The following is a 72,089-nucleotide window of genomic DNA, read 5'->3' on the forward strand; positions in this document are numbered from 1 at the left end:
AAAGAGGAGAGAGAAACAAGAGAAATGGATTGTCGAGTGAAGTTGCCACTTGCCGCTTCACGGTAGCTGTGGGTGGAATGCTAGTGTTATTTAAGTAATGATGCAAAGAGATGCCTTTCGACTATATTTTTCATGATCAAGCTCATGATGCAACTAGAGCTATGACTAGACATTATAGACATAGGATTAAACCAATGCACTTGGAATGCATGCACAAACTCAATCAATTGAGTTATAATTCCAATAAAATATCTACTTCATGTTACACTTCACTCTATTCTACACATGATTTAGCATTATCATATGTTTCTACCTTAATGTCAAACCAACTCTATCTAAGTGATAAGAGGTAGTGTTTGTTGTTTGGGATTTATATAACTACATAAGTGCACTAAGGACTTTGAGGTGGATAGAGTGCGCCAATGGAGAAAGCTTTGAATTACCTTAATAAGATGGAATTTCTAACTTTTTTTCATAAATTAGCCACGTATTAATATGCCAATTTAATGAAGATAATGACACCACTCTAGATGACTATTGATAAACAAGGTTGAGAGCTATTGAGCTTAGCATATTTTTATAATTATTGCAAGGTCTAGACCCAACCAGTGTAAAAGAGCTCATGAATGCAAATTGACTTCTAACGACAAATAGAATAATGGTCCTCTATGTTGGTTTTATTCTATGTCACTTTGTCTATTATTGATTGCTTTATCTTTACTTGCTAGCTTTTCCATGGCCCTATCAATCATCTCTTTTCCTTCTCTCTCCCTCTCATCTTTTTTCCTTCTCTTCTTCTCTCTCTCTCTCTCTCTCTTCTCATTCTCTCTTTAAAATTTTTCTCTCTCTCTTTCTCTTAAATTTTATATTTCCTCTCTATTTCTCATCATCATCATCATCATCATCGTCTTCTTCTTCTCTCTCTCTCCCCTTTTCTTCTCCCCTCCTCTCTCCTTTCTTTTTATTCTCTCTCTTTTAATTTTTACATTTCCTCTCTCTATAAAAATCAATGTCTATGTTCCCCCCTCTCTCTTCTTCTTCTTATTTCTCACCCTCCTGCCCTCTCTCTTTGCCTTTTATTTTAGTTTATTTCTCCTATCTCCTCTCTCTCTCTCTCTCTCTCTCTCTCTCTCTCTCTCTCTCTCTCTCTTCATTCTCTCTTTCTCTTTTAAATTTTATATTTCCTATGCCTATAATTTTCTATCTCTATGTTCATATTCTCTCCCTTCTTCTCTCTCCTCTTTTCTTCTCCTCCCCTCTTCTCTCTCTCTCTCTCTCTCTCTCTCTCTCTCTCTTCATTCTCTCTTTCTCTTTTAAATTTTATATTTCCTATGCCTATAATTTTCTATCTCTATGTTCATATTCTCTCCCTTCTTCTCTCTCCTCTTTTCTTCTCCTCCCCTCTTCTCTCTCTCTCTCTCTCTCTCTCTCTCTCTCTCTCTCTCTCTCTCTCTCTCTCTCTCTCTCTCTCTCTTCTTGTTCTTGTTCTCCTTCTTTGTCTCTCCCTTCCCCCCTCTCTCAAAGTATGTGAAGAACTATGCCAAAAAAATCTAAATTAAAGAAAGGCTTTTAAACATATTTAATTGAAAGGAAAAGAAACAATTTAAAAATGCAATTAAAAATATTTAATTAAAAGAGGAGGAGGTTTAATTAATGATTGAATGTGAGATAGAGGGGGTTTTAATAGAAAAGGGGATGTTTGGGAAGGGGGTAGATTCGGGAAGCCCTTTAGAAGTTCGAGGCTTTTCGAACCTACAACCAAAATAATATGATACTAAGATAAAGCAAATTAATAGTTGCAATATTTGTGTGTCATGTAAAATGGATTTGAAACTATAATTTCCTAAGAGTTTCATTGCATCACTTGCATGATATAAACCCAAAACACTTTGCTAGAATCACACTTTTTTTGGATTTTAATGTATGTAAATAAACCCCCATAGTTACAAATAGAAAGTGTAAGTACTTCTAAACAAATGAACATTTTATATTGATAAATGAATCTCACTTACTAGCTTGAATGGAGCTTAATCAAGATAAGTTTCAATAAGTGAAGAGGGTGGACCATACTATGTTGAACATTCGATTAGCCAATTGTCTTTTGTGATGCAAACTTACATTGAGGTCCATTTGAGAGATGAGAGAGATACTTTGATTGATAAGTAGGTAAAGAAGTCAACAACTTGCCCACAAATCACCTAGTATGTATCCATGTCCTACAAAAGCAATATGCCTTGTTTAAGTGATAATTTCTAAGATTTGGATGAATACTACTCAATATCATGTTGAAGCCACTCTAACCAACTTTCCAACATACCATTCTCAATCTCAATCTTCTCTCACCACTAGGAACCTCACCATCTTTGAGATTTATGAGATAGAAATTTCCAAATAAGGACAAGAAATATCATTGTATCATCCTTGCTCTAACTTTGACATTGAGGTGAGCTAATGATGACACTAAAGGAGAGATGTTCATGATTACAGTATGATTTTTGCAAAGCCAAACCAGAAAGGGAGATTTACAAGAAACAATCATTAAGTTTCATTTTCATTCCAAAGAAAGACCAAGCAAATGAGGGACATGGCACATGCAATCCTAGTGACATGACTAGTTCAATCAAATTTGTAGCTTCATGTGAAAGAAAAGGAATTTAATGACTTTGTTTTCATATGACAAACCATTCCTCCTACTAGTATTCAACATACTTAATAGCTAATATATTTTGTGCTAAAAATGTTTTATTTGTTTACCTTTTAATTATCTTATATATTTGAGAAACCATTTGATCAATCAAGGATGTGAAGAAATTTATAAGATTGGGCACGTTTATAATACTTTTATATCAAGAAATAGAAATGGTAGCATCATCTTCATAGAAAATCATAGAAACCAAAGCTGAGTTCTCACCTTCATTATCCTTGACAATTTGTGAGATTGGCCATTTGTTTGCCATCTACACTTTTCGAACTCCCCCCAAAAGACATGCACACATTTATAATATCAATCACACACACACACATGCGCGCGTGCACGCACACACGCACGCACGCGCACGCACACGCACACGCACACGCACACGCACATGCACACGCACACGCACACCCACACGCACACGCACACACACGCACACACACACACACGCACGCACGCACGCACGCACGCACGCACGCACGCACGCATGCATGCACGCAAGCACGCGCACACACACACGCACACGCACCCCCACACACACACGCGCGCACGCACGCGCGCACGCGCGCACACACACACGCGCACACGCGCACACACACACACACACACACACACACACACACACACACACACGCGCACACGCGCACACACACACACACACACACACACACACACACACACACACACACACACACACACACACACACACACACACACACACACACACACACACACACACACACACACACACACACACACACACACACACACACACACACACACACACACACACACACACACACACACATGCACGCATGCACACGCACACGTGTGTGTGCAGAGTTATATAACAAATACAATCGAGTAAGGAGGCCAATGAAGCAATAGTTCCCAAAAAAGTCATAAACATGAGGCTCTAATAGCACCTCATTACACTTACTTTGAGGATGACAATGTCACGAGTACACTTAGAAACTGGTGTACACAAGACTACGTGAGTTTCCTTTCATTAGACTTGCAAGGGCTCGAACTCTACCAAGATTCATGTTAACTCACATAGTAAAATGCTATCTAAAATTTGTTGATCAATATGTCACTATACGGTCCAAAGTTTGTTTTAAATTACCACCTCCATATCATGCACCCTATTGTGTCTTCCAATCATTGTATTCTTATGTTATTGTTGAAAATGAATCATCATAGCTTTGTTGCAAGTAGCATGGCACTCTTACCACAGTCAAGCTTATGACATGACTATGAACTTCCTCTAGTATGCCACAACTAACACTTAAGGCTTTTCGGAATTGATGTGTCAATTCCACAACTTAGAATTCTCCACCATAACTTGTGCAAGAATCTAGGTTTTTAAAATGTTAAAGAATTAAATAAGGATTTCCCTTTACCCTTCAATCCCATACCATGGAGAGAAATAATTCAAACATTAACATCAAATACTTCTAACTTGCATTCTAAATGCATATTCTTAGCAAATGGAACCAAATGTGCAAAGAATCTCTAAGTTTTGGGTTGTTAAATATAGGTGCTCACTACAAAACTAATTCCTAGTCTTATACAATCATCTATAATGAGTATGAGGTAACTCATGAACTCATGAATTTCTTACAATATTAACGTTTAAGTCTTTGACTAGGACGAGTGAAGTATTCCAAATAAGCAATTGCATACTTCATGTTTTTTAAACCACGATTCACTTGTGTCACGGAAATGGGTTTGTGCCAGTATACCTAAAATGGAGCCAGTCATATTATATGCATAAAACATTAAATTATGTGTTGATGTAAAATAATTCCTTATGTAGTCATTATGTTGATAAAATGGTTTACATAAACATGCTATACTTAAACTATTGTGGTTGTATATATGGGTGTGGTACTTCTTTAAAAAAGCCTTTATAAATCAGGGAAAAGGAAGGTAGAAGTCAGCTACACAAATAAAAGGCCAACATAAGCTTCATGAATCATTTAGCTTGGTCAATCCATTAGCTCACGTTTACAAGGCAAGCAAAGAATCCCCTTAGCTTAGTCTCTGGATTTCCTAAGTCCATTGCGGGATACAAGGTTTGGCTCTTGAAATCTCAAAAGGTGAGTGCTAGTGGATCTGTTGTTAGAGCTTTCAAAGCATCATGTGGACGTAACAACACACCATGGATTTGGTGAGTGACATAGAGAAAAATGTGGTGCTATCTAGAGCTAGCATAGCAATGCCTAAGTTATAAATGCTAGTAGTACTAAATAGTTATTGTAGTCTAGGAAGGGATTAGGTATCATGATCGTTGAAAGATGCTTTATTTAGAAGTGGTTCATGGTTTACTTTTAATGGGTACTTAAAGAAGAAGACTCTTTGAGACATACATAAAATAAGATATAATTAACAATTGGAACTAGGACATTCACTAAGTATACTATGAATCTAGTTTTTGGATAAATTTATGACTTACTATGCCTAGACTAGCATGAGGTTCATGTGAACTCATGCTATTTGTTGACTTTTCGCTCCTGTATAATTAAATTGTTCTACCTCACAAGTCGGAAAAAACTTGAGGTGTTTGTAGTTATAGAGTGCTTAGGTGAGATAATAGATTGATATGTAGATATTCTCTTGAGGATGGGTGAATGAAACTCAATTGTAAATTCTATAGAATGAACTTTCCTAGGTACAACTCAAAAACAACCATCCTCACTACATTTTTAGGACAAAAATTCATTAGAAGAGAGTGCTAGATGGCCCAAGTCATAAAATCTACCCAAAAAACAATGGTCATGACGTTTCGTGCCCTTTAGTCAAATTCCTTTGACACATCCACTTTGGTCAAACAAGAAACCATTGATTTGGTTAGTTAATGGCTCTACTTTTGAACATGGAGGTTGAGTTGCATTTAGGTGGTTCTCAATGGACAATGGAGACCAAGTATCCTAGCAAGAAGTGCCTATAAAGTTAGTGGTGATGTAAATAGAAATGTTGATTTTGTGACTTGCGATATAACATGGTAGAGGACAAAGTCGATGCTTAGAGGTAAGCGAAGTAGTTTAAATTGGAATCTTGTGGATCCATAATAATGGTAATGGTAAAAAGACAACATACTCAAAGCCAACATTTCTTAGTTGCTTTACCAATCTATAGCAAACAAACGATGCCAAAAAGGAATAAAGTCTAGCCCTACTTTAAAACTTATATTTCTTATCGCCAATTTTTACATTAGTCCACCTCCATGACTCCTTTAACCATTTTCAGGTGTCTCATGTCAAGTTGTCAACTCGCATGAACCATAACTAGGTTTCCACACGAACTTACCTTGTAGTTATCAGGGGTGCCAGGTGGACTCAACTCTAAGTGAGAAGTGACATGACAATGTGATGCATCGAAATAATGTCTACATTATTACCTATGTAGAAACTTAAACGAAAGCATTAACAAAATATCCACATGTCTAGCTAAGTTGTGAAAAGTAAACACTCCCTCCAAGTCATATGTGAAAATTGATGCCATTAGTTGCCTTTTAGGTGACACAAAGTAAAGCTAGGGGAGAAATGTCTCATGTCTCGCTAAGTTGTGAAAAGTTTGGGGGAAGTCTAAGGGGCCTCCACATGCTTGTTGTGAAATTTATTGGAATGAGTGCTCTTGGTTCACTTAGGTTATGTGTGACGACTCCCTTCTCTAGGGATTTATGATAGCGTTGATGGAGTAGCCTCCTTTCAATGGGCTATTGAGGTGGCACTTCAATAATGGTGGCTACACCCCATCTTATCTAGCAGACTCCTCCATTCTCCTTTATTTATTTGTTTGTTGGTCTCTCATTTTGTTGACTTCATGAGGCTGGGCTTCACTAGCAAATTATCTTCTGTATAGATAGGGAATAAGCAAGACCATTCACACACATGTCCATATATGTTGGTGTGAATAAACATGGAAAATATTTATTATCTCAAAGAATTATTTGTGGACAAAAAATTTGACCACACTATAAGGAGCTTGTCCAAGCAATGGCCAAAATAAAAAAAGCTATTTCATAACCTTTGCATTCATACTATGGCCACATGGGCAAACATCTTCTTGATGACTTTGGACATTTAGATGTGTGTGAAAAGCACTATAATGTGTGATGTACTTTTTCAAGTGAATGTGTATGTAATGTAACCAGTTCTAGTGCCTCCACATTGTAAGTCAACATACCTACTTGTGGAGGGAGTCTTAACTCTACCCCCTAGGTGAAGAGGTTGAATTGCACCAAATTAGTTTAAGTAGCATAACTTTCCGGCCCTATGAAAAAGGAAGGACATAGGTACAACATGTCTTTAAATGAGTCATATTTATTAACACTTATAGAGATTAGTTTGTAAATGCTTACCTAGCCATGTTTGGCTGGTTTGGTTAATTTTAAGGCGACTTCAATATTTTTCAATAATTTTGGGTGCACTTTTGTGAGGTTTTTCTTAAATTTTCAACGCATATTACTAGACACTTAAAATGAAATAAATTCTCATACACATACATCATCGATCATTACTCTTACAAGAAAGGCTTGGCATGATACACATAGGGGTGATATTCTTGTTATTCTTTTCCATTCAATATTTTGTATTAATTATCTTCTTTTCATTTGTTTACATTCAACTTTTTGTTTCTCATTGTTTGAAGAGTCATAATACTTGATTAACAGCCCTCAAATTTGAAGGGCTACCCAACTTTTCATTTAGAAGGTCTTAGAGGACCTCTCCTTTTCTTTTTAAAGAGTCTGGAAGGGCATATAACTATTTTTTTAAAATTGTTACCTTTCTTTTGAAGGGTAATATATATATCACCCTTCTCTAGAAGGGCAAAACCCCCTTTGAAGGGTGTTGCAACCTTCAAAATTTAGGCCTCCTTGATATGATATTCTCTATTGTGTGTGTGTGCAAGTGAGTGCATTTGATTAGGTGCATAACTAAATTGTGGCGCTTGTCTCTAAGAGGAATGATATGCACATGCCAAATTGACCTACGTGTGTTAGTAGAATTAAGTTGAAGCATGTGGTTATGTTACCCTTGGTTCAGTGGTCGAAGGTGGAAGGACATTGATCTGCCCTAAAAAGAATGAGGGTACTCCATTTACTTCATGAAGTTTTATGCATGCACTAGTCTGCAGTTTGTTTGTTTTGAATGGAATTTTTTCTGTGGCCTTCACGCCTTGGGTGCACTATCAAGGACTTGAATGTGTCTCAATTTATCGGTAGGTAAAGCTCATGGAGCACACGCAAGTCCATCGGCATAGAAAGTGGCCGTTAGCTATTTGGTGTGTAACTAGCCTAACTTACGCGTGTTGTGAATGGGACGGCCCAAAGAAAATTCTAACTTTATTTTTTCTTTCCTTGAAGGGACATGAAGGGCAATGAAGTGACTTTGCTCCTTTTTCTTGAATGGAAGTGATGCGCAATGCGCATGGGGCAATCAAGTGATGAACTTTCTAGAGTGGCTCCATGCACGGCCTGTTTTAAAGGGGAAATAAAACTCTAAGGTTAAAGGAAAAGACCAAAACAAAACTAAATGATAATGATAATGATAATAACAATAGAACCTGTGAAATGCAGGTAGGGGTGATTGCCAATTGGTGATGGCGTTATATAAGATAGGACAGATTGGGCAGGTGGAGCCCAGGAGCAAGCAACCAAAAGAGCCACATGACAGGATGACGTGGAGGGAAATGGGAGGGGCTGGTTCAGGACAGGATGACGTGGAGGGAAAGGGGAGGCCCGGGGCCGAGGGGCTGGTTGGCTGACACAAGCTGGCAATGGAGACACGCCGGCAGACATCCCTGTCGAGAGAGAGAGAGAGAGACAGAGCGAGAGAGAACAGGTTACAGGATTGATGAGAGGAGAGGAAAGAGACGAGGCAGGAGAGCACATACACATACAAGCGCGCTTCTCCCCAGATGATGACGACGTTATTGGCAGCAGCCTGTCTCCTGCCATTTACGATGGTTCCAATTCGCAACTGCTCCCTGTAGAGGCGGTCTTTCCCGATTCCCACAGATCCATTCCTACCCTCAGTTCCCCCCCCTTCCCTTCCACCTGCAAGGCACCATACAGCCGCCCGAACTACGACACAGGTCTTCAATCAACACCATAGACTTCCAAATTATGGCTCCTGCCCCCCTCGCCGCCCCCTCCCGCCACCACCCTTCGCGGCCTCAGCACACCGAGTTCAGGCCGCCTCCCCCCTCCTCCCCCCGCTACCTGCTCCTCCAACGCTAGGGTCTGTGTTTCTCCCCCTCCTGCAGCTATGGGGATGCCACGGCAGCTCCTGCCAGGCGACAATATCCCCGAAACCGCCCTTGAATGCGTGTTCGGTTACATCGACAATGCTGCTGACCGGAGTGCCATATCACGAGTCTGTAAGAAATGGTACAGTGTTGATAGGCGCACTCGCAAAGACATAACGATAGCTTGCTGCTACGCCATCCACCCTGCCAGCCTCACCCGGCGGTTTAAGGCCCTAGAGACAGTGAAGCTCAAGGGGCAGCCAAGGGCCTCCATGTTTAACCTTATTCCTGAGAAGTGGGGAGGCTATGCCAAACCTTGGATCTCTGAAATCGCTGTCAATTGCGTCTGCCTAAAGAGTATCCATCTCCGACGTATGATTGTCACTGATGAGGACCTGTTCACCCTTGCTAAAGAGCGTGGTCATATGTTACAAGTGCTTAAACTTGACAAATGCTCTGATTTCTCTACTACCGGCCTTGAAGCAATTGCTAGATCTTGCAGGTGAATCTCATCATTTGTTTGTTTTCTGGGCTGATTGATTGTTGGATATGTAATGAGAGGGACTCGGGAAGAGAGATTCTTTAAAAGGCGATTTCTTTCTCAGCTGTTCTGTAATAGGTGGAGAAATTGCTCATGTCAAAACAAAAGGTGAAGCATCACCTTTAAACTAGATAGATTTTCAGCAAGTTATGTTTGTCCACATCATCGATTTTTTGATTGAATTATCGACTTAGATGTCTTAGATGTCCTGCTTATTCAGATGGTCAAGAGCTGACTGGCTGGATTCTGTGGCCAGTAAAGCCATTCCATTGTTAGTTTGTGAGCTCATTTTTTAATGGTTCTGTAGAATCCTGTCACTGAAAATGTGATGCAATTGCAGCAAAGTAAAAGTTGGTGGTATTCCAAAAGATTTGCACATGGTAACAAGCACGTGTGTGACACAAATGGAATTATTAATTGTTGCACATGCAGGTCAAGATACACACATCTTTCTGCCATGCAATTCATTTGATCACCTGTTGCAAATTTTGGAGAGTTTCAACGGTCTAATGAGAAACATGCATTTTTCAGAGATCTCTGATTAGGCAGCCAAAATGTATCAGTTTAGAGGTAAGGGAAATGTTATGAGTGAACTAATTAGTATGCACTATATAAGCTTTAGCTCAGGGTCATCCTTGATGATTTTGAAGCATGGTGACCATGTATGCTAGCCATGATACTCATTGGGATAGGAGGTGGAGAAAGGGAATAAGACATTTCTTGCAAAACATGGATTAGTTGGTACAAATGGGTAGTTCATGCCTGGACCCATAAATTGAATATGAGAATGGTAGGTGGAGTACATTACACTAGTTGAAGAGGACACAACAAGGAATAAAAGGAACAAAATCCATGTTAGACACTTGAAAATGTAGTCAAGTATTTGGACATTGCACTACCTTAAGTCGGTGAACCAAGTAGTGAAGGTAAGAAAGACCATGTTTTCGATTTATTCATATTGAGATCGTTTTTATGCACAAAGCATGTAGGGCACCAAGATGACATTGCAATCCTCAAAAGTTCTATTGATAAGTGCATGCTAGGGTTGGGACTAGATAGGCATGGCTCACTGCCACTCAGTGGGTGGATTTATTATTGCAAATTTTGAGATTAAAGGCATCAGTGAGAGAAAGTACCCATGACATATATTGTCGTGGCACCATTTTTGTTTTCTCTTTTGAGAAGCATGAATAAGGAATTTACCTCCCTTCTCTCTAGAAGCATCATTTGTAGATTAGCCACTAACTACTGAATGATTCTAAGCCTCTCCCTCTCTTTGTGGATGGCATCACAACATTCTCTCTCCACATGGTAGTTGAAATTTTGCAAGCTAGATTTTGAAGTCAAGAAATTGTGAAAGTAAGGATACGAGTCCTTGTATGAATGAAGCTTCTCATCTACCTAGGTCCTAGTTAATTCACATCAATTATAAGAGTTGGTAGTGTTCACAAGTGAAATAGAAGACACACAAAGACGTTCACATACTTTGAATTGTAGGGGAAATATAGCAAATTTCCCTCCTACTTAAGCTAGAGTACCAACATATTAGGGCTGAACTAGCTTAAGTGAAATGAGACACTCAATTTTGGAAGGTGGTATAGCAAGCACAAGCAAGAGTCCCATGAAGCCAAAGCAAGGTAGGAAGGAAATTGCTTGGAAGTAGAAACCTAACCATCCCTTATAGGTTGACCATTAGGCATGGTTGTCTTATTCGACTTCTACTAGAGCTTCCAAATGAACCAAATGTGAGAAAGAGATACAACGCAGAAGCAAAGAAACAATTGTTGAATATTGAAAGAGATGATAAAGGAAGCACATATGTAAGAATTGGCAACCACTAGATTGTCTGTTGTCTCTCTCTCTTCAATAGGATGCAGATGTGCAATGAATGAGGAGAGTAGAGAGGAGGCACCTAGAAATATGATATGGGGCAAGGTTTAAGATGACAAAGCTGGACATAAAAGGTCACCCAAATGCCCACTCAAGTGCCCCTCCCAAATGCTCAAATACAACCAGTAAAACCCATAAAATGTATGAATATGAACATCCTCTCTCAGATCAAAGGGTGGCAAGTATAATGAAATATAAAATGATGAGGAAACAAGAAGTCCTAGGAACCATCGCTATGTCCCATGCTATAACAATGATTTGCTAGAAACTTGTAGCACCACACTCTATACAACAATGACAAGCAAAAAAAACCATGGATACCTAGGTAGCAGTGGGTGATCAAGCCACCACCAAGGTGCCTTGGAAAGACGTTGATGTTGATGTCGATTGTGCCAAGCCTTGAAGAAGTAGAAATAGTTGAATCTTGATGCTCATCTCACAAATGAGGTTCACGAAAAGCACATCATGACCATGGATTCGCCACCTTTGGTCACATTGCCGTGAAAGGGATGCCCTTGTGCAAGGATATACTAGGAGCAAACATTGATTTCTATCTAACCATAGATATGTGTATGTGCGTTAGTAGCATTGATCACAGTGGTCATGAAGTGATTTAGTGCGAATACACTAAGGACACTTCGGGGTTAGGGTAGCCAAGTCGATGCATCTATATATCGAAATGGTATGGGTTGGTAGTAAGGGACACTGACCCTTGGGATGTGGTCATGATTTGGAGCATTGCTAGCTCCCAGGCTCAGGGATGAGCTTGTTTAGCTCCATGGTTGGTTTGGAGATGGAGTCTGATGTCTAGTCCCTAGATACCTGGGTCATGACCATATCCGAAGGGTTGATGTCCCATACCACTAGCCCACACCATCCCGGTGCATGGATGCATTGGCCAATGGGCCAAGAGTTGAAGAGTGGTGATCACACAATGAATGTGCATACTAGCTTGTAGGGCCTTGAGTTCTACAAATAGACTCAGTTTTTCTAAGCTTGAAGTGTCCTTAGTGCATTTGTACCAAGTCACTTCATGATCACTGTGACCAATGGTACTAGCACCCATCCGGATGTCCAAGGATATAACACTTTCCCCCTTATGAGTGATTGTTGACCTCAGTAATATCCTCAGGGAGGAAGTGAGGAAAATGATTCTTCAACGAACATACCAACTCCCAAGTAGCCTCCGACTTCGGGTGGTTTTTCCACTTGACCAAATACTCGGGATAAAAGGTCCGATGGATCGTTTTGTCCCAAGGTTAAGAACCAATTTTGGTTCGAGTGGAACATAACGAGTAGTATCCTGAAGTTGTGAGACTTTCTCAATCGTGACAATTTGCTCATCTTGTCCCAGTCATTATTTCAAATGACTGATGTGGAATACAAGACGAACTTGGATTTTCAAAGGTAAGTTCAGCTCATAGGATATGCTACTTATCTTGGTAATTTGGAAAGGACTACAATACCTGGAAGACAATTTATAGCACTTGTTGTTGGTAGTCATTGAATCATAGTCCTTTGGGACTTAAGGTAAATCCACATACCCTTTTGGTCCTCTTTGGGAGTATGATGTTGGTTAGCATAAAATGTGGCATGATCATGGGCCATTTTACTTTCCCTAGTAATTGTCAATTTCTCACGTAGATCGTATAGAATGCGGACTATGGATTGCATTTTCACACCCCTGAGCGTTGTGGCAATGGGTGGTTTTAGCTCATAACCATACATAAGTACAAATGGGCTATAATTAGTAGTTGAATGCTTAGCATTGTTGTAAGCAAACTCAATCCGAGGAAGGTAACGCTCCCAATCAGATTGTCTATGAGAGGCATATGTATGCAACATATCCTCCATGGTTTGATTTATTTGTTTGGTTTGTCCATCAATTTCAGGATGTTTTGAGGACAACAAGGACAATAAAATTTCCACCTTTTGGAAGATTGTTTGCTAGAAATGGCTAGTGAACTTAGAATCCTGAACTCCTACTATTTCATCAAGCAAACCATAAAGACTATAAAGGTGTTTGACAAAAAGACTTGCCAACTCATGGCTCGATATATAGGAGATGTTAATGATTGCCAGGAAAAGCATCAAAAAGGCCTAGGAGCATGTGACGTTTTATGCTAATTGACATGGTACTCACAGAGAGTCCTAGGGGGGCATGTGGATTTACCTTAAAGGACTCCAGTTCAATGATTACCAACAAGTGCTATAAACTTCTTCAAGATATTGTGGTTCTTTCCAGATTACCAAGAAGGTAAGTAGCGTATCCTATGAGTTGGACGGAAATGCAAGCTCATCTGCTATTCCACGTGAGTTGTTTGAAAGAATGATTGGTACAAGGTGATTAGATTGTCCCGATTGAGGAAGTCTCGTAGCTTGAGGAAACTACTCGTAACATTCCCACTCGAATCTGAATTGGTTCTTGACCTTGTGACTAAATGATCCCATTGGATCATTTATCGGGAGTATTTGGTCAAGTGGAAAAATTGCCCAAGGTGGAGGTTACTTGGGAGTCGGTACATTCATTGAAGAGTTGTTTTCCTCACTTTGTCCTTGAGGATATTGTTGAGGACAGGAGTCATTCATAAGGGGGGAAGTGTTATGTCTTTGGACATTTGGATGGGTGCTAGTAGCATTGGTGATAATGATCATGAAGTGACTAGTGTGAATGTACTAAGTTAGTGTGAAAGCACTAACGACACTTTTTGTTTAGGGCAGCCGAGTCCTATTTATAGGACTCAAGGCTCTATGGTGCACATTCATTGTGTGATCACTACTCTTGGACTCTTGGCCCATTGACCAACGCATGTGTACACTCGGATGGTGGGGGTTGGTGTTATTGGATGCCAACTCTTAGGATGTGGCCATGACTTGAAGTGTTGCTAGCTCCTAGGCTCGGCAATGAGCCCGTTTGGCTCTATGGCTGGGAGGTGAGTTTGATGTCCAATCCCTTTTATTGTGAGTTTTGCATCGTATCTCGTGTGTAGATTGGATTCTAGGGGACGTTTCACTAACCTGTTGTCATGAACTTGAAAGCGAAACTAGTCCAATAATTTGCATTGTTAGATTGCATCAACACATGTAGAAAGCCTTGCTCAGGGTCCACTGCACCTAAATACGGATGAGGCCACAATGCCCCACATGCCACCTCCATCACCCCGTCACGTTGTCTCTAGCATTGGAGAGTCAGGAGGGATGATGACATACTAGGGCTAGAAGACCGATTCCATCCTTCCTGAAGTGGTGATTTTCTGTAGGATTTGCTCCAAGGTACATGGAAGAAGCTCTATCCCAATCAAGGATTGCTTCCTCATATTTGTCTTCGTCCCAACCAGATGGAAGAGGAGATGGTTGTTGGAGATGAGAAGTCAATCCCGAAAGAAGGTACCGTTGTCGCTTTTGCTCAAACCAAGCTTTCACAACCACATGCCAAGTTAAGTAGTCAGGGGCTTTGAGCTTATCATTAGTAGAACGCGTAGGAGCCAATGAGTAATGAAATGAAGATAGAAATGAGTATGAGAAGTACCTGTGAGAGTGCGCAGCGAAAGAAGAACACGAACACAGAGGAGAGGAGAGAGGAAGCAGAGAATGAAGGAAGAAAGTCTGCACTGACTGAGATGAATGCTGAATACACTGGAATGGACAGAACAGTCCCTGCACGCAGCCCGGAGCGTCAGTGAGGGAACCAGGACAGACTGGAAGCAGAGGCAGCACAATGCCGGAAACGGAGACGGAGGAAGCAGTGCTGTACCTGCAGAGAGTGAAAAGCTGGACTGACTGGGGGGGCTGCTATAAATAGCCCCCAGCCAGCAAACTGGCCGACCAGCCAAACTGGCCGAGCTGGCCAGATTTGGCCGACCAGCCAGATCTGGCCGACTATGGCCAGATCTGGTCCGACTGCCCAAAATAATGGGCAGTCAGCCCAGAAACAGCCCAGATTGGGCTGTAAAATGCCCAAGGCTGCATGCTGACTAAAGCAGCCTAAAAACACACTGACAGAGCTCCTCTGTCTCCTGTCAGACTCTGACAGGAGCTCACAACCAGGAGATGACAGACTGAGACTGAATAAGAGCAGGCTAACACCCCCTCTCAACTCCTGGGAGAGTCTGAAGACCCAAGAACCGCATGTGATGAAGCAAAGAAGCCTGAGGCAACGGCTTCGTAAAGAGATCAGCTGCATTGGCCGCCGTAGGACAATAGACCACCACTAGCTCTGAATCCACGATCCGCTCTCGAACATAGTGATATTGAACCTCAATGTGCTTCGTACGAGCATGAAACACCGGGTTCTTGGCCAGAGCAAGAGCACTCTGGTTATCCACGCGCAGCTCTGTAGGTCCGGTCTGGGAAAAGCCAATCTCCGCGAGTAAGCGACGGAGCCAAACTGCCTCCATAGTGGTCGAACATAGGGCCCGATACTCAGCCTCTGTAGAAGAAAGTGCCACAGTAGGCTGCTTCTTGCTGCTCCAAGAGACAGCACCAGATCCAAGGGTAAAAGCATAACCTGTAGTGGATCGTCGCGAATCCACATCACCTGCCCAATCAGAATCACTCCATCCAGAAAGGGTAATCCCATCTCCATACATGATCCCAAAGGATCGAGTCCCCTGCAAATAGTGAAGAACCCGCAAGGCCGCCTGCCAGTGATCCTGGGTAGGAGTTTGCATAAAGGAAGACAATAAAGCCACCACAAAAGAGATATCCGGCCGAGTGTGAAGCAGCCAGATAAGAGAGCCGACAAGGCACCTGTAACGGGTGGGATCGGTAAGAGGAACTCCAGCTGTCAAAAGCTTGGACTCAGGGTCCATAGGGCATGAAATAGGCCGACACTCAGCCATATCAAACTCCGAAAGAAGCTCGGAGATGTACCTGTGCTGCAAGATAAAAATTTCCTGTGCCATCTGATAGATCTCCAGACCTAGAAAGAAGTGAAGGATCCCTAGATCCGTCATGTCAAACTCCTGCTGTAGAATGGACCGTGTATGCTCCACCTGCTGAGTGTCGCTCCCTGTAATGATAAGATCATCCACATACAAGATGAGGAACACCGAAAGAGAATCCACAACCCGTAAGTAGAGGTTGGGATCATAAGCGGAGCGCGCAAAGCCACTCTGTAGAAAGAAGCGGTCAATCCGCTGGTACCAAGCACGAGGAGCCTGCTTTAGGCCATAAAGAGCCTTCCGCAGCCTGTAGACATGATCCTCCTTCCCCTGCACAAGAAAACCAGGAGGCTGTGAAACATAAATCTCCTCCTCAAGAACGCCATTTAGAAAAGCAGACTTGACGTCCATCTGATAGACAGGCCAACGGTGGTGAGCAGCAAGAGCCAAAAGCACTCGGATGGTAGACATCCTAGCTGTAGGAGCAAAAGTCTCAAAGTAATCCAACCCTGCACGCTGGGCAAAACCCTTGGCAACAAGCTTAGCTTTGTGCTTGTCCAAGGAGCCATCTGCAAGATATTTGGTCTTAAAGACCCATTTCACACCAATCACCTTTCGTTTCGCGGGACGCGGTACAAGCTCCCACGTATGATTTCGCTCGATGGAGTCGAGCTCGGCCTGCATAGCCTGTCTCCAAATATCCTGTGCAAGAGCCTCCTCCACAGTGGAAGGCTCGGAATCCTGAAGAATCTGTGACATAAGAGCATAGTTCACACATAGTGAACTGTCCCGCTGGGCCTGTAAACGGGCTGAACGACGTGGACCTGTAGAAGAAGCAGGAAAGTGAGTAACACCTGAGTCCTGCATGAGCCGGCGATACCATAAAGGAATCCTGAAAGACTCCTGCTGCTGTGAGGGAGACCGGGGGGTCTCCGGAACCTGTAAAGCACCCAAATCGGAGAGGGACTCCCCCTCACCAAGGGAAGGTAGATCCTCCGCATCTGAAGAAGGCTGTATATCCCGTGAAGATCCCGAAGAGGCGGTAGAAGAGCTCGTAGTAGACGAAGGCACATCCACCAAAGGGGAGAGGGAAGCCGAAGGAGGAGGAATAGGGGGGGTGCTAAGAGGCATCCTGGAAGGAAGTGAAGGGAGAGAAGGTGGGGGGGGGGGGGGGGGTCCGTCGATGATGAAGAAACATCTGAAATAGAACCATCAATTGGATCCTCAGAGGCCGAAGCCTCATCAAAGATCACATCCCTGCTCACCTCAACCTGCCGCGTCGTCGGGTCGAAGAGCCGATATCCCTTCGTGGTCGTACTGTAATCAACGAAGATAAGCTTTCTTGACTTAGAGTCGAACTTCGTCTTCCTCTTCTTCTTGTCCACATGGACTAAAGCATCGCACCCAAAGATGCGAAAATGGGACACGGAAGGCTTCTTCCCAAAGAAAGCCTCATATGGAGTCATGTCCTGTAATGCCGAAGTCGGAGAGCGGTTGCGTATATGCACCGCTGTAGCCACCGCCTCACCCCAAAGGAAATGAGGAAGACTCCTATGCTCCAGCATAGATCGGGCCATCTCAATCATGGTCCGATTCCCACGCTCCACCACACCATTCTCTGATGGTGTGTTCGGATGGGAATACTCCACCCGAATACCATGATCCCTGCAAAACTGAGAGAAAAAGTGAGAAGTGAACTCTCCACCGTGATCAGCTCGAACACCACGAACCTTGGAAGTTGTTTGGGTCTCCACAAACACCTGCCACTCACAGAAACGGGAGTATGCCTTGCTCTTGTACTCCAAGAAATAAGGCCACATATAACGACTAAAGTCGTCCACAATCAGCATCAAATACTTGGCCTTCCCAAGGGAGGCCGTGCCCATAGGTCCGCAAAGGTCAGTATGAACCAACTCAAGCGGAGAAGAAGCCCGCCTAGAAGCAACCTGCGGGTGAGGCTGCCGGTGCTGCTTGCCCCTCAAGCAGCTAGGGCACAAAGTGTGAAGAGGAGGGAAATCAAGAAGTCCCTCCACCATCTTCCTCCTAGAAGCCTGGCGAAGAGAATCGAGGTTCAAATGACCATACCGAGCATGCCAGAGCAGCCCAAGCTCATGGGAAGTCCGTGCAGCCAAGGCTGTGAGCGTATAAAGCCCACCCTCCTGTGTACCTGTCCAAAGAGCATCACCTGTAGAAGCATCCTCCACTGTGACTGCATCCTGAGTAAAAATGACTCGGGTACCTAACTGAGTAAGACCATGCACAGATAATAGGTTAAAACCCAAATCAGGCACATAGAGAACTTTGGCGGAGGAAGACCGCCTGTCAGAAAACATAGGTAAAGTCCCCACTCCATGAACAGGAACTGTAGAATTGTCACCAATGGTGACTGTACCCCCTCTGGAACGAAGATCCTGAAGCCAATCCTGACGGAAGGTCATATGTGAAGATGCCCCACTGTCGACGAGCCAAGGCTTCTCCTGTGTGGTAGAAGCTAGGGCAGTGTCTTCCTCAACAAAGAGATGCACAAACGCAGATTCTGTTGTGGCGGGGGCCGCCTTCGAGTCCTTCTCCTTAGGCTTCAAATGGGGATACTTCTGCCAACACTTCTCCTCGGGATGAGTGCCCTTCCCACAATGGGGACACTTGGGCTTCTTCTCCTTCGCATCCTTCTTGTCCTCCTCCTTCTTGTCCTTGGCCTTCTCCTTCTTTTGTTTCTTCTTCTTGCCACCACCTGTGGAAGCCGTAAATCCCTTGGTGGAGCCACTGGCTCCCACCTCTTTGAGTCGCTCGTCATGCTCCAAGACAAGCGGGGAAAGCTCCTCCCATAGGAGAGTCTCACGGGTCCTCGAAGTGATGAGGCTGGTGTAGAAGACATCATAACGGGGTGATGGTAGCTGAGTCAACAAAATCATCGCCATATCCTCAGACGATATCAGACGACCAAGAGAGGCTAGCTCGCCTCGCATATCCTCCATCTTCGTGATGTGCTCCTTCATGGAAGAAGAACCATCAAGATTGAGCATCCGCAACTTCTTCTCCAGGGAAATCTTGTGGGCAAATGTCTTGTGCTGATACAAAGACGCAAGCTTTGTCCATACTTCCGCCGCGGTCTTTAACCTGTGAACATGTACAAGAACAGAATCATGGAGACTCATAAAAAGAAAAGAACGGGCTTCTAGAGTTGAGCCTATCCCATAAGGCTGCACGGTCCATAGAGGTGCCATCGGACGAATTCACGGGGGGTCGGTCGATGGGCGAAGAAACAAGCTCCCAAAGATCAAAGGTATCAAGGATGCAAGCCACCTTGCATGACCATAGGGAATAGTTGGAACCATCCAACTTGTCTTCCTTCGGAAAGGAAGGGAGAATCGGCACCTGGATAGAGGGAATCAACGAAGGCATCCGCGCATTTGATGCAATCTTCACTGAAGAAACCTTCGCAGTAGATGGAACCCTCTGAGATGCATGGACTGAAGAAGGACGAGTGCGAGGAGGGTCTTCCCGATGTCGAACTTCATGATAGTCCCGCCTCCGCTCAGAGGAATGATGAGAAAGAAGCTCATCCTCTGAGTCTTCAAAGCCTGAAAACTGGTAAGACATCTTCCAATCTGCAAAATACCAAAGAAAGTTGTGTCGCTGACGAAATAGGACCAGCAATGTAGTCACCAACCACCAAGACGCAGGCAGAGAGTGCCTACAAACACCTGGATCTGCAAAACGCAAATAGATCTGATGTCGAACACCAGAATCGAGACCACCAGCATCGGGAACAAGCCCAGACAGAGGTCGCCTGCAGGAAAGGAGCAGCCGGGGGTAGAAGCGACCTGCAGAGCAGCAAAACGCAGGCTGTAGGAAGGTCGCCCTGCAGCAGAAGAGGTTGCCTGGCAGCAAACGCAGGGTTGCTGCGTCACTGGATGACGTGGCAGCCCCTGTGTACAGCAAACGCAGGCTGTACAGCCTCCTGATGCAGTCGCCTGGCTGGGATGGACCTGTTGGCAGCCGCCTGAAGCAATCGCTTGGCTGTTGTGGAATTGTGGGCAGCAGCGGTAAGGTATTTCTCTCGTCCTCCGTGCTCTCAATCAGGCGATGATACCATGTGAGAGTGCGCAGCGAAAGAAGAACAGGAACACAGAGGAGAGGAGAGAGGAAGTAGAGAATGAAGGAAGAAAGTCTGCACTGACTGAGATGAATGCTGAATACACTGGAATGGACAGAACAGTCCCTGCACGCAGCCCGGAGCGTCAGTGAGGGAACCAGGACAGACTGGAAGCAGAGGCAGCACCAATGCCGGAAACGGAGACGGAGGAAGCAGTGCTGTACCTGCAGAGAGTGAAAGCTGGACTGACTGGGGGGGCTGCTATAAATAGCCCCCAGCCAGCAAACTGGCCGACCAGCCAAACTGGCCGAGCTGGCCAGATTTGGCCGACCAGCCAGATCTGGCCGACTATGGCCAGATCTGGTCCGACTGCCCAAAATAATGGGCAGTCAGCCCAGAAACAGCCCAGATTGGGCTGTAAAATGCCCAAGGCTGCATGCTGACTAAAGCAGCCTAAAAACACACTGACAGAGCTCCTCTGTCTCCTGTCAGACTCTGACAGGAGCTCACAACCAGGAGATGACAGACTGAGACTGAATAAGAGCAGGCTAACAGTACCTAGGGCACTAATGGTCAATTCATGCAAAAATCAAAGTTTCATCAGTTCAAGAAGCCTAGTTCAATTAAGCATGAGAGATAGGAATAAGTGTGGAGTGTCTAGTGCAAAGCATGACAACTAGCACGTGCAATGACCAGCCCTAGAATTTAAAAAAAGAAGAAAAACAACGTGAGCAAGTGATATGTGAACCAAAAAGTGCAAGGCCAAAGATCAAGTGGATGTGGATGAGTGTCTAGCAAGTCCAGGTGGGCTGATTGCAATAGCTGATGTGGAGGCTTGTCAAATGTGAAACGTAGGATGGTTGGTCATTGGGAGTGGAAATAGGTTGGCAAATATCAACGGCAGCAACAGTTGTCAAATGCAGAGTATGAGTTTTCCCAGCAAGGGGAAGTTACACACAGCATACATGGTAGATTGCCTAGCTCATGATGATGATGCCAACAGCAAAACCTAGCAAGCAGCAGCCTCCGTGATAAAAAAATGCAGCTAGAGCAGACTTGTCACAAGGAGAAACAACAACACAAAGCACCAAAAAACCAGCAACAGTGGTCGTTTGGTAACATGTGAAAATAAACAATTGTTGAATTTGAGAAGAGATAAACAAGAAAGAGGAACACAAGAACGAGGTAAATTATGAAACAGGCCATGGAATCCATATTCCAAAGCATGAGAAGATGCATACAAGCCACACGGGCCATGGCAACTACCAAAATGCCTCTAGTCTTTGTTAGCCTGCCTTATTTAGCCACCTCCTGGTTGTGAGCTCTTGCCAGATTCTGGCAGGAGATAAGAGGAGCTGTGTCAGTTTATTTAGGATGTGTGCTTGGTTGCATTTCCTTCTCGGGTGTCCAGTAGCCTTTTTAGGGCGTTTTTGTGCAGCTCGGCCCATTTTTGGGGCCCAGTCAGCCAGTTTTGCTTGCCGCCAGCAGGTTGGCCAGCTTTGGGGAGATGGGGCAATATATAGCTGCCCCCAGTCATTCTTCTTCTCACTCTCTTCTGCAGGTTACAGCACACCTTGCTCCCATTCCTCTCTGACATTGGTGCTGCCACTCATTTCAGCCTGATATGGCGCTCTCACTGTCTCACTGACGCTCCAAGCTGTGTGCAGAGACTGATCAGTCCACATCTTTGTATTCAGCATACATTTCAGTCAGTGCAGTACTTCTTCCTTCATTATCTGCTTTGTGTGTGTGTGTGTGTGTTCGTGTTCCTTCTTTTGTTGCGCACTCTCACATGGTATCATCACCTAAGTGAGATTTGGGGGCAGCTAAGCTCCTCCAATAATCTCCGAAGCCCCACAACCTCAGGTTGGGGAAGACACGGCCTGATACTCCGCCTTAGTAGAAGAAAGGGCTATCGTGGGTTGCTTCTTGCTACTCCATGAGATAACACCTGAACCCAAGGTAAATCAATAGCTTGTAGTAGACCGATGGTGGTCCACATCGCCAGCCCAATATGAGTCGCTCCAACCTGCAAGAACAAGATCGGAAACATCTGTACTTGCTGGATAAGAAATCCCTAAGTCAGAGGTCCCCCGCAAATATCGAAGAATCCTCAGGGCAGCTTGCCAATGCACCTGTTTGAGTTCACTCATGAACCTTGCCAAAAGACCCACATCAAAACAAAGATGAACACGAGTGTTGAGTAGCCAAATCAAGGAGCCAATTAGTTGACGGTAGCAGGAAGCATCTGTCAAGGGAGAAGCTGAGTGTGAAGTAGCCTTTCAGTTCGGATCCATAGGAGTAGAAATGGTCCAATGAGTCTCCATCTCAAAAGTCACCTAGAGCTCTTGAATGTATCTCTGCTGAGAGATAAAAATCCCCCTCTGAGAGTGATAAATCTCGTGACCCAAGAAGAAATGAAGAAGCCCCAAGTTCATCATCTTGAACGTTTAAGGTAAAGCTGTCTTTGTCTCTTGGAACTGTTGTGCATGCTCACCCGCTAGAATCAAATCATCAACATACAACACAAACAATAGATGATCAGCCGTGGAAGTGTGCACATAAAGCTGTAGATCGGCCCTGGAGCGCCGATATCCCCACTTTGACTGAAGGAACGAGTTAATCTTCTCGTTCCATGCACGAAAGCTTGCTTGAGGCCATACAAGGCCTTCTTCAACGTGTATACTTTCCCATCCGAGGATTCAAAGCCAAGAGGTTGCTCTATATAGATCTCCTCCTGCTAGTCATCATTGAGAAAGGCAGAATTCACATCCAATTGATAGATAGGCCATCTCCTATCGCCAGCCAAGGTAAGAATAACTCGAATAGTCGCCATATGAGCAGTGGGGGCAAAAGTATCATGGAGGGCAATGCCTAGGCACTGGGTAAAACCTTTAGCAACAAGGCGAGCCTTGTGCTTGTCCAAAGAACCATCGCTAAGGTACTTGGTCTTGAAGACCCACTTGACGCCAATCACCTTCTTGTGAGAGGGACGAGGCACAAGGTACCAAGTGCCATTCCTCTCAATAGCCTCCGACTCGGCTTCCATAGCTTTCCTCCAATGGTCAGACTGCAAAGCCTCTTTCACAGAAGTGGGCTCTCGATCTTGCATAGCACAAGTCATCAAGCAATAGTTAGAGCAAACAAGCTTCGTAGAATGTGTTTGATTCCTCTGTGACCTTCGCGGTCCATCTTGCGGTTCCCACTTCTCAGGGACCCCCTTGATCCTTGAATCTCGGAGTGTGTCACGGGCCCAACAAGGAGGAGGCCAGATCTCTCCTCGTCGCTCTCCATCTGCTCAAGACTCGGGTACATCATCTGACAGAAGCTCCACTGGGCTAGCTAGTGGAAGGGAAAACTTTGAATCAGAAGAAGAATCTCCATCAAGAGGCTTTGGCTCCAAAGGAACTCTCTCGGGAGCCCAACTCTCCCTTGGATCTCCAAGGATGGGGTGCTCCTCACCCCCCTCAGTGGATAGAACTTCCACGAACCGCACATCTCGGCTCGTGTAGACAGCCCGTTTGACGGGATCAAACAAATGATAACTTTGGGATTGGGAGCTGTAGCCAACAAAAACTTGTCGTTGGAAAGCCAACTCAGACTTGTCACGTTGCGTCTTCGGGATGTGCACATAGGTGTCACACCCAAAGATCTTGAAATAAGAGACATCAGGCTTAGTCCCAAAGTAAGCCTTAAAAGGTGACATCTTGTCAACGGCCGAAGTGGGAGATCGATTTAGGATGTGAACTGCCGTAGCCACTGCCTTGGCCCACAGAAACTGAGGTGTTTGCCAGTGCTCCATCATGGTGTGCACCATCTCGATCACACTTTGGTTCTTCCGCTCCAAAATGCCATTCTCTTGAGGAATGTTGGTGTTAGCAAGCTCTTGGTGAATGCCCCTATCTGCATAAAAAACGAGCAAGCTCATTAGACACAAATTCACTACCCTTGTCTGAGCGCAAGGTCTTTAGTCTTCGGCCAGATCAGTTCTCCTCAAAGAGAAGCCAATCCTTGAAGTGGGAGAAAGCCTTCGACTTCAACGTCGAGAAATAGGCCCATGTCATCCTCCTGTAGTCATCTATGATCAACATGAAGTACAAGCTCCCCGTCAAGGACTTAGTCCTCATCGGGCCACAAAGATTCGTAGATGCAAGCTCCATAGGTGAAGTAGACTGCCTCAAAGCTTTGTTGGGAATCGCATCCTGATGCAACTTTCCACGAATGTAGGAGACACATGGCTGTTGGCTCACCACTATGTCCGGCAAAACCTCGAACAAACGATCCTCGCAATGCCTTCCGAAGGTACTCATAGTTCAGGTGGCCAAACCGAGCATGCCATAGCTCGGACTATGTGTGAGAGGTAAGAAGAAGAGAGGTAAGAGCTATAGAAGACTTCAATTTGTAGATGCCATTCTCCTTATATCTTGAAGAGAGAACCTTCCTCCATCCACGATCGAGAACGCGAATAGCATCACTGTCAAACTCCACCAAGAGGCCAAGAGAACAAATCTTATGGACCGAAAGCAAATGATACCTTGGACCTGGCACATGCAATACCTCGGAAGTGTGGGTACCGCTACGTCCATTTGGAATCAGCTGCATCTCACCCCATGCAACAATAGACACAGAAGAGTTGTCTCCAATGAGAATCTGCCCACACGAAGGTCGCAAATGGGCAACACCAACAGGAGGAGTCATGTGCCATGAGGCACCAGTGTCCACAATCCACTCTCGAGCTTGGGAGCTGTCATCAAAGCATCAAAAGTCTTCAGTGTAGGGTCCTCAATGACCGCTAAGTGTAGAAAAGCAAGTGATGAGGGTGCAGCCACTGCTCTAGAATCCTTTGGGTCCTTCTTCTTGGTGTCCTTGTCTTTGTCGGGGCAATCCTTTTTCCAATGACCGGTCTTACCACAAATATGGCAAGTCGATTCCTTCTCCTTGTCCTTCTTGGATTTGTTGTCCTCCTCCTCCTCCTCCTTTTGGTTTTTTCCCTTCTTCTAAGAGACTTGACCAACCAATGCATCCGATTTGGAAGCATTCTGTCCCTTCAACTGTTCCTCTTGGTCCAAGACCATAGGAACCAGCTCTTCCCATCGAAGAATCGACTCCCGCCCTGATGCAATAAGAGTGGATTAAAAGGTACCGAATCGTAGTGGCAACTGGGACAATAAAGTGATTGCCATGTCTTCGGAAGAAATAGACTTTCCCTCATTTTGAACCTACATCTGAAGTTGTCGAAGCTTATTGATGTGTTCCCAAAGCGAAGAAGACTTATTCACGGACAAGGTCCACATCTGCACCTCCAAAGAAACCCTCTTCATCAAGGTAATCCGGTTATACATTTGGTCGAGCTCCAACCATATCTCTCGAGCCACCGTCAAGTGCTCGATGTGAGCTATCACAGCTGTAGTACAAGACCAAAAGAAAAGAACAAATCCTGGCATTGAGTTTGTCCCAATGAGACTGAGCCTTGGTCAACTCCGCACGAGCATTGGAAGAGAGTTTGGACTCATCTCTCACCGAGGGCCGGTTAATCTCCTCTATCACAAGCTTCGCCAAATCACAAGACTCCAGAATGGCTAACATCATCACGTGCCAGATGCAGCAATTGTCACCATCAAGCTTTTGATCTAATGGAAGAGCTGGTAGGACAGGCACCTTCCTGTTCATGACCGCCTGGAACTCCAAGTTAGTCTCTGTAGACACGTTCACCTGCAATGCCTGCACAAATGCAAAAGCAGCCCCCTGTGACAGTGAAAACGCATCTCTGTAGACACGTTCACCTGCAACGCCTGCACAAATGCAAAAGCAGCCCCCTGTGACGGTGAAAACGCAGCGTGTTAGCGCTCTTTCCTCCGCTTCCCGAACCTTCTTCAGTTGCCGAAGGCGATGAAAATGTAAAATCTGCAATTGAAGGCCTAAAACACAGCCTTCCTCCCCTTCAAACAGCAACAACCTACTTCCTACACGCCCACATTTGCTTCGGCCTTGTTCCGATGCGCGGCCCTCTCGCTTGCCCTCGAATACTAGAAACGCAGCCTTGTGTTGCGCTGAAATCTCCTCTTCAGGTAGGTTCTTCAATCAGTCAGTCCATCTTCACTGCTCTGATACCATGTCAGAGTGCAGCGATGTGGAAGCGTGGGACCAAGACTCTGAGAGAGAGTGAACAGAGAGAGAGAAGACGACAGTGAAATGCTGGAAATCTGTAGTGTAGAATGCTGTATAGGAATGCAGAAATATACACGGGTACAGAGAGGATATCTGCGTATGTCTCCTCCTTTAGGACCTCGATCTCCATCAGCACGCGTGCTGTCTGTCACCAGCAGGCTCTCTGTCAGATACAAGTGATTGGAGGACTGCTATAAATAGCAGAAAAGAAAAGGCCAAACATGACCAGGTTGGCTGCAGCCGACTGACAGAAAATCTGTCCGATTGCAAAGCTTAGCCGACTTTAGGCTGCTATGTGGCACCTGTGCAGACTGCTGATGTGGCCTGCCTGCTGCACTGTCTAGGGAATGACATCTCTAACATCTACACCAATTGTAGGTTGACGTCCTCTTTCGTCATTGTTGTCACATAAAATGCAGATTGCTTGGGTGTGTGCAAAATGCCTCACCAGCTTTCAGGTTTTGATGACTTGTAGGAGGAGCTTCTTTCTTGACACTCCTTTGAGTGGAGACATGACTATTGGGAGTTTTGTGATCGACGATAGGAGTCTCCTTGAATTCGTCCTTTTGTCCATGTATCTCAGAGGGTTCCATCTATAGTAAAAGTTCCGTTAGAGAAGCCTCCATTGGATGTTTGTATGCCTTCTTTGATACCCTCTATTTAGGTGCCCATACTCCCTTTTTTATCCAAGGAAGATAAATTAGACGGTTCCAACTATTCCTTATGGTCGTGTGAGGTGGAGTGTATCGTTGACACTTTCGACCTATGGGTGCTTGTTTCTTCACCCATTGCTTAGTCATGGAGGACCTCGATGATGGGGCCTTCACGGACCATGTAGCCTTATGGGATCGGCTCAACTCTCGAGCTCGTTCCTTTCTCTTTATGAGTCTACAGGATTCTATTCTTGTGCATGTTTGTAGGTTGCAGACTGTGGCAGAAGTTTGGAAGAAGGTTGCATCTTTGTATTAGCACAAGATGTTTGCCCACAAGATATCCCTTGAGAAGAAGTTGCGGATGCTCAATCTTGACGACTCTCCTTCCATGAAGGAGCACATCACAAAGATGGAGGATATGAGGGGTGAGCTTGCCTCTCTTGGATGGAAGATCTCCTTTGAAGACATGGCTATGATTCTTTTGACTTAGCTGCTATCTCCTCGGTTCGATGTCTTCTACACTAGCCTTATCACCTCGAGGACGTGTGAGAAACTCTTATGGGAGGAGCTTTTACCGCTTGTCTTGGAGCATGACCAGAGAGGTGGGGGCTAGTGGTTTTGGCTCCACCAAGGCTTTTACTGTAGGTACAGGTGGTGGGAAGAAGAAGCAATAGAAGAAAAAGGCCAAGGATAAGAAGGAAGAGGACAAGAAGGATTCGAAGGAGAAGAAGCCCAAGTGCCCACATTGTGGGAAGGGCACTCACCCCGAGGAGTAAGCGTTGGCAGAAGTATCCCCACTTGCAGCTAAAGGAGAAGGATTCAAAGGCTACCCCTGCTACCACAGAATCCATCTTTGTACATTGGTTTGAGGTGGAGGATACAACTCTTGCTTCTTCTACATTAGCGAAGCCTTGGCTTGTGGACAGTGGGGCTTCTTCTCACACAACCTACCGAAAGGATTGGCTTCAGGACGTGTTCTAAAGGAGGCACTCTCACCATTGGTGACAACTCTACCGCTCCTATTCGTAGAGTGGGAACTATTCCCTTACTGTCAGATAGACAGTCTTCTTTTGCCAGGGTCCTCTATGTACCGGATTTGGGTTTTAACCTCGTTTGTTTATGGTCTGTCCAAGTTAGGTATTTGTGTTGTCTTAACACAAGATGTAGTTATTGGCGGAGGATGCTTCCTCAGGTGCAGCTCTTAGGACAAGTACATAGGAGGGTGGGCTTTATATGCTCGCAGCCTTACCTGCGCGCTCTTTTCACGAGCTTAGGCTGCTTTGGCATGCTCGTTATGGGCATCTGAACCTTGATGTGACACGGCGGGCTTCTCGGAGGAAGGTGGTGGAGGGAGTTCCAGATTTCCCTCCTATTCACACTTTGTGCTGTAGCTGCTTGCAAGGCAAGCAACATAAGTAGCCACATCCTTGGGTTGCCACTAGGAGGGCTTCTACGCTGTTGGAGTTCGTACATTTTAATCTTCGTGGCCCTATGGGCATAGCCTCCCTTGGGAAGGCCAAGTGTTTGATGTTGATTGTGGACGACTTCTGTCGCTATTTGTGGCCTTACTTTTTGGACTACAAGAGCGAGGCATACTCCCAATTCTGTGAGTGGAAGGTGTTTGCATAAACTCAAACTACTTCCAAAGTTTGTGGTGTATGAGCGGATGGCGGTGGCGGGTTTACTTCTCACCTCTTTTCTCAGGTTTGTAGGGATCACGGCATTCGGATGGAGTATTCTCATCCAAACACACCATCAGAGAATGGTGTGGTGGAGCGTGTGAATCGGACCATGTTGGAGATGGCCTGATTGATGCTAGAGCATAGGCGTCTTCCTCATTTCCTTTGGGGTGTGGCGGTGGCTATTGCGGTTTACCTCCGCAACCGCTCTCCAACTTCGGCATTACAGTACATGACTCGCTATGAGACTTTCTTTGGGACGAAGCCTTCCGCGTCTCATTTTTGCATCTTCGGATGCCATGCATTTGTCCATGTGGACAAGAAGAAGTGGAAGACGAAGCTCAACTCGAAGTTGAGGAAGCTTATATTGGTAGGCTCTAGCACAACCACGAAGGGATATTGGCTCTACGACCCGATGACAGATTGAGGTGAGTAGGGATGTGATCTTCAATGAGGCTACGGGTTTTGAGGATCCGATTGATGGTTCTCTTACAAGTGATACTTTGTCCTTGACTGACCCTCCCTTGCCTTTTGTTCCTTTTATTTCTTCCAGGTTGCCTCTTAGCACCTTTCTTTGTCTTTGGCTCCTCCCCCTCTCCTTCCCCCTTCTCCTCCTTCTCTACCCTCTACTCTCACTTCCCTTCCACCTTTAGCGGACGCAACTACTTCGTCGTCGAGTTCTTATACCCCTTTCGCCTCGCCTCAAGGGTCTTATAGGGAGACTTAGCTGAGAGAGGGAGAGCCTTCTTTAGATGAGGAGGATCTACCTTCGCTTGGTGAGGGGAAGTCCTTTACATAGGTAGGTGCTTTGCAGGTTCTGGAGGCTACTCGGTCTCCCTTGCAGTAGGAGTCTATTCAGATTCCTTGGTGGTACAGGCAGCCTATGTAGGATTCCTGTGTCACTCACTTTCTTGCTACTCATACCGGTCCATGCAGATCTGCATGATTATAGGCCTAGCGGGATAGTTCACTCTATATGAACTATGCTCTTATGTCACAGATTCTTCAGGATTCTGAGCCTTCTATGGTTAAGGAGGCTCTTGCACAGGATGTTTGGAGATAGGCTATGCAGGATGAGCTCGATTCTATTGAGCGAAATCAGACCTCGGAGCTTGTACCACATCCCAAGCAGTGGAAGGTGATTGGTGTGAAGTGGGTCTATAGGACCAAGTACCTTGCAGATGGTTCCTTGGACAAGCACAAAGCCAGGCTTGTTGCCAAGGGTTTTGCACAGAGGGCAATTTTGGACTATTTTGAGACTTTTGCATCTACAGCTTGGATGTCTACTATTCGGACTATTTTAGCTCTTGCAGCCCACCACCGTTGGCCTGTTTATCAGATGGATGTCAAGTTAGCCTTCTTGAATGGCGTCCTTGCAGAGGAGATCTATGTTTCACAGCCTCCTGGTTTTCTTGTGCAGGGGAAGGATCATGTCTACAAATTGCGGAAGGCCCTTTATAGCTCGAAGCAGGCTCCTCAAGCTTGCTACTAGAGGATTGACCCCTTCTTTGTGTAGAGTAGTTTCCATGGCTCTGATCATGACCCCAACCTATACTTCAAGGAAGGCCCTTTACAGCTTGAAGGAGGCTCCTCGAGCTTGCTACGAGAGGATTGATCGCTTCTTTGTGTAGAGTGGTTTCCATGGCTCCGATCATGACCCCAATCTATACTTCAAGGTTGAGGGTTGCCGATGTGTTTTGGTGATTTTATATGTTGATGATCTTATCATTAAAGGGAGTGACACTCAGGAGGTGGATCGCACTTGGGCTATTTTGTGGCAAGAGTTCGACATGACAGATCTTGGGATCCTTCACTTCTTTCTTGAATTGGAGATTTATCAGATGGCACAGGGCATTTTTATTTCCCAACATAGGTACATCTTCGAGCTTCTTTCGAAGTTTTGTATGGTTGAGTGTTGGCCTATTTCTTGCCCCATGGACCCTGAGTCCAAGATTGTGGCAGATGGAGTTTCCCTTCCAGATGCTACCTGTTATTTACAAGTGCCTTGTTGGCTCTCTTATCTGGCTTATCCACACTCCATCGGATATTTCTTTTGTGGTGGCTTTGTTGTCTTCTTTCATGACGACTCCTACACAGGATCACTGGCAAGCAGCCTTGCATGTTTTTCGGTATTTGCAGGGGACTCCATCCTATGGGATCATGTATGGAGAGAAGGTCACTCTTTCTAGATGGAGTGACTCGGATTGGGTAGGTGATGTGGATGCGAGACAATCCGGTATAGGTTATGCTTTCTCCCTTGTTCGGAGGCTATCTCTTGGAGCAGCAAGCAGCAGCCTATTGTGGCCTTGTCTTCTATAGAGGTTCAATATCGTGCTTTATGTTTGACCGCTATGGAGGCAGTTTGGCTCCGTCGTATGTTAGTGGAGATTGGCTTTCCATAGACAGGACCTACGGAGCTTCGCGTGGACAACTAAAGTGCCCTTGCTCTGGCTAAGATTTAATGCTTGCACGAAGCACATTGAGATTCAGTACCACTATATTTGAGAGCGGATCATGGATTCGGAGCTGGCGGTGGCCCACTGTCCCATGGAGGACAATGCGGCTGATCTCCTCATGAAGCCTTTGCTCAAGGCTTGTTTGCTTCATCACATGAGATTGTTTGGTCTTCAAACCCTCCTAGGATCTGAGAGGGGGTGTTAGCCTGCCTTATTTAGCATGTCAGTTTGTCATCTCCTGGTTGTGAGCTCCTGTCAGAGTCTGGCAGGAGACAGAGGAGCTCTGTCAGTTCATTTAGGATGCGTGTTTGGCTGCATTTCCTTCTCAGGTGGCCAGTAGCCCTTTTAGGGCGTTTTTGTGCATGTTGGCCCATTGTTGGGGCCCAATCGGCCAATTTTGCTGGCCACCAGCAAGTCGGCCAGCTTTGGGGAGATGGGGCTATATATAGCTGCCCCCTAGTCATTCTTCTTCTCACTCTCTTCTGCAGGTTACAGCACACCTTGCTCCCGTTCCTCACTGACATTGGTGTTGCCACTCATTTCAGCCTGATCTGGTGATGCTCCCTGCTGCATGCAGAGACTGATCAATCCACATCTTTGTATTCAGCATACATTTCAGTCAGTGCAATATTTATTCCTTCATTATCTGCTCTCTCTCTCTCTATATATATATGTGTGTGTGTGTGTTTGTGTTCCTTCTGTTGTGCACTCTCACAGGCTCCTTCTCCAACAGGATGCAGATATGCAATGAATGAATGAGAGTGGAGAGGAGACACCTATAAATCGGCCATGGGGCAAGGGTCTAAGACAGAGCTAGACGTAAAAGACTGCCCAAATGCCCACTTGGGGGGCCGCCCAAATGCCTACTTAGTCGTGTATCCAAATGCTCAAATACAACCACAACCAATAAAAGTACTAACACCAAGTAGTTCTCATCCATGGATCAACGTGTGGTATTGCACATTCTTAAAGCAAGAATAAGACAATTTTTGATGATTTGTTGAGAGAACCATTTCTTGTTGGGACCACTTGATCAATAATTTAGGGCAAGTGCTACAACCTTGAGTAATTTTGGCAAGTTGATACTATAGATTGTCTTTGTAAATAAATCCTAACCCTAGTATATTAGGTTATAACCCAAATTTGCATTAGTGTTGGGTTAAAGAGGTAAATAATAGGATTGTAGAATGGGGTGCCGCACAATCTATCAATGATCAAATAGTGTTGAACTTGAGGGATCAGGTTTCTAGCATGTATGGAATTTGTTCATTGTAATTTCATGACTTGAAAGAGCATTTTGATATAGTCCATCTAACTATAAACATGATCATATTTCATGATGACAACATTGCAGTGTTGATGTGGCATTGTTGGTGTGGCAATGACATTGTTGAAGTGGCAATGCTGATATATCCCTATAAATTGATGATGTGGCATTACTGATGTGCCAAAATTTAAACCAAGAAAGTTTCAATTATAAATTAGTATTGTTTTGTAAATAACAGATGTTGCATTTGAAAATGAAAAGCTTACTTTTTCTTACTCTCTCTTATTTACCAGTTTTGGTAGGCTTAAAGAGCTATTGATGATTGTACAACCTTGGATTAGGGAGGTATGTTTTAGGGCATCTTGCTCCAAAATCATCAGCACAAGCTCTTCGCACATGATGGTATCCCAAACCTTGGAGGTGAGAAGATTGGTGTAGAAGATGTATTTGGGGGATGGGGGTTGTGACAGCAATGTTATAGCCGTATCTTCAATGAAACCTTCTTTCCAAGGAATGCAAGCTTGTCCCCTAATCCTCTCCATCTTATTGATATGGTCCTTCATGATTGGTAAGTCAACCATTGAAAGGTGATGTAGTCACATTGAGGGTCTTAAGATGTAAAGAAGAGCTGAATTTGGTAAATAGAAGCAAGCTGGTTCTAGACATCTGATGTGGAGGGGATCTTGCAAACATGGGCAAGTACGAAGCCATGGTAGCTCATGAAGAGAAATGATCGGACTTGAGAGTTGAGGTGGTCCCAAAGAGCTGATTATAAGTTGTTTATCTGATGCGGGCATCAGCTATGGGGCAAGGAATAGCAAGTTGTAATGGCAATAAAATTTTATAAGTCAAACTTATCAAGGAGGCACACCATAGGCACAACCATAAGGTGTAGCAGGAGCCATCCAACTTCTTCTTGAGGAGTGAAGGTGAAATAGGCACTTGTATAGAGGGTGCTGTGATAGCAAGATGAGGGCCCTCAGTGTCATTGAGGGTAGAAATTCCAAGGGGTAGTGGGTGGGAAGGAGTCCAATCGTGATTTGAATCTTGATCAGTGTCACTATCTTTGTTGTCTTAAAGATGATTTGCTCGATCTCCATGATTGCAATTATCTGTGTGCCAATTATCTTGATCTTGGCAGTCATGTTGGTCTTCACAATCCCAATCATAACTTCTTTGGTCCTCATGGTCTCCATCATATTGATGGTCCGCATGCTTTTGCCAATTGTATGCATCAGCCATAGATGTCCTTCAAAAACTGCAAAAAAGAGAAAACTGCCTTTTGTCATCTAGGGGCTGGGGAGGTTGAGAACTTTGCTACAATGACTGAGAAAAGAGGGCAGCCTGCTGTGGAAGGGCCTTTGGGGCTGGAGGAGTAGAAACCAATGCTAGAAAGCTGCATTTCAATGTTGCCTGGGATTAGGGTGACCATGCGAGGCTATGGATGCTGCAAACTAGTGTCAATCACAATCCAATGAAGTCTCCTCTTTGAAGCAGCTGTAGTACCTCTCTTTTGGCGATGATACCATATGAGTGCACAATAGAGTAGATCACGAACTTGGAAAGAGAAGGGAAGAGAGGGAAAGAGTGAACACAGACAGAGAAGGAACAAAACTGTACTGATGAAAATGAGAATGCTGAATACAAGACTGCTATAGTCTGTCCCTGCATGCCGCTCGACTGCATCGTCAAGGGCACTAGAATGTGGCAGAGAAAGACAAAGGATGCAGTTGATGAGAGACACAATGGAGGTGACTGAATTTGGTGAACTGTGGATAGCAAAGGTGTATGCTGCCTGAAATTGACAAACTCCCAAAAATTGGTTGGCTGCTGCCTGTAAGTGGCAAAAATATTGTTTTACTTGAAGCTCTGCAAATGATGAATAAAATAATCACTAAACACTGGCCATCCTGCCTGCTGCATTGCAGCTGTGAAATGTGCTTGAAAATGGACTAGGAACAGCTGGAAATGCACCTCCAAAGTCAGTTGGATCTGAACAGTGTGAACAGCATGGACTGAACTGGTGTAAATGCACCCTAATCTCTGCCTGATGTGCCTATAATGAACAGGTCTTGACACACGAGAATGAATGATAGACAAAGTGATAGAACTTCCAAAGTCCTCGTTTGACTCAGACTGAGGATCACAAGCAGGAGATGTACATAGAAGAAGACAATGTAAAACATGTCTGCTAATAGTAGCTTTCAGTTCTCCTCTAAGTAAACTCCCATATCATGTGAGCACAACTCAACGGAAGGAAATTATTAACCTTTGAAACAAAAGGCCCATTTAGCCATTCTTCATTAATCAATGTAATATTTTTGGTGTAGGAACAAAAAGGTTGTTGGCTCGTTAATTACAGTGTGCTTTGAGCAAGAACAATGTCTAATGGCTCAACAAAGGCGGAGAAAACAAGAAATTGGTGGGAGTTGAGATTTGAGAACTATGCATGATGTTTGTAGTTTCTTAGGCCTTTCTTCTTATTAGAGGAGATTCATTCACCGTTTTGTTGAGCATGCTTTGACAAAGAAAGGAGTCCCTTTTAGATGGGTTGAAGTAGAAAAAGAAGCTTTTGAATAGCTGAAAGAAAAGCTCACTATAGGTCCGATGTCGGTTTTACTAGAGGTGTGCAAAGCTTTTGTGGTTCGTTGTGATGCATTTGGGAATATTTATTCATGCTCTTACTACTTGGAAGCATTGTCTTCTTGGAACTGATTTCTTAGTAGACATATCATTAGATTTTGAGATATTTTTGTTAGTAGTCATGGTTATCATGCATTGTCATCTCCTGCTAGTGAGCCTTAGTTCGAGTTAGATGGTTGACATTAGGAGCTTTGACATGTCTGTCATGTGCTTTGATGGAGGAGGACATCTACACTATTTTCTTGTAATTGATGTCTAGTAAACTGTGGGTCACCAAGCTTTTGAGGTCAAAGGTCATTGTTGAAAGTCATGCATGTTCTTAATTTGCTAGAAAAGAATTCCCTTTCTCTCTCTCTCTCTCTCTCTCTCTCTCTCTCTCTCGCATGTGCGCACATGCACATTTATCTTGATAATCAAAACAGGACAAGTTGCAAAAGGAAGCTGTTAAAAGCAAAGGTTCATAGTGCCTACATCACTTATATATTTTTTATATTACTCAACTGCAGACAAGGTATGCGATATAGCTTGCTGCTTGTTTTAGGACTGATGAATTAGCCACAGTAAACATGGAGGGGTGCATAATCTTTAGAAATAAACATTTCCAAGAAAACCTTAGCCTGAAAGAACCAAAGGTAAAAATCATACAATATTAGGTCCTGTAGAGGACCAAAGTGATACATCATGAAATAACAAGAGAAAGGTCCAATACAAGTGTTGTGTTCAAAGCCAATCTGGAGGTATATAATGCTCGACCTATGTGTCTCTGGACAGAAGAATATGCTCCAAACTTTCAGGTATGAAGAAAAGTCTCTCTCCTCCGCGCTCCCCAACCCCTCCTTCCTTTTGTAATCTCCTCCATCTACTACAGATCATATGGATGATATCTGTCCAAATCCTATAGTCTCTACTATAGGTGTGTCTTGTAGATTAATGGCATGACATCTTGCTGGCCCCAAATGAACCAAGGGATGATACTAGCAATCAATTCGCTTTGTCTATGAGAAGTCTACCATAGAAGTCATGCCCAAGTGTTGTCCAGAAATAAGAAAAGACTGGCTTTTTGTTGGTAATCCTCATATCAACAGGCTGGACCTCTGTCTATGGCCCAAGCCACTGTCCCCCAAGTTGGTAATATAGTCTCAGCTATACCACGGAAGACCATCTTGAAGGCTCTACTTCATGCCTCCTGGGTCCTGTGGCAATCCCATAAGCAGTGGCTGCCTTTCCTTTGACTCTCTGTATCTGAAACCAGCTACTAGGAATCTGCCAGAGCCAAGCCATGTACCAATGGCCAAGCTCCTACGTGTTATTACCAATTCCATAGGTTACATCAATTGTTATGATAAACAATTGTGGCTTATCTTAATTATGTGCAGTGACCTTACATTTGTCAGATGTCAAAGGCTGAGAAGTTAACTACATGAAAAAGTAGTACAGTTTCAGATTGTTTGCCACTGCCTGATGTGCACCAAAAAATGGAATTAAATGCTCATAAAAGAGGCAGAAAATGGGCTGTTAGATTGATTATCACGGTTTAAATATTATGTCCCTATTAAGTGCTGCTATGCTATAGTTGCTGATCCCTTCCAATTGACAATTTCAGTTTGTATCAACTTTTGAAATAACAACCGAGCGTATGGTTGCCTACAAGCTTTAAAAATTCTAAAACTAGGAACAACACATTCTCTAGGGAAAAAAAAAAGACGTTAGGCAAAACATGTTTTATTGAGAGGAAAAGTTATTTACTGAAACGTCACTTGCTCATGGAGTTTTAAAAGGTCCAGAATAATTTTAACTCCTTTGCCTTCTTAGATAACAAGGTTTCTTCTTTTGAAAACGGTCCATACATCATATAGTAGTTGTTAACATACTTTTTTCTAATGTTCTTCAGATATTTGCGGGTTCTTTTCCTGGACGATAGCTTAATTTTGGATAACGGGGGAAAGTGGTTACATGAACTTGCTCTTCATAATTCGTCTTTGGAAGTGCTCAACTTTTGTGGGACAGGCCTAGAGAAAGTTGACATGGATGATTTGTTAACTATAGCTGCAAACTGCAGATCCTTGACTTCCTTGAAATTGAATGAATTGGAGTTGGAGACTCTAACAGAACTTTTAAGCAGGACAACAGCTCTGCAGGAGTTGGGAGGGTTTTCAGTAGGTTTGAATTGTAATATGGATCTGCATCAAAATGCACCAGCCATATTACCAACAGGCTTAACATCACTGGTTGGGCTATGTTACATGGGTGCAGATGATGGAGATATAGCTATAAACTCAGTTGTTCAGCCAATTGCATCAGGCTTGAAGAAGATCGATCTGCAGTGTGCATGCCTTAGTGTGAATGGTCACTGCCAGCTTCTTGGCTGCTGCTCAAGCCTTGAAGCTGTGGAGGTAGTGTCCTGTTCTGGACAACTCTCTTTGAATTTGCGAGTCTGTAAATTGTAAAAAGGTGTTTTCTGAAGCTGTTCCGACGTATGACAAGTTGGTCTGAAAATCCAATGCGTGTGTTGTGGATTTGCATGCACTCATGCAGCATAGCTTACATCCATGCATAACAGATCAGGGAGAAAGTCACAAATGCAGGTTTTCACCTTTATTGACATCAAACTGCTCATGTCTTTGAGCTTTTGCATGTGCATATCTGCATTAATTGCAGCTGTCTTCCTGCATGCAGGGATTTTGGAAGAGGCACTTATATAGATGTTCACAATATTCTGACAGCAAGTAGAGCGCACTAAAATGCCCACAGAGATCCAATCTGCTTATGGCATGATACAAGACGTATATATTAGCATAACATAGAGAAAGACAGTCCATTAAAAAAGAAACAAGAAAAAGAAAAGCATAGACACAGAGAGATTGACTTTGAACTCATCTCCTACCGTAGAGCCATTATAGGCTCACCTGGAGCTTGGGATCACCTCTATGTCGGGTCAATCTCCCATCATAAGGACTGGTATCCCATTCCAGCAGCCATAGAAACATGGGATGGGGGCAAGAACTGTGTGGAGAGGGGACACTGAAAACCTGGGGATGGGGATGGGGGTGTGTGATCGTATATTAAAAGCTGAGCAGCTTTAAGTATGCTGTATGATTACAGAGCTGAAATGGAACATGGGAGAGGATGGAAGTAGAAGTGTCTATATGGAGGCTGAACACAGCATGAACAAGGCTGGTTGGTTGAAACGTGTTGGCTATAGGTAAAAACAAGCTATGTTTTTGACACAAAACATGGTGGAACAGGAAAGCAATGCAAACTGGGGCAAATTCATGACTTTCCTTGCTTTTGGGGGTTTTTAGTTGTCCTCTGTCCCATCCCAGTCATCAACAGCGAGTCCTGTCTGAAGGAGGCAGGGATGGTTGGCCCCCTCTCAGGATAGGTTCAGGGACATTCCCTGAATTGGGGACATGTTTCTCAGCTTGGACCCATCTGGGATGATGCTTCCATATCCCAAAAGGCCGTTCAGGCTATGCCTTGTTACTATGCCAGCAGCTGACACCATCCGACTGTGGATGAGGCTGTCGAAGGGCCTAGTGATCACACGAGATATGGCACAAATGAACCCTTGACTTTCTTTCCTAGGACTCCTCTACTGCCCTCGTGTTTAAGACATGTCTCTTGCATGTCCATCCTGTCTAAAGATGCAACACACACACACACACACACACACACACACACACACACACACACACACACACACACACAGATATTCGCTTTATGTGACAGCAAGCATGTGACACGTCAATGTTTCAAAAATTTTTTTTTTGGTTGCAAAATCAGACATTCAAAGCCTTTTACAAATTGACTTGTTTTATGAATAAATAAATAACAAATATTCGTTCCAACTAGTTGGGGCATCTATATTTAACCCTAGTCTGACATTTCCTGCATCGGTAGTATTCTGTGAAATGTTGCTATGATACCAACATTGATAATTCTGAAATGCATAAAGTTAAATGTCCACTCCCAAGTTTATTTAAGTGCTATTTTGATGGATTATCTTGATAATGTATTCCCTTTTTGTGGATTATAACAGGTATTCAATGGAATAGGTGACGAGGGCCTTGAAGTCATAGCAAGTAATTGCAAGTTTCTTCGCAGATTACGTGTAGAACGGGGTGATCGGGATGTGCAGCAAGGTGTTGTTACTCAAAAGGGCTTGATCTCTGTAGCATTAGGTTGCCACAATCTTGAATATATAGCCGCATATGTGTCAGACATAAACAATGCTGCACTCGAAACCATTGCAGGGAACTGCCCCAAGCTCAATGATTTTAGACTAGCACTGCTAGACGAAGACAATGAGATTACTGATTATCCACTTGATCGGGGGGTTCGGACGTTGATACAGCGATGCCCTAAGATACACCGTCTTGCTTTATATTTAAGGTCTGGGTTTTTAACTGACAAAGGTATGGAGGAGATAGGAAAATATGGCAAAAACCTAAGGTGGGCGTTATTTGGATTGTTAGGTGAATCCGATACGGGACTCAGTCTTTTTGCTGATGGTTGTCATAATCTGGAAAGGCTGGAGGTTCGAGATTGTATATATAGTGAGGCAGCAATTGCCTCTGCTGTTTTAAAAATGGACTCTTTGAAATATGTCTGGGTACAGGGTTACAAAACCTCTGGAAATGGGCAAGATTTGTTACCCATGAAAGAAGCATCTTGGAATGTGGAATTTATACCTGCTAAGGAAGATTGTCCTACATTTGATCAGCCAGCACAGTTTATAGCATACAGATCTCTAGCAGGAAGGCGAACTGATAATCCAGAAACAGTTATTTGCCTTGAATGATGTTTGTGAATTATCAAGGATGTTGAAATGTCTGTGCAGTGGCAGAGCGGGACTGCTGCCTTGATACCTTGAGAAATATTGCTGTTCTTTATTATTTGATAATTGGTTTGATAAGGATTGCAGTAAGGCCTGCTGCAGATCTGAATGGATCAACTATGTCTTGGATTAGGAGTGAAGAAATGATCAGGAGCCAGTGAGTTGTTGGCTGCCCCTGAGTCAAGGATTTGGGAAATGGTTCACAAGTGCTCAGCCAGTTTTTCCCTTACAATGGCATGCACTTGGAAAGACGGATGCTTTTGCTTTTTAGCCCGTGGCTCTGCGATCTGTTAAGCAGATCTAGTTGTAAACTATCCTCATTACAGTCTTCATTGCCAAACCATGTGTTTAATTTTGTAACAATGTAGTCCCTCCAAGTTGTGCTTCTCATTTCTCCATCTCTGAAGACTCTGGTTGCAGTTTTGGTACGTTGTCATTGTTGCTCTTGTTGTAGGAAGACGTTATGCTACTGCATCCCGTGTAAATTTGAGAACATGAAGCATAATCCAGATTTTATGCAGCTAAAGCAGTGGTTGGAGGACTGAGCTGTTTAAGCTCCACAATAACTCAATGTAGTATCGGAGTCAGACAAGTCGGACAACTTATGTTCAGTGCAGGCTAGCTTTCCTGGCAGTACCTAGCATGCAGTCCTTTATAGAAAGATTCCCTCAATTAAGTGCCCATCTCGTTTCTGGTTTGTGTTGAGTTTTATAGGCTGTAATTCAGAATATCTGTGCTCATATAGGGGAACTCTCATGTTTTGAAGCCCCTTGAGATGCCCATATTTCGTATTTCAGATGAAACAAAGCTAAACTTAAAACCATGCCCACATTGAAAGAGTGACAGCACTCTGGCAGGGCACATGCAACACATGCAGTGAGGGATTCCCACGTCAGCTGTGCCTTGCATTTACACTACACCCACTTACAGTAGAGTGTACTTTACACACATGACACACACACACACACACACACACACACACACACACACACACAAAGGTAATTGTATTAATCACACATCCATCCATCCATCCATCTAAAAAAAGCACTCCCTTGAAAGGCAAAAGCTCTCACACACACACACACACACACACACACACACACACACACACATGCAGAGGTAATTGTATTAATCACACATCCATCCATCCATCTAAAAAAGAAAACCCTTGAGTCACAATTTCCAGCTCACATACCTGAAGCTTGTTGTCACCTTTAGCCACTATGTAAATTCTCTTTTACAAGAAGATCCTACTTTGTAGTATGCTTCACCATGTCATTGATGGGTGTGATGCATGCTTAATAGTCACCTTCATCAATTGCCTCAAACAAGATATAATGGTGGCTCTAAAGGAAATATGAAAGAGCCAAGATATTGGCATTGAGAAGATATCCATGTGGCTCAAGGAGGTGGAAGAGGAGCTCTTGTGCAGCATGTTCCAAGAGATATTGGACAAGATCGAGCAGGAATTGCATAGGCAAATGGCCACTTGGCTAAGTGAGAAGTGAATAGAGATGGAGGTAAACATGAAAAAAGTCTTTACATTGATGAGTTGAAGACCTAAATTGCATCTCTTGAAAGAAATTGAGGGCCTAAATAATCACATATCACTTGAAGGTGAAATTTAGCCATCAATTAAGGAAGAGATGATCGATTGGATTGAGGTTACTAGGGGGGCAAAAAGAATCACCCCACCATCATCAACGACACCCTTGAGTAGGAAAAACAAAGGTGAATAACTTGTAGGATAGGAGGGGTACTCTTCACTTAAAGAAGATGCCCGAGCCTTTTAGTAATGCATGGCGTATAGGTACATATCCAAAGAGCATTGGCTTGACAAGTAGTTTAAAGCTATGTTTTGGAAGGAAAAATGTTTTCTAGGAGAGAATTCCATTAGACTCTTAGTGTAGGTGGTGTGATTCACTTGATCGATGAGGTCTCTCATGTAAGTCGAAGATGAACCATCCATGAAAGGGATGAGGAAAAGTGTATTGAAATCATTCATGTATAATTCACTTGGCTAGAGTACAATAGACATAGATTAGTTGATAAGAGTGTTGCCCTTACAAGTGGGTTGTTGTACTTATGGATTACATGTGCCTAATGGTTTGGGTGTTGGTGAGATGGTCTCCTAGCTAAATCAATGACTAACTTTGCTCCTAAGAAGGGGTGGAAGGATGACTAGAATGTACCATTGGAAGGCTCTATTTACAAAGTACGAATTATCAATGATATAGGGGAAGTAGGACGAACCAATTGCATTAGAAATAAGCAAAAGACACATCGAGTTTATTCATGTATACTTCACTAATTGGAGCGTAGGGGATATGCCTTAGTTGGCAAAGTGTGGTCCTTACAAGTGGGTCATTGTGTTATTGATCAAGTATCTAATCATTTAAGTGATGGTGATAGCATCTTCTTGTGGAACTAGTGCCTTATTTTGTCTTGGATTTTGTTTTTGCCAGAGAGAGAGAGAGAGAGAGAGAGAGACTAAAACATGTGATGAAAAAGAGTGTAAGTTATAAAAAATGTAGGGGAAGTAGGATGGGTCATTAGGTTTGGTATGGATTAGGTTGGAGTTGGAAACTCTCTGTGTGCCATAGGGATCTTTGGAAAAGAGAATCAAATTGGCTCTTCCAAACATCTTGATGAAATATCTCCCTTGAATTACTTGAGCAAAATGTGGCAGAAGGAAGATTCATGGATTGTTTCCATTGACCCTACCTGGTAGGAACTAAGAGATCACCCTAGAATCATTGAGAGGTTACATGTTGACCATAATAACTAATTCAAAGATTGAAGCATGTTAGTGTCTACTCTAGGTGGTGGGAAGGATAACAAGAATGCAACCACTTTCTCTAGTTGGTGTCTACTCTTGCTACTAGGAAGTATCACTAGAGGGCAATCACTTTCTCTCTTAAATCTCACTTGAAAAAGAAAAGAAAATGCCAAGATCCTCTTTTACTAGGGAAATGCTTGGGAGTCTTTTTACGAGATGATGATAGATGATGTATGAGACCAACTTAGAGATAACAATATGGAACTACAACAATTCCATGAGGACAAATGCTTGATTATCCATATAAACTTTTACAAGGTATACTCTTTTACTTTACATAGAAACCCATTAGAGCCAAGATATTAGACTCCTAGTAATACGAGGAGATAGTTGGGAATTAGCATATTACCCATAGCCATCGGAGGACTATGGGGTTCTAGGGGAGTCCCATATTTTATAGAGAGGGGCTCTAATGCATGATAGAAGTTGTCAAATGAGATGAGAGGATAACACTATAAACATTAGAGCTAAGACTAAGAGACCTATTATATCTACAATGTAATATGCTACTTTGTCCCAACCAGCTTCAAATATGCTACAACAAAAGACAAATTGATGTACCTCCCACTTTATATCAACACCATGAAGTTTGCTATTGTTGAGGCTTGAGTAACCACCAGTAGCATGTGGACTCACCCTTAAGAGGCAAAATATACATTTATATTAGCATATGATTTCAAGGTATGTATTAGGGTTGCGCCACGCCTAACTCTTTGGACTTTGGTGAGTAAAAAATGGGAGTGAAAGCGCTAGGGACACCCCTACTTTGACTAGGTTAGGACCCCACCTAGGCTAGCAAGGAGAGAGACGGTGTTTGAGGTGAGAGAGATTTGTAAAAAGAAGAGAGAGAGAGGCAAGCTAGAGATAGGTCATGAGGAGAGAACATAATTTCTACTTTGACTAGGATAGGACCCCACCTACGCCAACAAGGAGAGAGAGGGTGTTTGAGGTGTGAGAGGGCCATAAAAGGAAGAGAGAGAGAGAGGTGAGCTAGAGATATTCTTCAAATCAATGATTCCCAAGTCTTTGGAATTCAACAAGTGCATGGAGTGCCACCATTTTTAGAGGGTATTCTATGAACTCCCTAAAGTCCTAACTCAAAGTTAAGAGTGGTCAAATAAACTAGCTAGATGCTATTCATGGAGTAAAGAATGTTGAAGTGGGAGATTGTGAAGAAACATAGAAGGTGACGATGAAGAGGTGAGAAAGGGGCAGTGAATGACTTGCTATCTTTTTAACATCATCATCCCCATCCATACAAAGATAAATTGATAAAATAAAAAGAGGAAGATGAGACTTACTTCTTTTGGTTATAATAAGGCATGAATATGCAAAAGGGAATAAGGGTTATAACATTAGCCTCGCATAGTAGTGATATCGACAATAGCAATAACATTAGTAGTAGGAGCAACAACAATAGAAACATTAGCAGTAGTAGTAGGAGAAGGATGACAAGCAACAACGACAACACTAGCAACAATAATAGCATCAACAATAGTAGTAGTAGCAGTAGTAGTAGCAGCAGCAGCAACAACAGCAACAGCAGTGGTGGTGGTGGAAGAAGTAGAGTTGTTGCAACAAAAGTAGTTGTAGGCGTTGAAGTAGCAATAGCAAAAGAAGAGGAGTAGGAGTAAGAGCATGAGCAATAGTAGTAGCAGTAGGAGTAGCAACAACAATAGGTATAGTAGTAGTAGGAGCAACAACAATAGTAGTAGTAATAACAATAGCAAAAATAGTAACAAGAGTAACATCAATAGTAGCAACAGTAGTAGTGCACTTGTACACACAATTTAAAAAAAAAAGGCTTTTAGTCAAAATTTTCATTCTCATGATGGTGATATCTCTCGGGCATCTCTCATGGTGATTTGATCATGTGAGAGTAGACACAAATATGGGTGGTGTGATGTTATTGGAGAGAGAAATTTTACCAAGATCAACATACCCAATTATTCAACTCTAAGGACTTAAAACCCTAACCAGTAACCTTTATAAGCCCTTGATCATTGTTCACAACTCTTTAAGATACTGAAATGTTGAGTGACTTTTACAAGCCCGTGACCTTGCTCATGTAACACAAAAGAAGATAAATAAAAAGAAAATGAGTCACAATCCATTCTCACATGTGAAGCTATTGCAGGGCGACAAGCCTATCTCCAAAAGAGGTAAGTTTGTGAAAATACAACATCATCCTATTTAATGTCATAGAGAGGCCAACCAAATGTAATGTCTAATTGACTTATATGTAAAGATTATTGAAATCACATTAGCCGCCTTGGCATCCACATTGAAAAACATGAGGCCTAATGGATGCATTCAACTTTGAACAATAGGCTGTTGAGATTGCAAAGAAAACCAACCAATAGAATGCTAGGAAATGATAAATTTGCTATGTATACACTTGATTAGGCAAAGATAGGAAAATATTTCATATCCTCCGACTTGAACGTGTGCTAAACGGCCCATTTTCTAAGGCTCTCCCATAGATTAGTCTATAGCCTTGGAAGCATCACTCCACTCCCCATAGTGCAAAGCTAAAGACTACATAGAAATGGTAAAAAGATGGGAAAAAATAGACTCTTAGAAAGCCCAACATGTAGAATAGAATTGTGCAAACATGGCATGTAACACCTTAGGTGCTTGACCTAGTGAAACTTACCAAGTATTCAAGTTTGATAGTGTTCTCAAGCTTGGAAAATCTCACGAACTAGTAAAGTTTGATGGAGTTCTTAGGCTTGGCCATCCAAGATACTTTGATATGGCATTGGATGAGGTGATTTTCATTAGTGCAACATGGGTAGTTGGGGTTGACCACCCTTTCAAAAAAACGTTCTACATATATGAATTTCAAATCAACTAGATCAAAAGTGCATTATTCTTGAATACTTGGCCAACAAATCGACGTTCAACTATCTTATGTAGGTTGCAACACTTCAATGTTTGCATAATCTAGCAGGAGCCCTATAGTGCAAACAAGCATACTCAAATTTGAAATTAAACCTTGAAATCTTTCTTGCTTAGGGTTAACTTCAAAATTCGGCCTTTAGAAAACTTTTAACTCCACTCTCTTATAGTAACTATGTCCATGATAATTGATTGTGGTACTAAAGACAACTGAGCTTGATGTTATAGGAGAGCATTACATGCAAACTTATTGTTTGATTTTAAATTTGAGTATTCTAGTATTCCTTACCAAGGCCCAATTTCAATCTTGCGCCTCTAAAAGATCTCTAATTTCAGTCTCACACACACATACTTATGTACATTATTATTGATGGTGATGCTTATGATGATGACACAGCTTGGTGTTGCTAGATAGCATTGCATGCATGGGTGTTTCTCAATTCTAAAATTGAGCATTCTACTCTTTTTTCTTAGGCTCAAGTTCATAATTAAGTCTCTCAAAGCCTCTAACTTCACCCATCTCAACTCTAAGAGGATTGTAGCTCCTTTCTCCATACTTGATCTCAAGATTAACCCTTTGACTAAGCTCTAGCCTCTCTTTCTTTGGCTCAATTTCAAAATTGATCCTTTTGACTATGGTCTAGTCTCTTTCTCTTCTCCCTTGGCTCATTTGCTCTCTCTCCTTAGCTTGATTTCAAATCAAGCCTATGATTGGGCTTGTACTTCATTCTCAAATTTAATTTCAAAACTGAACATACAACTTCTCACTTCCCCAATTCAACTTTGAGAGTGTGCATCTGATTTCCTTTCTAACGATTAATTTTGTAATGATCTTGCAACTTCTCCCCTTAGCTAGGTTGAATTTTAAAATTTAGACTTTGAGAAGTCTTTAAATCCATTTTTCTTAGGATCAATTTCAAAATTGAGCTTCTGCAAGGATTGCAACTTCTCTCTCCTTATATTCAATCTCAAAATGGAGCCTCTAAGAGTCCAACTCATGCTTTTGTCTCCCTAGGCTCAAGTACAAATATCATCCTCTGAGAGTCTCAAATGTACACTTTTCCACTGCTCTCTCTTATGCTCATTTTCAGAAGTTGACCCCACAAATTCCCTCATTCATTTCAAAACTAGCTTACTAATCTTGAAATTGAATATCTAGTCCCTTTTGGGGTTTTAGATCAATTTCAATGGAAAATCCAACTTTTTTATTTTTAGGATCACTTTGAGAAGGTATATTTAAAAATGCCACTTGAATGATTACCAAATAACTAAATTGGTCTTACATGCCAAGAGACCATGGTCCTTAGATGGATGTACGACTAACCTAGAAACACCTATACCACACATCTTACGATGCTCAATTGAATTGAGCAATTAGGATGGACACCACTAGGATAGACATAAGGAAGATGTAAATTTGCCCAAAGTCATCACTTGGCATGAAGATGGCCTTCTACAAGGACCATCTTTTCAAAGTTTCTCATGATGGCTACATTATACATCAAACACATACACATGTCCTTCATGTTGGTATATATTATATGTCACATCTAGACCTCCTTGAACCACATTTGAGTTGAGATAGTAGGTGGATGTTTTAGAGAGGGGCACAAAAGATAGTCAAGGCAGAAGGTAAATATAATAGAGCATTATATATGCAAATGCCTTGTCTACCCTCCTACCACTAAATCTTCCAAGATGGATTTGATGAAAATATGATATTCCTTGACACCCAAGAACCTTCCTTTTGGATATACATGTACATTGAGATATAGTGACTAGGCCTCAAACAATAGTGGTAGTTGGTATGTAGGATATGAGATAACAAATGCTTATAAACTTCTTCGGTGTGACAACTCCACTAGCACAAGTTTCACCACCAATACTAGCTCCACCTAGTATAGTAGAGGACTCTCTAGGGTTACTAATAGGGCCATAGGTCGAGAGAGAGGTTGAGGTCGAGAGGTCGAGAGAGAGAGAGGTTGAGAGAGAGATAGGTCGAGAGAGAGAGGTCGAGAGGTTGAGGTCAAGAGGTCGAGAGGTCGAGAGAGAGAAAAAGTGACTACCACAGGGCTTGTCATGGCATGCTTTAAGAGCAATTCCAATCTCTTCTTCTACAACACATCATTGCAAGACTTCATCCTTTTCTTTCTTGTATATAGAGCATCTCCTAACAAGGCATAGGGGCTTGATTCCAACAAAAGCTTCTTCTTCTCATGGCTTGAGATGCACGGGGATACTTTTGGGTTGCCAAGAGGTTGGCTATGTTTGTGTACCATGGGGTAACATTTTCGACTAGAAACAAAGAAGCATCAAGAAGGTCTGGATTATCTTGCTCCTCTTCATCATCACTTTGAGGGATTCGTAACAGATGATGAGCCGGAACATGAGAGTGACCAGGATTTGTAACCACTTCAAAGTTAAAATCTTGAAACAAAAGAAGCCATCTCATCATTCTTCCCTTCATATTAGCCTTGTTCATCAGGAAGGAGAGGGCTTCATGGTCCATGTAGAATTTGAAGTGTGTCGACAGTAGGTAGTGTTGGAACTTCTCCAAGGCAAACCCCATTGCTAAGCACTCATGCCCTGTCACTGTCTAGTTTCGTTCTCTATCGGTTACTTTCTAGCTTGCATAATAGATTGGTTTATCTAACTTCGAGAGGCCAGCCCTTTTGGCATAATATTACACCTAGGCCTTCAAGTGATGCATCTGTGTGCACATGAAACTCCTTCGTCCAATCAAGAGGCTACAATATGGGTGCTTCAATCAAACACTACTTCAGGGTGTTGAATGCCTCATCACAACCAGTGGTCCACATGAACTCTGTATCTTTTCTTAGGAGTTTATGCAAAGGGGTTGCCTTTGTCGCAATGTGCGCAATGAATCTTCTGTAATAGTCCACATGGCCAAGGAATCCCCTCAATTGTTTAAGGTTGGTTGGGGTTGTGAAGACGACAATTTTCTCAATCTTAGCAAGATCTATTGTTATCTCTTGTGCAGAGACAAGGTGGCCTAGAAGAACTCCTAACGAGACGCCAAAGACACATTTGTCGAGGGTGAGAGAAATCTCATACTCTTGACATCTGTCAAAGCATTGCTCTAGGTGTCCCCAATGCTCACGGATTAGGCTATAGACACAAAAGTCATCGAGGGGTACACCTCAATGAAATTGTGTAGATGATTTTGAAGGGGAGCAATCATCACTCATTGGAAAGTAGTGAGAGTGTTACAAAGCCCAAACGGCATCACTATGTAAGCATAGGTTCCCCATTCTGTTGTGAAGGTCATTTTGGATTGATCCTCTTCTATGTTTTGGACTTGGTTATATCTGTTGAATCCATCCAAGAGGGAATAGAGCTCATGGCCTGCAACTGTGTCCAACAGTTGGTATGTGAAAGGATAGGGAGATTATCCTTCTTCATCTTGGAATTTAGCTTTCAATATTCCACACATATTCACAACTTTCTATTCTTCTTGAGTACTACCACAATGGGTGAAATCCATTCACTGTTAGCCACTGGATAGATAAACTCAGCTTCAAGGAGCTTCAATAATTTGGCCTTCACTAGGACAGAGTAATTTGGATTCATAGGCCTCTGTCTTTACCTCTCACAGGTTTGGCATCAAGCTCTAGGTCAATGTGGTGTTGGCATACTATGGGATCAATCCCCTTTAGATCTTTGTACGACCATGCAAACACGTCTAAGTTTTCCTTTAGTAGGTCTCGCAAGACCAGTAGTTCTTCTTCTGGAAGATTTAGACCCACCTTCATGTGATGTTCAGTACCTTCATCATCCACGAGCATCAATTTCTTTTCACCTTCCACTTCGTTGATGAATGTCCCATGGACTGCTATTGGGTAGAGATCTGACTCCTTCAAGGGGGTGGTCTCCTCTTCTGATAATTCACTGGAACCGATGTCCTCTTTTAATGGAGGCTTAGCTTGCTCTTTGGGAAGCTGAAAGGGTATCATTGCGGTTTCGGGTTTGGGTTGGGGATAAATTACTTCTTGGCTCAAGGCCTCATCTTCCGAGGATGCATCCAATAATGTCACATAACAAGAACCTTTTGTATTTTGTTTGAGCTTCCGATGAACTGGGGATTGTGACAAGGTGTGTCGTCATCATCTTCTCTTAGGAAGGGTAACTTTGGGCAACAAGAGCCACTGTTGAAGGAACATCTATTCTTCTTAATCCATTTCCTGTAGAGGCTTTGCTTATGACGTGACTCATTAATCAATCCAAAGGGTACCATAATCATTCTATCGAACAGAAAGGGATCTTCTGCTTCTACATCTTCATGAACTTCTTTCTCATCTGTGCCTTCTTCTGCAAGTAAAAACAGACTCTTCTAGCTCACTTTCATACTCTTCTTCTGCATTATCACTTCTGTCCTCTCATATTCTGTTTCTACCCTTGTGGGGGCTCTGTAAGAGAAGAACAAACTCTTTGTTATGTCCTCTACTTCTGCTTCTATTGTTGTCTCTAGCTTTGTTTCTACAACTGCCGTGTAACAGGGAGAACAATACATCCATGCTTCTATCTCGCTGTCAGAGGTAATTTCAGAAGTCGATTCGGGTTTAGGCATGAGGTATTCTCCCATGGACAAAGACTTTGCTTCCTTTGGCAGTTGGCTTACAGTGCCCACTATTAGGGACTATGCCTCTATTTTCTTGGGAAAGATCTACTTGATGGTCTCTTCATCTCCTGATGTACCATCTGTTACTTCTTTGGAGGAGTTTGTTACAACTTCAATGGAAAAGGATCCATTACCTTCTTGCAATCCATAAAACTTTAGTACTACTTTGTTAGGTCCTTTGTCTAGGGTTAAGGTTCCTTTGAACCACTCTGTCCTTGCTCTTGCTTCAAAAAGCCAAGGTCTTCCCAACAACAGAGGGTATGAGGTCCCAGAGGAATTTAGTTTGACCATGAAATATGTCAGCCAATAATCCCTTCATGCGAGGGTTTTCTTCAAGTATAAGAGAATGCCCAATGGTTTGTTGATCAGCCAATCTGATAAGCCACTACATAGGCTACATTCCTTGCAAGCCTAGATCCTTCATTGTCACATCCATCATTATATTTATTGATGAGCCTCCATCAACCAATGTGTCTACTATAAATCATCCTTTGATCCATACGCCAATCTCTAGGGTTCCAGGATCCAGGAAGGCATTAGGCACATCTACTTCCTTCATGGGTTCTGAAGCTCTATTGGACTTGGTTGCCATGGAGGGAGCAATTCTTAGGCCTCTTTGTCTTGTCAATATGCTTTTGAATTTCTTTTGACAGCTAGAAGACAACATCAGCAACTGTCAAAATGTTAAATTTGGTTTAAAAGTGTCTAGGTCTTTGACCAAATCATATTTTTTTATAGGATCCACATGCATCTCCAATCAGCACATGGAAAATGGCCCACACCCACTTTTATCTTCCCTTTTTCTTCTAGGAGTGGCAACATCTACACTTCTTCTCCATGAGGAGGTGCTTCAGCATCCTCTATCTCCTAGACCTCTAGTCCTGCCTCTGCAACTGTCTCTGTGGCTCTGTAGTGCTCTGTATTACATTGTTCTATACTGCACTTTTTTGTTTCTCCCTAGGAACATTTTCTTTTGGAACTATGGTTTCTCCTTTCTTTGCACGCATTATTACGGCCACTTCCAATTCCACCAAATTGGAAGTAGGTTCTTGGGTGTTCTGTTGGATATCAAAAGTAGCTTTCACAAGAGTTGGACTTGGACAATCTTTTGCAGTGTAGCCTTCTCCCTTGCATCGACTACATAAGGGCTTGTAGTCCATAGACCTTCTAGGGTTTGGACAATTCGGTGAGATATGACCCTTTTCTCCGACAACCACCATACTGTCGTCCTCTATAACTTTGAGAGAGAAACCTCATTAGACCAAAATTAGGACCGAACTCCCTAGGCTTTTGACCAATATCCTGTGTTGTCATTTTGAATTCCAACAAGTTGAATCTTGCATCTTCATCTTTCTTTATTCTTTTGTGTATCTCTTTTAGAGAGTAGATATCCTTTGTATGGTTCTTCCTCAAACAGTGTAAACATAAGGCTCTATGAATGGTTGGTATTCACGTACATTCAGTGGCCAAATTTCCTGCTTGATGGCACTTTCCACACCATGTATTAGAACGCATCATGTCTCTTCCTTCTTCTGCAAGAGTGGATATATTAGCGGTATTCACCTTCTTCAGCATTTGTAGCTATACTGTAAACACATCCATAAGCTCCTTCATGATACTTGTGACTCAATTGGATAAGTAGTCCTTCAAATTTTCACCTCCTGGAGTACTTGTAGTAGGGTTTTGGGAAGCTTTTGTGATCACTGTATACAATGGTTGGGTTGATATCCAGAGGGTCCTCTATTCTGATTCTGATTCAGAGCTCCTGTTGAGACTTGGAGTTGTTAATTCCACTGGGTAGGATTCCAATGTTATTAAGTCGTCATTAGATGAACTTTTTGGAGCCATTGTTGTTGTGGATGAACCATCATTTGAGGCATTGTCATCTACGGCCACTGTGGAGTAGGTGCATTGTACTGCAATGTTATTTTCATCTACGGATAGGGGTAGGGAACTGTCTCTGGGACTGCATTTGGTGGGTATACCATTACTAGCATGGGAGGAGGTAAGACTCCTCTTCCTGAGGTCATTGACAACCTTGCTTCAACTTCATCATACAGTCTTACACCTTCCATTGCAGCTTACAGATTGACTGGTGTTCTCAATTCCACAAACTTATGAGCTTTTGATCGTAGGTCTCTAGGAAAAAACCCCTTCTGGGGATGCCTTCATCCAAATGATAGTTGGTTCATCTCTTCAGTATGGATTCCATTCACGAGACATAAGCTTCAACTCGTTCACCAAGGAATTGACTTAGGTTCATGAACTATTGACTTTGGTTCATGAACTCCTCTCTCATCTGCTCTTCAAAACCTTCACGCCTAAATTTAGTGAGGAATGTCAACTTTAGGTCATTCCATGTGCCAAAAGTTCATGTTGCTTATCTCTCATACCACCAAAATGCCACACCTTTGAAAGTGGCGGGAAATATTACTAACCAATGCTCAGGGGTTCTGGCATTGTTAGCCACACATGCTGCCATAAACTTTGCTACATGAAGATCAGGATCTTCATTATACTCTCCCTTAAAAATGGGCAATGGGACTACATTCGTTGGTCTGTCTCATCAATATTCCAAGATAAATTTGACTAGGAACGGGACCTTGAGTCGCCATGGGAACTTCTATAAAGAGCGCTTTTAGGGCATCAAAGGAGGCTTCTGTTGTTTACAAGCTCATTCTCACCTTTATTCTTTGCCTTCTCTCTTCTCATGTACCTCTAGACTCGTTCTAGTACTTATCTCTTGATTGCGTCATTCACCAAGGAGTTAGCTCCACCTAGTTGGTTTGTACTCAATAGAACAGAATCAGAGGGGGCTTCATTCTCTGGACGATTATCTGGCCAACATCTCTTCTACTTCCTCTCTACATCTCTGAATTCGGCTTTCAGTCTGCTACAGAGGGGAAGATATTCCATTCTGAAGGTATCAAAGCTCATTTTTCTTAGGATCGTTGTGTTGCCATCATCATAGTAATGCCAACTTCTAATGGTTTCAATAGTGTTTGTTGTGAAGAATACTCTATCCACCAACTTCCAGTGGGTTGCTAATTGGACAAACACGAGATTGTTAGTACACCATGTGTCCCATGTGTCCCATGTGTCCTGTTGTTGACCATCCTCTTTTCTTTCTTGTTTTCGTGAACCTCCACTAACCACGATTCCTGAAGCTGCTTCACAATCTCCCACTTGATGATGTCTGAAAAATTCTCAATGAATGGATGGTCATTCTCTTTATTTCTGAGTTCCCAAAAAAAAATTCACCAAGATGCACGTCTCTGTTGCTTCAACATGAAGAGAAAATAGCCCACCATATAGAGCCTACATCATGATGTTAATATGTTTCCGCCATTGTGGGATGAACTTCTTCTAAAAAGTGCCTTTGGCAATGAGAATCTCCAATTCTTCTGTGGTAGAAGGAACTTTCCAAGTATCCATTGAATTCTTCTTTTCTTGGCAATGCCATTTTCTTCATTTTCAGCCTCTTCTGATGCTTGTTGATGGCAATGTTCCCCGGTTGCACACCAAAAACATGGAGCCCCAAAAGGAACACCAAGGAAATAGGGTTTCTACTGCAAGAAAATCTATTTTGTATCATCAACCATCTTTTTCATCTTTTATATGATCTCAACAAAGAAAACAATACCAGGAACAAGAAATCTTCATGTAGCTTCATAGAAACAATTCTCCCACGGTTTTAACTTTAACAAAACCCATCATTCTCTTCATATTCTTCATAGAATTCATTGATAGAAATTGAAAAAAAAAATCTCCACTTTGAATGGAAAAATATCACATATGATTCATCTTCAAAGATCTTATGGCTTTCTCTCACAATCTTTCATAGGTAGATACATTGTTTGGCAAGATTTGGCTATATCTGACTCTCTCTTTCTCTCTCCATCAATAGCACATCATCTCTTCACTACAATACTCAATAATCACTCATAATAATTGTTCTTTGGTTGTGGATACCCCTTCCAAAAGGTGTGTCTGATATGAAAGGTTACTAGAAACCACTATAGTTACTCTTCATAGCTCATCATTATCACTTCACTCCAGTCTTCTCTTGGGTCTTCAACAGTTGCTTCTTTCACTTTCTTGAGTTCTTTTGAACTTAAATTCACATCTTTACAAGACTAGAAAACTTTCATACAGTCTCACATACATTGTACAAAACACTTATAAAGGCATAGAAAATAGAACAAAGACAGAAACAGAGGCTCTACAGAAGCTCAATAGAGGGTTACAGAAAGTCAATAGAAAACATCAAAGTCACATAACTTATACTAAAACCATTCCATACTATCAAAAACCATTCAATGAACGTTCAAAAAGCCTCAAATTTCATCAATCATTACTCCATGCTTCATACAAAAGAAAAGCAGAACAAAACAGAAGCTATAAAAACCTCAACATATCTTATCCCAACATCACAGAGCCTCATATCTCTACTCAAAAACATCATGAGATTCCAAAACATAATCAACCTCATCCAAAACACTCTCAAATACTTCAAAACTACTAAATATAATTCAAAATCCATCAAAAATCAACCATTCATGCCTCAAAAACAACAAAAATCAACCAAAAAAACCAAGTCATTTCAGCATTCAATAAGAGATGTCTATATGGTTTTTTATTTGGCAATTTATTTAAGCACTACGTGCAAGTTAATAGAGGAACAATTTAGTTCACATACAACAAATAAAACCCTATAATGGCTCATAAAAACATGTGTTTTGGTCATTGATATGATTAGAGAAATATATGTGCATTATTGCATTGCACATAATTGCTATTTGATGAAAGTTTAATAATGATCGATGTGAGTTCTACGTGGAAATAAAGGGGCAATAAAGTAGTCATGATAATGTGACATATACATGAAATGGCCTAGTATAAATAAGGAATGGCAAGGACAGCTAAAGGTTTTAAGGCCATCCATAGGCAATTTGCAAGATGGCTCCTATGGTAGGGGTAGTGGATGGTACACACATCCCTACCATTGCCCAAAATTTTTCCATATTGACTACTTCAATCAAAAGGGATTTCATTCCATTTTGCTTCAATAATCCATGATGATTGATTGCCATACATGGGATTATGATGTAGGTTAGGCAAGTATTGTCCATGGTTTTGTTTTCCTTGAAGCAAACTTGGGTAACATGCATACTAGTGGGTTTAGGAGATATTCCTTGCTTGGTGATTGTGCATATCCAATTAGGCATTACGTGTTACCTCCTTACAAAGGCCCCAAGGATGGATCAAGTACATCCAAAAATCATTGGAACTCACATAGTCAAGTTCACATATGCTAGTGGAGATGGTGTTTAGAATACTAAAGTGGTGATAATTTTACTTAAAAGGCACGATATGGAACTCAAGAATATTGATCAAGTGGTTACAACATGTTTGGTGTCACATAATATGTGCATAGTGCATGGAGATTGATTTGTAAGTGATTGGGTACAAGAAGCAACATTAGATTTGCACCACACATGTGTTGATAATGAGGGTCAAATGAAAGAAAGTTCAACTAGAATGAAGTAGATGTTATAATAGTGTAAGATATTTGTGACATTGTAAAAAGAGCATAGGTTATAGAAGATGCTCCAATGGAGGAAGTTATTTAAAATCAAACCATGACAACTAAGGCTAAGAGAAAAGATATGCCCTAATATTGATTTATAGGTTTGTATGTTATATGTACATTGCTCGCATTCAAAATACCTCATTTACTGAAAGTAGCATTAATCAATGCTAAATGTGTAAGCTTTTACAATATTAAATTGATGTTTTGGAATGGTTCAAGACCACATGCATCATGATAGTTGAAGTAGAAAGATTTTTAGTCTAAAAAAGATACACATGTCATATGAGATGTTCCTTGCATTGAGAACTCGGGGTAATGACCATTATGAAGGCCTGTAAGAAGCTAGAGTTTCTTTCACTAGGTATGATACAAAACTATCAAATTGTTTCCTACATTCAAATTCACTATGTCAACACACACATGCAGACTTGTGATTCTCTTTGTATTTGATTTTCAATGTTCAAGAAATCTCATACTTGGATTTGTAGGTTCATGGTGAAGCATAAGAATTTTTGTATATAACAAAAGATTACATGTCTTGCAATTTACATTGGCCTTGAAAGTGTATTGTAAGCAATCAAATTTCGAGCCAAACTTTTCAATCATATTATTATTTTAGCATAACCATAGTGTGAGTATAACATAATTATTGTGTCGTTAAAATTATGTTGTCAAGTGCTTATCTAAAGCAACATACTTCCCATCATAATCATCATGGGAAGATGATAGTTTTGCAGTTCAACATAATTATGTATTGTGGAGTTATTGATCATGACACATGAGACAATCCTACTCTTGTTTTGCAATTTTTTCTGTAATGAACATGTACATGTAGTTTCCTATCAAAGTATTAAGTTTCTTTTGAAAGCATGTATAGTAATGTGATTTTTCATTTTGTAAATATAGCATGAATTGTGTGAAGCAATTGACATTAGCACACTACTGGTTAAAGCTTGTGCATCTCTTATGATCGTGTTATATAGACACGTCTCCATGTCAACAAAGAAATGTAAAATGTCAATCATTGAATGTGTATAGTAATATGATTTTTTTCATTTTGTAAATATAGCATGAACTGCACTAAGTACTTGCCATTGATCACATATGGGTCTAGTTACAAACACATCTCCATGTCAACAAAGAAATGTAAAACATCAATCACTATTTGAGTATCAATGAGAAAGTTTAGATGAGATGAGAGGTTGGATGTTATTATTAAGATGCACAATTTATTAAATGATGAATGAACATGAGTGTTGAAATCGAGAAGGGAACGCTGTGTAGGTCTCTAGTCATTTTCCGTCCTCTTAATAAATAAGCTTGTGAATGACTACTTGTAAAGGTACGAAGTCAAATTGTTTGCATTTAGAAAATACATAGCAATAGCTGAAAGTGATTTGTCATAGACATTCAATGAGAAGCCCTATCCAACTAGGAGACCTTCTTTTTGATCCATGTCCCATTCAAGAGTATTTGGCTTTGAACAATTATATGGTGCGAATGACCTTTCTATCTCTCAATCAGGATGTAAGTGTGACTTTAGTTGATAGCATCCAATTCTTTCAATAGAGACTCTATCTATCTAGGTGGATGAGTTGAAATGGGGAAAAAAAAGCAAGCGTGAGAACTCTTATTGCTTCATGCTTCATATCTATTAGTCAATTTATTACTCAAATTCCATTTCAAATAGGAGAACCCCCTCCCTATATTGAACTTCTTGCTAAATTTAAAGTTTTAAACTTTAAAAAGGCACTATGTGGGCTAAAATAAGTTCCACATCCATGGAGTGAGAGGATTAATAGATATTTGATAAGTATTGGCCTTTAAAAATTCTTTTGGACTTTAAATGTTTTTATAATGTGCCTATCGAATGAACCCTTGTGATGACACAATTTCGATAGTCCATCAAGAGATAAAAGCCTAGGCAATGCCATTTGAAACTCCCTCGAAATATCTAGAATTTGTTTCATAGGTTCACTTGAGTCTACCATCGTTGAGGAAGCTCCACTCCATTCCCACAAAGATCAACTTCTAACAAGGTCTCTAAATAACTTCCAAGGTTGCCGAACAATTCTCTAGTATCCGTCCATTCCCACAAAGATCAACTTCTAACAAGGTCTCTAAATAACTTCCAAGATTTCCTAACAATTCGCTAGTATCAGTTATGGGTGATTTCTTATGCAAGTCAACCTAACTGAAGCAAACCCATGTCGTACATGGTTCAAAGAGGGTGAGAAACAATGGGGAGCTAACACATTGTCCCCTCTACACTTAAGGCAAAGTCTCACTGTGGCCCCCTAAGACAACACAAGGTTGGGATCTATGACAATTTCCTATTATAATCAACATTTGGTCTTTCTTAAAATTCTCCAAATCTATTATTTGAAGAGGGAAATATATTGGCTAATTGAGAGCACTCTACCATAGGATGAACTTGTCAAGACTTTTGCTCGTACTTCCCTTTCCTAATGAGTTTCCTTGGTTATCTAATTACCTACCACATTTAGTTTAACACATAAAAATAGGCTCCTTTAATAAACTTGTTAAGAGCAAGGTTCATTTAGATAACTTAATCACAAACATAATGAAACTTTTAAAAAAATATTTTTGGAAAACAAAAATTTCATTTCAAGCTTAAAATTTTTATTTTATTATAGCAATTTAACAAGTTATGTATAGGACTCTACTCAAAGGCAAGAAACAACAAATCCACCCTCAACTAGCATCATGGCCTTTCAAGTCGGCGGGCTCATGGGGGGTTAGACTCCTAGAGGCACAATGAATTTATAGCAAGACCCCCATGGTATCCATGTCATCTCCTAGGCTATATCTAATCCCTATGGAGAGTCCTCTCATGTCTGATGTTGATCCTAGCATTTAGAGTGGACAAAAACAACCCCTTGATGAAAGGCTCTGTGACTAGCCTAGGGAAAGCCCTAGCATGCATCCAAAATGTTAACCTTGGTACAAAGTCTAATAAAAAAAACATGATCAATGAGCACTCCTTCATATATAACAAACAATCTCTGATATGTGATCTATGCATTGGAATTCATTTTAGGTGTCGTTCTTCCAACTTGAGGTTCCACCTGACTTGTTAAGATGTCGTATGAACTTAGGACAGGCATTAACCTAGTCCCTTGAAGAGAATCTAGCCATTTTGTTTGTTTTTTATATCTTATATTGGGTTTGATTTCCTCTCCTTGCAAATCTTTAGTTCTTTTAACTCATGTACTTAAGCTTAAGGACCTTTAGGGTTCCTTTGAACCATGGTTTGACAATAACTTGGACTTAGATTCTTGAATTCACCCAAAGACAATGAGCTCTTCTTTGGGCAAACACGAAGAAAAACCATGTCTCCTTCCTTGAAGATCTCCTCTTGCCTTCCGAGATAGGTACATCCGATTTTTTTATCATTAGTCACTTGAATATATTGTCTGATGGCTTTAACATGTCCATCCATTTCATCCAACATCTTTCTAAAGGCTTCCACCATTAGGCTAGGATCAGAAAAGTTGAGTAGTGTGAGGCAATCTTGCCACCATACAAAGCCTAGAAAGGGGTTATCTTGATGCTTTGATAAGAAGCATTGTAAAAAAATGCTACTAAGGATAGATATTGCATCCACAGCTTTGTATACCCTAAGTATGTCTTCAATGACTTGATTGACCCCTGCTCTATCTGGAAATATATTTGAGGATGGTAAGTTGTATTGAAGCAAAGCTAAGTTCTAATGGTTTCAAATAGGCTCTTCCAAAGTCAAGAAGTAAATAGGAAATCATGAACATTGATGATTATTCTTTTTTGTAACCCATGGAGTCTAAAAATCTACTTTACAAAGAGCCTTGCAAAATCTGAAGCCTTATAGTTTGTATTAATGGGAATAAGATGAGCAACTTTTGCTAGCATGCTGATAATCACTATGATAGAGTTGTATCCTCTTTGAACTGAGGGTAACCCAACCACCAAATCCATATTAATGAATTCCCATTCCATTTAAGGATGCCAAGTGGTTTGGAGCTTTGCCTAGCATCTTAACATGCTTAGATTTTATCTATTGGAAGCATAGGCATTCAATGACATGCTTGAGTACATCACCCCTTAGCTTTTCCCCATGGTGACTCTTTCTTATGGCATTTGAGCGTTGTGGCATAGCCAAGATGCCATGTGACTCGAGAGTCAACTACACTCTTCTTGGAAATTGTGTGAATCTATGCTTAAATTCTTGTAATAACCCTAACATTGTTAACTGCTTATTGGATGTAGCAACTCAACTCAAGAAAGCTTCTTTAATCATCCGTTCTCATCCAAAATCCATAGAAGAGAAGAAGAATAAGACAAAGAAGAGCACACATATTATTTGCAAACACTATATAAAACCCTTATATTTGAGGACCCAATCCTTGGTATATCCGAGATGATAAAACCCAAAATATATTAAGAAACTCCACTCAAAAACCCTAAGTGTTTGCATAGACAAAAATCCCTCCTTTCATCCCTCTCTTCAATATCTTCAAATCTCCATAATCTAATATCCTCTCTTGGCTATCAATGCAGGTCTATGATCACAATCAACTTAGGCGCTGATGCCAGGAGGCATATTTCACGGTGGATTCCGTGAGGTTTTACGGTGGATTCCGTAAACTTTGATGACCGGGGATCATACACAAAGTGGATTCTTTGTGCGAGAAGTTGATGGGGACGCCTGTCCTTTTCGGGTGTTTCATTAATTTAGTGTGTATATGGGTGATTCCATAGCGGGTGATTCCGCAAAATGCATATTAAATTAATAAACGTTTATGAGTTTAGAGTGCGCACTCGTAATAAATTAAGGTTAGGATTTATTTCTAACCAGTTGATTTATTTATGTAACTGAAGACTGCTAGGTATTCACTTTTGTCGGTTTAATTGTATTATTTTACTAACGATTGTGAATGCTTCAGTTGATGTGTAGAGATAGCAGCAGTGGCGGAGGAAAGCATTGGAGGATAGCGAGTATTCGATTTATGGATTATATTTTGATAGGCGCCACGCCTATATTTTGTCATGTCTATTGAGGCATCGATTATTTATCATTATTTTGTATGCGCCTATGCGCACGGATATGTTATTTCTATTTGGACATTGTGTTGGGCATGCCAGACTCTTTGGGCACCGTCCATTAGCTTTATTCTTATTTTTGTAAAAGCAAACTCAAAAGCTAAAAGCTTGTCATATTTTTGTAAATTGGGCTATTATTGAGCATGAAGATGGAAATATACATAAAATACATGCTTTGTGAAGCGCTCACACAAGGCATGGGGGGGAGATTGAACCCAATTGGTCTCTTGCTCTTGTCATTCATGCTTTTTACATTGTAATTTGTGCAAAAAGGTAGAGTTCATTGTTCTTGGGGACCTTCCGGGATTCACTACGTGAGCATATAGCGACCGATCTGCTACTAGGAGGTATATTTCACGGTGGATTCCGTAAACTTTGATGACCGGGGCTCATACACAAAGTGGATTCTTTGTGCGAGAAGTTGATGGGGATGCCTGTCCTTTTCGGGCGTTTCATTAATTTAGTGTGTACATGGGTGATTCCATAGCGGGTGATTCCGTAAAATGCGTATTAAATTAATAAACGTTTATGAGTTTAGAGTGAGCACTCGTAATAAATTAAGGTTAGGATTTATTTCTAACCATTTGATTTATTTATGTAACTGAAGACTGCTAGGTATTCACTTTTGTCGGTTTAATTGTATTATTTTACGCAAGATTGTGAATGCTTCAGTTGATATGTAGAGATAGCAGCAGTGGCGGAGGAAAGCATTGGAGTTTAGCGAGTATTCGACCTATGGATTATATTTTGATAGGTGCCACGCCTATATTTTGTCATGTCTATTGAGGCATTGATTATTTATCATTATTTTGTATGCGCCTATGCACACGGATATTTCTATTTGGACATTGTGTTGGGCGTGCCAGACTCTTTGGGCACCATCCATTAGCTTTATTCCTATTTTTGTAAAAGTAAACTCAAAAGCTAAAAGCTTGTCATATTTTTGTAAATTGGGCTATTATTGAGCATGAAGATGGAAATATACATAAAATACATGCTTTGTGAAGCGCTCACACAAGGCATGGGGGGGAGATTGAACCCAATTGGTCTCTTGCTCTTGTCGTTCATGCTTTTTACATTGTAATTTGTGCAAAAAGGAGAGTTCATTGTTCTTGGGGACCTTCTGGGATTCACTACGTGAGCATACAGCGACCGATCTGCTGCCAGGAGGCATATTTCACGGTGGATTCCGTGAGGTTTTACGGTGGATTCCGTAAACTTTGATGACCGGGGCTCATACACAAAGTGGATTCTTTGTGCGAGAAGTTGATGGGGACGCTGTCCTTTTCGGGCATTTCATTAATTTTATGTGTACATGGGTGATTCCATAGCGGGTGATTCCGCAAAATGCATATTAAATTAATAAACGTTTATGAGTTTAGAGTGCGCACTTGTAATAAATTAAGGTTAGGATTTATTTCTAACCAGTTGATTTATTTATGTAGTTAAAGACTGCTAGGTATTCACTTTTGTCGGTTTAATTCTATTATTTTACTAACGATTGTGAATGCTTCAGTTGATGTGTAGAGATAGCAACAGTGGCGGAGGAAAGCATTGGAGTTTAGTGAGTATTCGACCTATGGATTATATTTTGATAGGCGCCATGCCTATATTTTGTCATGTCTATTGAGGCATCGATTATTTATCATTATTTTGTATGCGCCTATGCGCACGGATATGTTATTTCTATTTGGACATTGTGTTGGGCGTGCCAGACTCTTTGGGCACCGTCCATTAGCTTTATTCCTATTTTTGTAAAAGCAAACTCAAAAGCTAAAAGCTTGTCATATTTTTGTAAATTGGGCTATTATTGAGCATGAAGATGGAAATATACATAAAATACATGCTTTGTGAAGCGCTCACACAAGGCATGAGGGGGGAGATTGAACCCAATTGGTCTCTTGCTCTTGTCGTTCATGCTTTTTACATTGTAATTTGTGCAAAAAGGTAGAGTTCATTGTTCTTGGGGACCTTCCGGGATTCACTACGTGAGCATACAGCGACCGATTTGCGCACCAACCGCAACTGGGATCAACTTCTTACTACATGCAGGTCTATGCTCACAATGGACCCCTCATAATCATGACCATCTACTAGAGCCTATCTTCAAACATTAACTTCCTCGATCTACACCGACTACTCAGAAAATACAACTATTAACCTTGCCATGTTGCTATCACATCAATGAGAAGAGTTGTACATCAATTAGATCCCATCATCGAAGTGATCAAGACCAGTGTGGTTTCATCCACAATGACACTCAATGGGCCTCAAAGATGGCGACTAGCTCATATACGTGTTGGCCAGTCTGACACACAGAGTCTCAGACACACTCCAGTCCCTCCACCATAAAACATGCAAATAACACCTCAAGCCATTATCACGATGCGTGCGTGCGTGTGTGTGTGTGTGTGTGTGTGTGCGTGTGTGTGTTGCAAGCAAGATTTTACTAGCATGTTGAATCTCTATCTCTTTGTGAGAACAAGGCAAAAGCATTACCTACTAACACTAAGGTAGGCAATTCCATACAATGTACATACATTTAAATCAAGAGAAATGTTGATTATTACATGATGTAACGCAATACAATGTATAAACCAATAGACTTAATAGCAAGGAACCATAAAGTACATATGTCCACTAAGTATTGGTGCTAAAGGAACAAGATACAAAGAGTTGAGATGGAGGGGTTGCACCTATTACCTGCATCCATACAAAAGAGGAAGGTTAGGACATTCCAACTAATGCATATTGCATGTGTTTGGGGCACAACTCAGTTGTTATCCCCTTCACCATATCAACCAAAGAATCATTGTCTTGATTATAAATACCAATCGAACCTTTTATTTAGAAACATCTTAACTGCATTAATCATGACATAGAAAGTATTGCTAATAAAAAAAAAGAATAAACTAGTTTTTAGATCAATAGCATGCCAAATAACTAGAGTTACAAGATGAAATACCACCAAGGTGCAATTAGTTCCCAAGTCAAGTGGTTGCATTTGAAGTTTAGCTTTGTAGTAATGTATACCTAGGTATTGGACACTTAAAGTGATGCCAACAAGATAAGTAATTATTTTCAGCATTTAGAGTTATCAACACTAATCCATAGGGAAGAACACCTTAGTAGTTGGAGCAGATCCATATGAGTGTACTCCTCAAGAATTAATAGGATGTAAAGTACTTTGAGATTTGTCAAACCAAGGCATGAGCAAACTGATGTTCAATGGTATAGTGTAGCAGTAGTAGCCCAAGTGTGGTATCATGCATGCATTGATATGTGTGTCAAATGCGCAAATTGTAGGGGGCATCAATGCATAAGTATTGCAGGTCCCAAAGTAGTAGATGAAAGCATGCTCGACCAAAGGATTACTCTGAGCTTAGGAATGCCTCATAATAACTTCAGCATAACTATGGCAACACACATGTAATGCTTCATATGTTGAGGAACAAGAATAAGGGAGAGCGTCAATTTTAAGCAAATTACATTCTTGTTGGGTCATATGAATGTCCAATTAGTGAGTAGTACTCACTCTGCAACTTGGCACATATTATGGAGTAGGTGAGGCCAAATACCATTGGAGGAAAATGGCAAGCGATAGGAGCCATGAGATACCTTGATGATGAAGAATTGCTTCAAAGTAAATGGGATGTTGAAACCGTTACACAATGCCAAAACATAGGCATACAACTCCTACTAGCAAGCAAGCTTGTTAATGTGCACCAAGGGAGTAGGGTACAAAGCCACAGGCCCGAGCCTACAACCCCCACAAAAAGCATGTCAACCAAATCAAGAAAAAAGCATACATTAACATAGGTGCTATATAAACGCGAAAGGTGTATTCATGGATTTGTAGCCAATCCAAAAGCAGGTCCAAAGCCTCTGTGCACCTATTTTTTGAGGAGGAACCTAGCCATTGCATACCCCATCAAGATCTAAAAGAGATTCCCACAGTACATTGGGGCACCATAAATTGTTCCAAGATGCCTCATCCTCATTAGAAATGTAGGGTAAACATAGGTGGAGCTTATGCTCTTTGAGAGTATACATGTAGTTGCATGGTCACTTAGTTTATGCTCTTGTGTTGAGAGCATATATTTCTTATACCCAAGCTGGTGCAATTATAGCCGCTAAGTGGTGAGCCTTACTTCTTATGCCTAGGTTGGTGTAATTATAGCCGCTAAGTGGCGAGACCTCCTTCTCAGGCGGGGATGTGTAAGGGTATGGGCTTTGTAGCTATACCATGGTATTGGAGCTAGAAACACCTATATACGGAGTAGTAGTGACTTTGAGCTCTGCTTGGTTTCCACTCTACGTGTGATTCCCTATAGGTAGTGGTGAACCCTCACATGTGCAATGTCATGTGGGTGTAGTCCTGAGATGTGCCTCAATGTTTTATCTTTCGATATCATGAATACACAGATTCCTTATTGATATATCTTGTGTGCCATTCTATTGTGCATTTTTATGCCTCATGACAAGTTATGACTTGAAGTCCATGAAGATCCATAGCACTTGGTATCAGAGCAACTCTAGCGCAGAGCATACTAGCTTGAGAGAGGGGAGTAGGCTCACAAACGTGAAGGAGATCCTACCAAAACACATTGCGCAATGTGATGTGATGACCTTGACATGACACCACACCACACAAGATGGTGCAAAGCCCCAGGTCTCGATGCCCCCCAGGTGTGTTACCTACTGAAAACTAGAAGAGAACCTAATGTGCCAACAAAGTTGAGAGGGAGCCATGGCCTGATAGGGATGTGCAACATACCATTCAAAAATGTCTTAGAGAGAGCTGAAGCTGTGGGAGGACATTTTCTTTGAAGTGGAAGATGAGCTATATCACTGGCTCAAAATCACATATAAAAAGAAAGAGTTGTGGCTCTAACTGATTGAGCATACAAAGAAGACAATCAAAGTGCTAAGGAAGACCCATAAAGGAACAGATGTGTTGTGCAATCTCGAAGAGAAGGCTAAAGAGCTGGATGAAGACCTGGAGGAGGTTGACCACAAATTGATCATGGTGCAAGAGAGATCCGAGCTGTGGCAAGTGAAGATGACCCAAGACCTTGACACGAAGTTACAAGAGAAAATCATGTTGAGGTGGAATTGGGAGATTGCCTCTAGATCTAAAGGAGCCAAAGAGCGTGTAGAACCATACTTAAAGCAAATGCACGTTGAAAGAGTCCAAGAGCTAAAGAATGAAGTGAAGCCAACCAAAGAAGATCCAAGGAGCCAAGGAAAGAAGAAACATGTGAAAGAAGTATAAGAATTATAGTCAAATGAAGACCAGGGAGAGAATGAGCTCAACCCAGAACTTGGAACACCTCATCCCCAATAAGAAGGAGCCAATGGCTACTACCTCGACTACCCTAAACAGTAGTACCAAGAACGCTACCTTGAAGACATTAATACCTCTACAATGAATACCCTCCTAAAGGAGATGGATACTACTACCCTAAAGATTTTCCCATCGACTACCACCCAGAAGGAGAATACCTCTACACTGATTACCCCTATCCTAGAGAATGCCAACCTGAAGAAGTTTCAAAAAAGAAAGAAATGATGGAATATTATGTGGAGGGAGAAGGATGGAGAATGGACATGTGTTCAAAGATAGAAAATAACATGATGGACCTAGGATACAAGAAAGAAGATGAAGCTAGGTGGACATGTCAAAAGGATGAAACATTGCACCCACACGTTGTAGCCTAGTTAAAAGAAGAACCAGTGCTAGAAGAAGAGAAGGGGGAGGAGGAGCTCGATATCCTGATCTTGGAACACCTCCACCCATTGAGATTGAGGGTGAGGCTAGGTTGGCGCCCTCTTGTGAGGCACAGGATGCCTTTGATGAAGAGGAAGATGAAGACATAGATGAGGATATAGAATTAGAAGGTGAGAATGGAAGGGCGAAAGCACCTGGGGCAGGACAGTCGCTACATGGAGCCACCCCTTCTATGTTAGATGATAATATAGGTGAAGGAAAAGAAAGAAGTGAAGAGTTAGAAGAGAAGAAAGAAGAAAAGGCAGAGTATGAGCTTAGCCCAGATCTTGGAACCCCTCTACCCCAACAACCCAAACAAGAAGTGAAGGGCAAGGAGAAGCTCAACCTAGATCTTGGAACACCTCGACACCCCAACCCCAACAACCAATCAAACCCGCAAAGTTTGATGATGATAGGCTAGGAAAGGAGTTGAAGGAGAGAATCATGCAAATACGGAAGGAGATCGAAGATGATGATAGGAAAGAAGAAGAAAAAGACTTATTAGATGGAGCCATAAAGTAAATCAATGAAACAAGAAAAGAGAAGAAAAGAGATAAAAGAGCAAGTAGAGTTAGCTAGGAAGAAGCTAGAAGAAAAAGAAAAGCTAGAGTAGGATATGAGGAATAAAGTAGAAGAAAACAAGAAGAAGACAATTAGGAAAAAGATTGAGCAAGTAGAAAGAGGCAGTGGAAGCAAGTTAGAAGAACAAGTATGGAGAGCTAGAAATCCAAAGGAAGAAGAGGAGCAAAGGATAGACCTAGGCGAAGTAGGCCAAAAGGATGAAGAAAAGATCAAGAGAGAGGAGAATGAGAATGAGAAGTGGAAGAAGGTGAAACCAAACACCAAGAAACAGAGGCAGACCGCTAGAGCCAAGATGAGAGATGAGAATAAAGATGCCTCCAAAAGCCCCCAAGCTAAGGATGAAGCAAAGCAAGCTTTTGATCCAAGCCCAACCCCGACAACCAACCAAAGCCACAAAATTCTATGATGATAGGCTAGGAAAGAAGTTGAAGAAGAAATCATGCAAATATGGAAGGAGATCGAAGAAGATGATAGGAAAGAAGAAAAAAAAAACTTATTAGATGGAGCCATAAACTAAATCAAGGAAAAGATGAAACGAGAAAAGAGATACAAGAGCAAGTAGAGTTAGCTAGGAAGAAGCTAGAAGAAGAAGAAAAGCTAGAGTAGGTTATGAGGAATCAAGTATAAGAAAGCAAGAAGAAGAAAGTTAGGAAAAAGATTGAGGAAGTAGAAAGAGGTGGAGGAAACAAGTTAGAATAACAAATATGGAGAGTTAGAAATCCAAAGAAAGAAGAGAGGCAAAAGGCAGGCCTAGGTGAAGAAGGCCAAAAGGACAAAGAAAAGATGGAGAGAGAGGAGAATGAGGATGAGAATCAGAAGAAGGTGAAATCAAATGCCAAGAAATGGAGGCAGGCTGCTAGAGCCAAGATGAGAGATGAGAATGAAGATGTCTCCAAAACCCCCCAAGCTAAACTCGTGGCTAAAGACGAAGCAAACCAAGCTTTTGATCCAAGGCCACATCCCATCCTAGTCAACTTGGATCAAAGTAGAAACCAAGTGTACTTCAGCAATGGAGTCATTGGCTACACATTTGAGCCCGAAGAGGCCAACCCTTATGAGCTTGGAAAGAATGAGTCAAAGGACAAAGCCTCAAAGAAGGAAGAGCATGAGGGCATGCTCCCAATATGGTCCAATCAATGTAATTTAGTGCCATGGACGAAAACATTGCTAGTTGAGTCTTGGAGAACCTCCCAACTCACTGTTAAGGTGAATGTCTTTGGACTATGGAACCCATTGAAACCATACTCAATGCTGGTAAAAATTGAGATCTTGGCATTCAAGCTGCAAGCAATGCAATGAGTTGACATTCCTATCCAATGGATCCATGACAAACCAAGCACCACACATATGGGTGGCACCCTAAGAACTTAAAAGATACCTCTACTTCTGTAAACCAAAATCCGGTCTAAGTGTGACGACTTAGTCCATTTCCCTCCAAGAACTTCAACTCGAGATGTAGCTAAGAAGAGGTAAAGAGGTGCCATGCACCAAGACACACCTTCTATGCAAGAAGGCAAGCTAAACCAACTGGTTTGTCTAAGGCAAACAAAAAAGATCCAACACAAGGAGGCCAAGGAAAATAGCCCAAGTTCTTGACTTGGAAATGAGGGCAAAGCATCTTGGAAAATGAACCAAGAGACCCAAGTCCCCAAGTCCCAAGGTGACGGTACAAAGAAAGGGAGGAATGGCACAAGGATCAACACCTTAAGGCATGGCACAACATGGCTACAATTACACCACCATGCCTTGACCCCAATAACGCGACAACTTGGGATCACCCCTGCAAAGCTTGGCATGCAAAGCCATAAGCACCAAGCCACATCAAGTTAGGACTATGAAGCCTCTACTCCTCAAATGTAATTGAGTCGAGGGTGGACTAGAATGCAAAAGAATAAAAAGAACTAAATCTAAATGGGTAGACCCTGGCCAACTTGATAGAATAAGTTGTATTAAGACCCCCAAGTCGTAGTGTGGCAAATACTGACTAGCTTGATAGAAAAGGCTATGTTAAGACCCTGCTAATGAGTCAACCTAGATCACCATAGCAGACATTGACCAACTTGATAGCATAAGTTGTGTTAAGACCCCAGAATGAGTCAAGAAACCACCCTTAGATTGCTAAGGATAGCAATCCATTAAGTGGGGGTGAGTGTAAGGATATGGGATTTGTAGCTATACCATGGCATTGGAGCCAAAAACACCTATATAGGGAGTAGTAGTGACTCTGAGCTCTACTTGGTTTCCAATCTGTGATTCCCAGCACTCAATGGTGGTAAACCCTCACATGTGCGGTGTCACAAGGGTGTGGTCCTGAGATGTGCCTCAATGTTGTATCGTTTGATATCATGAATACAAAGCTTCCTTATTTATATATCTTATGTGCCATTCCATTGTGCCTTTTTGTGCCTCATGACAAGTTATGACTTGAAGTCCCGTGAAGGGGGCACAAAACATCTTTAATATACACATATCTCGTGCGTAAGGCTCAATTAAGCCAGCCAAGGTATCAACATCTTCCTTACAGTTGAAAAGTATACTTAGTCCAAATAGGGTGTCAATTTGGCTAATTGCATTATTGCTCATGGACTTCAACATGGTGACAAAGAGGTATGGCTTACAATCTAAAAATTGATAGCAAGAAATTGATCAAAACCATTTGGGGAAGTGGCAAGAATGGTGTGCGTACATGCGTGTGCGTGTGCGTGTGCGTGTGTGTGTGCGTGTGTGCGTGCGTGCGTGGTGCGTGTATGTGTGTGTGTGGGGATGCATGCGTGCGTGCGTGCGTGTGTGTTGTTATTATTATTCGAATATATAACATTGTAATACGTGTTGAATAGGTGAACGAAAGACTTTGAGTGAGAGGTCTCACAAGCTCTCTCTTGATTGTGTCTAGATTTTTAAACAATAGCACTCCAATATTGATTTTTTGTCATCCTTTTTTTAAACAATGATTCACTTTAATAGCTTTGACTTGTGGCTTGTTGATTTTGATCATCCACATTAGCCCATGAAATTTGAATGAGTAGTCCATCCATTAATGACATTAGAAACCCATTTGCAATACCAATTTTTAGTCCTAATTTGCCAAACTCTCCAATAAAGTCAAAAACTCAATGATGAGTACAAGTATCACAAAATATCATAGACATAATTATAATTGTTGAGAAAGATACTATTGGCACCATAAGAGTTCATGTTGCAAGATGTATACATATAGGAATTTGAAGGATGTAATAGATGAAAGACAAAGATAGAGACACAAAGAAGTGGTGATGAGATAATTATGTGTGATTGTGTTTATATGTATGCTAAAACATGCAAATATTAAGTGAAGTTTAACTATTTTAGCTCATTTTACTATGATGGGAGACTAAGGGATTATCAAGAGAGTGGTGTAACTGATAATTGTGTAGACTTGTGTGATGTTGGATTGACGTCATATATTACTAATGTATTTAGGGCGGCAGGGTCAACAATGTCTACATCATCAACACCTTGCATGCACATGCTCTCTCTCTCTCTCTCTCTCTCTCTCTCTCTAAAAAGGCCTTAGTTGTAGGATATTGGTGGCCGACCCTCCACAAGGATGACTATGACTATTGGAAACTATGTAATGCTTGTTAGAAAATAGTAAAGCCTACCAAATCCAGTGCCACATGCACCTGAAACTAATCCTTCTCCTCAAGCCGTTCGAGAAGTGGGAAATTGATTTCGTGGGCCCCATTGATCCACCAACTAGAAGGAAGTAGAATAGATACAACTTGGTCTGTACAGACTACATAACCAAGTGGTGTGAAGCTAAAGCTCTGAAGCGGGATGATAGTAATAGTGTAGCCTTGTTCCTATACGAGAACATCATCACCCATTTTGGTAGTCCCCTAGAGCTCCTCAGTGACCGAGGTACTCACGTCCTTAACAAGATCATGGAAGAGTTGACAGAACTGTACAAGATCCGTCATCTTAAGTCCACACCCTATTACCCCAGAGCCAATGACCAAGTCAAAGTTACCAATCACATCCTCTGCTCGATTCTGACAAGGACGATTGCTGCACATCATCGTGATTGGGATGATTGACTTATAGAGGCCCTTTGGGTGTAAAGAACCTCCCATTATGCAGCTACAGGACAAACCCCTTTCCAACTGGTGTATGGAACAGAAGCCATATTTCCTGTTGAACTCAAGCTACCCTCTCTATGCATGGCTATCAAAGAATGCTTGGGAGATGACGAGTCCTTGCAACGCCATCTTTTGCATTTGGAATGTCTCAATGAGACTGGTAGAATGGCCTTGTAGTGCATGAAAGCCATGCAAGCTCGTAGAAAGGCCTATTATGATGGCTTCATCAAGCCGAAGGAGCTCAAAGAAGGTAACTTAGTCCTAGCCTATAATTCACAATTTAGTAAGTTTCTAGGCAAGCTTCAACAATGCTGGATGGGCCCTTATAAGGTACTTGACGTCAATCCTAATGGTTCTGTCCAAGTTCAGACAGTTGATGCTTCGGATGATCCCTTCCTGATTAATGGCTATTGTCTCAAGATGTATTACCCTCCCTGGGGATCCTAACAATCACCATTGATAGCTTTCTCATTTCTTATATGAC

The 72,089-nt window shown here is 42.0% G+C and overlaps 1 protein-coding gene across 1 annotated transcript; it reads left to right on the top strand.

The window, feature by feature from the left end:
- The first annotated feature begins 8,480 nt into the window (after nt 1–8,480).
- On the top strand, nt 8,481–40,451 carry LOC148009615 (coronatine-insensitive protein homolog 1a-like). Its single transcript, XM_087673494.1, has 3 exons — nt 8,481–9,452; nt 37,118–37,619; nt 39,266–40,451. The coding sequence occupies exons 1-3, from the start codon at nt 8,971–8,973 to the stop codon at nt 40,025–40,027; spliced, it is 1,746 nt and encodes a 581-aa protein (XP_087529620.1). The 5' UTR covers nt 8,481–8,970; the 3' UTR covers nt 40,028–40,451.
- Nucleotides 40,452–72,089: the final 31,638 nt, after the last annotated feature.

This window comes from Lygodium microphyllum, chromosome 30 (assembly GCF_053477565.2).
Source record: "Lygodium microphyllum isolate KBCC chromosome 30, Lygodium_microphyllum_v1.1.10, whole genome shotgun sequence".
NCBI classification, from domain to species: domain Eukaryota; kingdom Viridiplantae; phylum Streptophyta; class Polypodiopsida; order Schizaeales; family Lygodiaceae; genus Lygodium; species Lygodium microphyllum.

Excerpts from the sequence above, each read along its gene's own strand:
- LOC148009615 (XM_087673494.1), top strand. The coding sequence starts at position 8,971 with ATGGGGATGCCACGGCAGCTCCTGCCAGGCGACAATATCCCCGAAACC. Across the intron at positions 9,453-37,117 it reads GCAATTGCTAGATCTTGCAG|ATATTTGCGGGTTCTTTTCC; the intron begins GTGAATCTCATC and ends AATGTTCTTCAG. Across the intron at positions 37,620-39,265 it reads CAAGCCTTGAAGCTGTGGAG|GTATTCAATGGAATAGGTGA; the intron begins GTAGTGTCCTGT and ends GGATTATAACAG.